General features: G+C 38.8%; 1 protein-coding gene across 1 annotated transcript; it reads left to right on the top strand.

The window, feature by feature from the left end:
* The first annotated feature begins 58,168 nt into the window (after window positions 1-58,168).
* On the top strand, window positions 58,169-64,795 carry klf6a (Kruppel-like factor 6a). The gene is made up of 4 exons (XM_043226044.1): window positions 58,169-58,489; window positions 60,011-60,584; window positions 61,217-61,340; window positions 62,375-64,795. The coding sequence occupies exons 1-4, from the start codon at window positions 58,388-58,390 to the stop codon at window positions 62,424-62,426; spliced, it is 852 nt and encodes a 283-aa protein (XP_043081979.1). The 5' UTR covers window positions 58,169-58,387; the 3' UTR covers window positions 62,427-64,795.
* Window positions 64,796-72,089: the final 7,294 nt, after the last annotated feature.

The raw sequence follows: 72,089 nt of genomic DNA, 5'->3' as shown, positions 1-72,089 counted from the left end.
TAATAATAATAATAATAATAATAAAGAACAACCAAAACTTCAACTAAAAAAATAAAAGTAAATAAATAAAGAAACGAGGGCGTCAAAATAAATTAAACATAAATAATAATAATAATAATAATAATAATAATAAAAACTTTCAAAAACGAGGGACAATTATGTAAAATAAATTAAACCTAAACTTACAAAAGCATAAATGCAAAACAATAAATAAATAATAAACCAATAGGGGAAAATTAATACTGCAGTATAGAGCTATAGTAGTATATATGGAATATATATATATATATATATATATATATATATATATATATATATATATATATATATATATATATATAAACAGTGCTGGTTCTTAAAAAGAAAGAAAGAAAATGAAGTAAAGGTAATTACACAAGATGAGGAAGTCCTGCTTGTTTAAACAACAGACAATTATTTGCTTTGACAGAGTTGCCATGGTGATTTCAGCACGCTGCTACGCCGTCTGTTTTGTCCCTTTCTTTTTTTTGAATCACCAAAGCAGTGTACGAGAGTATGAGCAGCGGCAGACGAGTGTGAGCAAAGCTTTCCACAGCGCTGCCCGCTCACACACACACACACACACACACACACACACACGTGCGTTCCTTCCTCAGACTTTATAAATAGACATCAGTGAATGAGACTGTCATTTCTGGATGGGTGTTTTGTAATAAACACACATCACCATGGAGACCTTTTGTGTTTTCGCCGCTCTGATGGACGATTACAGCAACGGAGGGGAAATCTCGGGATTCCCTTTCACAGTACCGCAGTCACATGCTCTGAGGTTTCCCTGCAACGGGCGTCATGTTTATGAAATCATCCAGTTTGCAGTTAAATGCTAAATAGCAGCGCTAGAAACAGCCCGCTGCCAAAAATCTGCTAAACTCGCAGCCCTTCAGGAGCGGCGGTGAACATGCGATTTGAATTTGAAGCCGGAATACATAATTTGTTATGATACGGGCCTTTGGTTCACAGTCGGCCCAGAATCAGTCCAAGTTTTGCTGTTGAAAGGGATTTCAAGCGGCGCTGTACTTCCCCGGTCACACTTCAGTTATTTGTCTCAAGGCATTGGTCCAACATGGCAGATGGCCACGGAATGGCAGACATGAGTGGAGGAACGGGACTGTGGAAGAAAGGAAGAGAGAGAGAGAGTGGAAGGAACAGACAGACGTCTGAATCTCACACTTCATTTCTGTGAGGCTGCTGAACTGGATCATTATCAACATGGCATTCTGTACTCCATCTTCAGTCGATAGCGTTACACTTAAACAGCCTCAGAAATTTCATTTAGGTTCCAAATAATACAGTAAAAATTCAATGTATTATGTATGTATGTATGTATATATATATATATATATATATATATATATATATATATATATATATATATATATATATATATATATATATATATATATATTCACACATACATTCATACATGCATATATATATATATATATATATATATATATAATATCAGTCATATGATTATAAAAAAAATGTGTGCATTTACATACGCCTAATACATATACATAGTACATATTATGTAATTAAAACACTTATAAATCGCAATTAATCATTTGACAGCACAAATTATATTGCATTGCATGTTATTGCATAGTTTTTATTGTATTATATTATTTTATGTGATATTTTATTCAACGCTGATTATGTAATCTGGATTACTAGTAGCTGGATTATATTACATGCCTAATCAGATTACAGTTACAAAAATGTCCATAATCATATTAGAGTTATTATTGTAAGGATTGCAAGTCCTTCTGAGATTTAAAATTAGTATTTCGATCATTTAACACATTTGTTATTTCAGATGTGGGGCGCGTAAGTATTTTATTTGTCTTAATTAAAATGCTTTAATTTGACCATTTTACTTTTTTCAATTAATGATTAACTAAGTATTTTTTTTATTGATTAATTGATTGATTTACTTACGTATTTATTTCAACAATAACCCCATTTATATAATCTACCACCAGAATTCAGTCATTTATAATACATTTCTAATCTACCCAGCAATTACATTATATTATATATTATATTATATTATATTAAGTAATTTGGCTCATGCACTATTCCATATCTACGCGCAGGATATGTTTATTCTTACAAATTGTGTACAAAATTGTATTTTCTTGTCAAATGTTCCAAAACAATTATCTATATTTTACACACAACATACAGTCTATAAAATATGTTTTTTTGTAATAAGCACACAAACTGGCATCTAAACAGCTACACAGTTCCACACTTACTATAAATAGGTGCTCGTTTGTGTAATTACACCTCAAAGTTAAGTGCTTTATTCATTTTATGGAAAAGAGCGACTTGGACTTGCTGCAAAACGTCATTTTTGTTCCACGGAAGAGTACAAATCAGTTTGTTTCGTAATGACATAGGAGTGAATAAACGATGACAGCGTCAGAATTATGAGGCAAACCGCTCCTTTGAGGGGGTTTCGTGAAGTCAGCATATCAAACGTCACTCAAACCAAGACAGTCTTCTATTTTTAATAGAAACACCGGTCCAAGATGGAAAATCCCTCATGTTTGGCCTGTAAACAGGCCCGGCGTTAGTGACATCATTTCTGCCTGGAAGAAAACGTACAGAGCCAGAGACCCACGGATGAACCCTCAGAAAAAATGAAATAAAACCATTTACCAACCCCTAGCCGTGCACACTGAAATAAACGCGAAGATTTGAAGCGAAATGCGCCGTCTTTGTTTAAAGCTTTCCGAGAATAAAACGTCTGGGGTGCACCTGTGTCGCCTTAAAATGCTGCCTAGATAGGCGGGTCGGTAGGCTTTCGAAACGGAGCCGGGGTCTTGTCTGTTCGTTTATCTAGAAGCGTGTGAATGAAAGCGTCCTCGGTGAAGGAACTCCAAATATTCTGTGCATTTGTTCTGAAGATAAGACGGAGGCTGGGGGTTGGGGGCGGACGCGGGTGGGATCAGCAAGAAATTGAATCACCACAGCAACTTTAATAATATCTATTTTGCAGCTCACATATGAAAGGAAATGAGTTTCAAAGGTGAGGTCATGCTTCAACTGTCACTTATATTTGATAGCTTCCACACATCAGAGACACGAACGCTACTTCATACACTAAAGAGAGGCGCGTTAATGCGTTCTGTACCCTACCTCACGCGCAATGTAAATTCTTTATTGCTTTTGCCCGAGAGCAACGCGGAAATACAATTAAACACGTATTTATATATTTATTTTTTCACCGGCCACAAAGGAAATCTATAGTCTTCCTATTGGTTTGGAATTGGATATATGTAAACGGAATTGCTTCTCGTTGGTGGAACAGTTCTAGATGCTCGGAGCAGTTGCTGATTGCGTATAAGGAACGTCCGTGTCGTATTCAACCCCAAAACTAAAAAGAAAAAACAGAGGGAGAAATATTTCTCTTTTTTCCTCTCTCTCTCTCTCTGCATCGTAACGTTATGTTCATGGAATATTTTCCGAACACATAATAATCATAACACATAAGCTTAAATGTTCCTTTCTCTTGATTTTTGGACGAAACGTGATTCAAATAATTTTCGGGGGGCCTTTCGAGACAATTATTTAACATGCACCCCCCAACCCCCCCAAAAAAAAAATTTAATTATTATTTTTATAATGGCCCTCAATACTACATAACCGTAAAATATGTGCTTGTGGGAGGGGAAATGAAAGACATTTTTTTCATATATATATATATATATATATATATATATTAGTAGTAGTAGTAATAATAGTATTATCCGGGAATAATATAATATAGATATAATATAATATATTAATATAATATAATGTTAAGACTTATATATAATGGTAACATTAATAATATCCTACAAAGCTTAAACTGTCTTTTTTTAAGTTAAATACTGAACTCTTATCACATAAATCCCTCCAAGTTTTACCAAATCCTAAAAAATCTCTGCAAAGATATCTCTGTCTGCTGTACAACACTCAATTTGACTACATTTAAATTCACTGAATTAATAATGGGCCAATGATTTTGATCTATTTGTAGATGTTGAATAATTTAATACAAGACGTAGCTTTAGGGATCAAGTTTCCTCATTTAAAAAAAAAAAAACACACCAGTGGTTACAAAAAAAGGCAACAAAAAAAAAAAAAAAAGGCTGTGCTTTGCAGAACACACAAACACCCTCATTGCATATTTGTGGTAGTTTGCGCTCCCGGCACATTTTTGTAAGTTTAAGAGGGCTGCTGTAGGCTTCAGTCAGCAGTAAATGACAGACTCTAAGCCTCTGCGCTCTGCTGCGTGACACCTCCTGCGTTCCTCCTAATGGCCAGGTAGGCTCTTACAGGCCATTTTTCCAATGTACTACACAGTGTGACCCCGTAAAGGCTAAAGATATCCGGCGGCTTGTGTTTTGAATGCGGTATAACTACCGTTTTTTTTGCGGCCTCCTGCCGATGATCAGAGAGTCAAATGCGCTGCTCAGTTTTAGTGTTTCCTTTTTCTCTCTAAACTATAAAAAACGCAAACAAGCTCCTCTGGAAGTCTCTATTCCAGGATGCCTTTTTAAAAAAAAAGCATGTTGTGAGCCGTATGAATCTAAAAACTGGGACTTATTTGTCAAACATACCCAGAACAAGAGAAAGAGAGCGAGATCTGGCGCTTGAGAGAATAGGAGTCAAACTGAGAGCTACAGGAATAACATTCAGGATTGTTTGCACTCTCTGATGAGAGGCCCAGGTCTCCAGAGCAGTCGAAAGGAGGGGTCGGTCCATGCGGTTTTCTGCCCTTGATCTGGCGTGTGTTGTCTACAAACATGCCGGAAGCTGGCAGAACTTGTCCTCTGGTCACGATGTCCTGGAATGTGCAGGATTTGCGTGGCGTGGCTTTGTTTCTAGGAACTTGAGAGTCATCACAGGAACTCCTGCAAGCTTGCAGTGTTCAGTAAGGTGTATAAGATTGTCAGGATTAACTGTAAACCGTCTGTGACATTTATATTCACTCTCACATATAGAAACAAAGGGAAAATGATTTGCTTCTAAGGATTCTTGCTGCTCGTGCTGCTCGTTCAAACCGATGGGGCACAAATACAAGCATAACTGGAGTCGTCTGAAACGCAATCAGTGGTCTTCGGTCACCAAAACCAGCTCAAATAAAGACAGACAGCGAAAAGAATCTGTCTACATCAGTCCTTAGGTTTAAACCCTAGCATGGTTTCTCCTTTGACCTTTGGGAGCATGACCTTCACCCCAACACTGACAAACCTCTCCACAGGAGGTACGAGACAGTAACATGACAAAACACATGCGCTCAATCTGTCCGAGCGAGGCACCCTCACAAGGGACACATAATGGAATTTTACATTCATCTGCTGCTTCTTATTACAATTCTCCACTTTGGAAAGTGTCAGATATCGTACGTGAAACAACCCACATTTAATGCGATTGTAAATTTGCTCGCATTAGTAGATATTACAATTACAGCATATCCTATTACTCATTTAGCAGATGTCTTGACATGCGATTCAACTATGGGTGGAGTCAACATTTCACTCCCTTGACGCTTCGTATTCTCTAATATAATGCTACAAACCCTTTTATTCCGAAATGTGGCAGTGAGGGAGATGAGTTGATGTCAGGAGGTTATGAAGAACAGACCTCAAAATCTGGTTTAGATAGTCTTCATTAGACAGACCGTCCCCACCCACAGTGCACCGCTGTCCAAACAAACGCCTCGGGCTCCCACTACGCCAAAGGCAAGACGTGTGCTTTCAATCCCATTTGTTTGGCTAACAATGGTTTTATCAACATTGTCATGTCAATAACTTCACACCGCCTTGTTTTTTTTAAATCAATTGTCTTGACTCTAAACTTCAATCCTGATAGTTAACATATTTTTCACCTCGCATCAGTGCGGTTTTGGAAAGACGACTTTATAGCTGTAACTTTTCAAACTGTAAGCTAATAGCAACTAAAATAATGCTATTAAAAGGGAAAATGTCTCACTACTTCAGTGTTATCTTACTGTACATCTCCTTTTTGTCGATAACATCTTATTATGGGATAAAATATAGCAATATGAAAGTGTAAAAAAATATAGCAATGCAAAGTGGCAGAGTGATATAGTTTTATATCGGCACAGCTGTGATTCGCGTATTTTCAAATAGACGTTACCTTAATGAAGCCTAAACAAGTACATTCTCGTCTAAAACACTCTCAAAATTACATTCCAAGGCAAAAAAACCAACATGGTCTCGCCTCAACTTTAGCGTCATTTTTCAACATGCAGGGTCCTCCGTTGCTTTAAATAAGAAACCCTTGACAGTCAGTTGACTCATCAGTATGCCGACGCAAGATACTGGGAATTTTATTGTCATGATTAAATTATATATGGAGTAATGATATTGCCATTATTGCATATGTGTTGGGGTTTGATTTTTTAATGTGAAATGTCATAACAGTTTTATTTATATTACATTATATACATGCAACCCAACTCTAGTGGGTAGATTTAGGTATATATATATATATATATATATATATATATATATATATATATATATATATATATATATATATGTATATATATTAGAAATGCAAGCGATTCATTAAAATAAGACAAGCAATTGAAAACAACAGACGGTCTTCACATCGAAAAAAATTTAATGAGTTGGTGTGAAGCCGTGTTGCAAAAACAGTACTTTTAATAAAACTATAGTAAATTTACCGTGACACTCGTTGTGTTAATAAAGCAGATTGGTGGTGAAACGGTTGGATTTCTGTTAACTCTGGAATATCACACGCTTCTCGGCCAAATCAGATTCGAGGACCAGAAAGAATTGCTAATAATAAATGTATTTAGAGATGTGGCACATCTGGTTTTGTTGCAACATTTTATTGAGTTACATTGCTAGTGATTGGTAAGAAAGTAGATTGTTATATAAGCTAATGCTAGCTACAATAAAGCTATTTCAAATAACAGTGTCATACAATGGAATGAATTGGAGACAAAAATATTTCACTTTGTCACAAATAGAATTCTGTCACGCTACACATCAGTAAAAAGCTACTAGATTTTACAGCAACCCAACTGCCGTCAAGTCAAGCTGAAAGCGTTGAAAATGTCACTTTCTCAAGCTATGTCTTACTGTACTGAATAATATATGTAATTAGAGACACATTTACTAATTAAAAAAATCTTTTGCTGGAAATTATTATTGTTGATAGTTATTCTCAAAACTACAGCAGTTCCACACTTTCCATTATTCACTGCAGTAATAAAAAAAGCCAAACTTCTGCAAAAGCACTCGGGTGCATTTTGATGTTGACAAGGACACGGACTAGTGATGACAAATGTCAAAATGTTCTCGAAAGCAAGAAAGAAGAAAGAGAAGTAACATTCAGTTCATCGCAAAGTAACTGGGAAACTGTGAACGCCATTGTTTGAACCTGTCAGTATGTTACGTAATAGTCTTTGACCTAGATTGCGGCTCTCTGGAGTCTGTACTTTTCCACTGCTCTTCTGCGCCCTGGGCAGCCTGTTGAGCTCTAGAGTAAGGTGAGCTTCTTGCCCGTAGGAATGATAAAACTTCAGTGCAAAATGCTGACACATAAAAGTTGAAGATATGACTTATTACGGGCAAACACAAGCCACAAAGAATGGATCTTGAGTATCTCTCAATCTGCTCTGCATCAACCGATTATGATGGATTGGCCCTCGGGCAGAAATGTAATTAGCACGTCAGAATGGGGAAGAATGGAGCTGCAGAACAGAGTTTCTCAACATTTCTCGCCCCCCTGCAGCCCCCATCAGTGGCCATTAATTGAAAAAAAAAAAAAAAAAAAACAAATATGTTTGAGTTTAAAGCTAAATTAATCAATGCTGTGGGTTACCATAAAAAGAAACAAAATGCTCAACTGCATTTAGATTAACTCTTTGGGCGTCTTTATTTTTGGGCAGTTCTTTGTACCTTTACAGTCAAAAGTGACTGAAGCCTTGAAATGTATGTTGTTTTTTCCCCATGAAAATCAATCTTGTTGTTCAATAATTTGATTATTATTTAGAATTTGGAGAGGATTTTATGTTACTATGCAATATTTATACGGTTTTATTAATTTAATTAAATTTTCTTTTTCAGTCACTTTTGTCCACAAAGGTACCAAGTTATGTACCTTTAATATATATGTCTTTGCCTTTATATATCTGAATCATGTCCGTGTTTTTTTTTTTTTTTTTTTTTTTTTTTTTGTAGGATCACATAGTTAATACAACCAATTAACCAAGTTATTTTTCAACCCTTTAACCCTTTAACATATCCAAATCCCACTATTATTTTGTGCGTGTGTATTTAAGAGTTTTACACATTTTCAGTCAAAAGTGACCAGAGAGGCTGAGAGTGTTCAGCAAAGAAAACCCATCTTTTTTGGGTTGTGAAGCACACACATACTCCTGGTCGTGTAATGGGAACTGCTAAAATAACTGTTTGGTTTGCTTGTATTGATTAGCCCATCAGACTGGTTTCGATCACTCAACAGTGTTATAATACATAAGGGCAGACAGAGTAAGTCTTGAATCCTAGACCGTATTTTCATGATTTCAGTCTTGAACGTTTGAACCTGGTTTTGCCTCTGACTGAGACCAAGTCTGGTCTCCAGAACAGCAACAATGTGGATGCGTCTTGTGATCTGTGCTGACTCTCGCATATGATCCATTCTGTGCAGCTGTCTTTCTGGACCAGAGCACACTGTGTTATATGTGTCTGAATCATTCAGGCCCTCTTTGGGTCTCTGTGTTAACTTTGATTCGACCGTCTTCTGGTCTCAGTCTCGTCTTTGACTTAAATGAGCTAGAACAACTGAAAACCAGTTCGACCATACTGGGAAACCAGTTTGACTAGATTAAACCAGCTAAGGACGTATAACCATCTACGGTTGGTTATGACTGGTCTTTTTTAGCTGGGAAAGAAACACAAATATTACTACCTCCTTATAAATCACAAGTGAACAGCAATACTTTCGGAGTCATTCATCATTCTCTTAAAGGGTGCTTGCTCTTTGTAAGGCACTGAGGTTATGGGGTCATGGGGTGAGTAATGCAGCCAGATCTTTTGCTCCCTTGAGGCAGATTCCAGACATCCCTTGAGGAAACCAGAGAGAGTGAATGGGGTGAGAAACATAGGGGAGCCTCTTTTACTCTTTTGTTCCATCCCTGACCTTCTTGTGTCCAACCTGCTGGTATTGACCGTGTTGGGAATGCTTACGTACATACAGACGCGCTATGCCCATTTGTCTTGCGTTGAGTGACGGCTCACTTCCTCATCATGGCTTTTAATCCAGGCTCACTGTACGGTTGCAGCTGTTTTTCACGGTGAAGAAGCTCCATGTCACGTCCTACCTGGTTCCTCAGCACCATTTCTCACCTGCCAATATTTCTAATCAAGGTTTGTGGATGAATGAGGTCTTTGATGTTGACCTTGTTCCGGGGTTGATGGTGTCTCAGAATTGGTTTAGATTTTAAAGAATATGACGCCTAAGGGTCCTTAACAGGATTTTTCAATCATTTACTCTGCCTCAAGTCGTTCCAAATCCGTATGACTTGCTTTCTTCAGCAGGAAGAAAAAAATATGATATTTTGAAGAAGACAGGGTCCAAAACACTTTCGTTCTTTCTTATTTGGTATAAAAATAGGAATTAAGAAAGGGTGTCTGCAATTGGCATTTTTAGGTGAACCTATTTATCTATTTATGTCTTGAAAATCTTGTATGTAATGTGTATATTTGAGTCAATGGAATGTGAACACATTTTCCTGGAAACGTACCTTTTGTGTTGATTTTACAGGTTTTGACAGTCTTTTATATACTTTTCAAGAAAAGTTTTAAATGTAAATACTCTAAAAATGTCAGGTGGTGTATTAAACAAAAATAACCTTCTTTAAATACATGTCAGTGTACACATCTTAATCATTATTTGTTAAGTTGTTAAAGATGTTGACCTTTATCTGGAGTTGATGGTGTCCCAAAACTAGTTTAGATGTTGAGAAATATGTGGCGCCTAAACAGGACAGTTCAGTCATTTACTCTTCCTGAGGTTTGTATTAGACTGGGTCCAAAACCTTTATATCCCAGAATGAAAGTCTAGAATTTTCATTTTAGGTGAATTATGCCTTTAACTTTTGTAAATTGCATTTGTATATTTGTGTCAATGGCCTTTTTCCCAAAAATGTACTCACAGGTATTTCACAGGTTTTGCAAAAATTGTATACCGTTTTCCATTCAGTGACTCTAAATATGTCAAATGGAGTAACCATCTAATTAAATGTAATAACCTATTAATTAATCACTGAATACGCATGCGTGTACACATCTTTTTTAATTTTTTTCGTTAAAGGTAAAAATCCATAAACGACAGGTTTATGGAAGCTGCACCACTTGACATTTTACAACCTGAAGTAACCTTGCCTTTTCTTGATATGATTTTCTTATTTTCAAATGTTTATATATTTGTCTAATGTTAGGCCAGCGCAGTTTGTGGGAATATAAATACATTTTTCAAAGCGACTTTGCAATGTCAAGCTATTTGGCAAATGTGTCGGCTCACTCCTTATTGCAAATTCTGGATCCTGAGGCAAAACCTGTTGAGAACATCCGGACTAAATCTCGCTTTGCACAAATCAAGTCAAGCACCTAAAAAGTTACCGTGCAGACTTAAACCAAATGCGTATAAATATCGGAAGCTCTTTAATTCTTGAGGGGTGTTTCGCAGGTTCTCTCTGATCTATAATGATTAGCTGAGTGGGGCTTTTCCCCTGCTGGTAGGGTCATCGCTCTGATCAAAACCTTCTTGTAGAGCACACACTCAGTCAGCGGGACTGCGGACATTCTGCATAATCAGCATTTCAAAGCAGCGCTGTCAGTATCTCTCTAAAGCTGAAGCGCATGGCTTTCATTTGTCTGGGCCACACAGGGTCAACGTGAAGACTGCCTGCAGATGACATCACCTTTGCCAAGGGGGTTCCTGCTAGAGGAGGTTCTCTATGAGTTGACAGGGTAAGAAATATGACCTCAAAGCTTCCCAATAGGCATCTGGATATCGGTAAGTGTCGCAATAAAAGCAGTTCCTGAGAAGGCACGGTGACTCCACCAGACTTATTTAGAATGGAGATATTCCACTGAGAAATTTCATCAGCATTAGGGCTCAGCTGCCAAGCTATTTCAGACCATCCGTGGAGCTATTTCACTAGAAATTGCACTGGATGTATAATTTAGTCGGTCCCAGTAATGTGGACCTGCTATTAACTTGGGCTGCTAAGAGAACACCATGAAAGGAATTGCCTCTCGTTTCTAACTCATCGTGATCCATTGTTCCCCCCTGCATTCGGTGCCATATGTAAAACAATCCAGTCCTTTTACTAATTTATTTTTATATGCTTTCAATATCAATAAATGTTTAATGGAAATCTGTACAGTCACAGTAGAGTGATTTTAATGGGCGGAATCTCTTTAGGATGTTATTAAAATAGTAGATCACTTCAGCATGGGAGAACTCAGCCTTCCTATATTATTGTACATAATACTTTGTAAAGTCATAATTTGCTTATGGCCAGAAGGATAAGACTTGGTTCGATGCTGTTATGGCGTGGATGATTAATCTCAAACTCAGCTTTTCCACTTTATTTTGTTGTTTTACGTAACATCTACTCAGTCTCATTCTGGCACTTTTCATGAATACACAGTCTCTGTGGCGCCTGATGATTTGTTGAAGCACACTGTCGTATTTTATGTTGTGAGAACTATTAAATAAGTTGGATACCCAATAGAAAAGTGAAATAATCGGTTTAATTAATAATTGTAGGACAAAGTGTTTTTAATTGTTAACTGTAACATATTTATTAGTAGCTACAAACCAACAGGTCTCTGTGAAAAACAGCTCAATTTAGGCCAAACAAACAAATATTTATGTATGTAATTTATTTAATTAATTGTTGAAAACTGCATATATTTCTTGAATTCAGTAACAGGGATGCAAACACGGCAAACCTCATAGAAAATGAATAGGAAATAGAGCGTCTCATATAATATTTATTTCGACCTCCCAAGGTTGACGTTTAAAACTTGCTAAAGGTTAACTGCCTACTTTTGCACCTTTTGTTTTGAGCACTATTCTGTACCCTATTCCTAGAAGCGCCGTAATTAGCATTATGCAATAAACAAACAGCACAAAAAATGGTACAGTGATTCCGACAAAATTCATTTCCCTCGTTTCATCACTGTGCATTTATTTATTTGTTTATTTTCCAGTATTTCGGAGAAAATGCCAAAACTGGCATCGCACGCTCTCATCATCCAGACTTCGCTTCCTTATTAGGTGGCAGGAGTGTAATTAAGATGTTTGGATCTTTCAGAGGAAACCCTTACTCCACCGGCATTGTCAAATAGATGGCTTGTAAATAATAGATAGCGCTGGCTGTATAGACTCTGGCTTATATGGTCCCATCAAGGCATATAAGAGAGAGAAAGATGAAAGCGATTTTCACCACACATGCACAGTCCTGGATTCATTGACTTTGAGTTGTCATTTGATCTGAAAGTAAGGAGATGATTTTGACATCTGCTGCTGATCAAAGCATTGGTTGGTGAATTGTTTGCCTTGTAGTTCTCCATGTGGCATCCCCATCTAAACAGGTATTCCACACTGTACCTGCTATTATCATTAGTGAAGGTTAAAACTGTTCCCAATACACTCCACGCATTCAAAACCTATAATCATATGCAAGTACTGCAGTGCTTCACGACCAAACATACATAATCATTGTTTCTCAGCTTTGCTTCCAAGTCGACATTAAATCAAAACTTATTCAGACCTTGTTCTTTCTAACCTTTGCCAGAATTTGATATTTGCTAGGCCAGATCTTATTTTGACTAGCAGCTAAATACCTATTTGTACAATATGTTAAGTACTTTTATGGTAATACAGATTTAAATATATATATATATATATATATATATATATATATATATATATATATATATATATATATATTGCCAAAAATATATATATGTAATGACACTGTAGTGAAAATGTGTAATGTAATAAAAAAATTCAATAAAAATAAATGCATATTAAATCCTACTATATTATATATAGACATTTTATATTAATAATTATACTTTTTGTTATAACAATACTGATATTATGTTATGTTATTGCTTTAAATTAGAAAAACATTTAATAGACACTATAAACAGCAGCTGTATAATATATATATATATATATATATATATATATATATATATATATATATATATATATATATATATATATATATATATATATATATATTTTTTTTTTTTTTTTTTTTTTTTAATAGAATTTATAAGATATGAACCCATCTGCATCTGACATGCATTTGGGTATATATACAAAAATGTTCAGATTTGGGATGAATGCATTTACACTGCAATTATACTTTCGTAAATAACTGTATGAGATTAATGGGTCTTAAATGAGCATTAATGATTCGAAAATAATGTAAAAAAAATAACATTGAAACACAAAGTGATTTTACATATTTTCCTGTGAATATTTATTCATTCATTAGCTTGAATTGTGTGTTAGCTCTTCCAAAGAACAATAAACGTTTTCACCAATTCGTTGATATTCGCGCGAGCTAATCTAAATTCTCCTTGCTTCACCAAGACGAAGCTGCATTGACAACAAATAAGCGCATTTATTCGTCATAAGTCTCTTTTCCGTCCAAAATGCGCAGGCCAAGTTTGGCACGCCACACTATCAACATTTGATATACGAGCAAACTTGGTATTTACCATCTAAATTGCTTCTCCACAATGCTCAGATGATGACAGTGATTAATCCGCTAAAGAAGCGAATCTTCCTCCTTCAGTATGCTTCCACGTTTTCAGCCACCCATCTAAGACTTAAAGGCAACATTTGTATTCCCCGTGAGCGGTTCCTCCGCCTATTTGACGATATTACCTCCGAGAGCGAAGCCGTCCGGACAGCCGCTCGTGCTGTGTGGGCTCCGCTTTTAATGTCATATATTTCTCTCCCTATCTTCTCATCATTAGGCAATTTAATAAATGTGGTGTGAGCACACTAATGTTCGATCATACATCAGAGGCAGCTGACCCAGGGTCAGTACGCCGGACAGCGTCCAGGACCCCCCCCTCCCCACACACCACATCTCTCTATTCCTCTGTTTCTTTTTCCCTTAGGTGAGCACATTTTCATAGCCTCTCTCCTGGACATTTTATGTAGTTTGTACAAAGGCTGCTCCAAGTATAAAGGTCGTCTGGCAGAATATCCATCAGACCTTTGCCAAAACTCAGCAGGAGTTTGTCCTACCGGAGAGCCGTGTGTGTTTTACTTTTTATTCGTTTGATTTATTTGTCCGGGATAGAGATGTAGCGGCTCGAGGATGTGTATTAGACATTTTTGTGTGTCGAAAAACCTGAAATCTTCGGCATTCCGCTAATATCCCAAAGGTCCCCGTGATGGGCCAGCTGTTTTTTAAAAGAATGGTCTATAGAGAAAAATGAACATTTGATGAAATGAAGTTATCCCAAATGTTTTTTTCTTGCTTTCTTTTTTTTTGAAGAATGATAATGCTGCTCTTTTCCATACAGGAACACATGATTTGAAATGTTTTATTTCTGCCATTGAGTCAATTGTGACTTTTTATCTCACAATTTTGGCATAACCGGCTTTCCGTAACGACACCATTTGACTTGCTACAGGCCGTGACAACATCATGACTAATTTTACGAAGCTTTAAATCAGGGTTATATATTCTATGCAATATCGCTTGTGATTTAACCATTACGACTTTTGGCATTTCTTCATAGTTCTTTTTCAGTAATTCTTCAAAACCTCTCTTGCACAGACAAAAAATGGTAGAGAAGTCGCTTTTGAGTAAAACGATTCCCTCGAAGGCTCCGGAGAAAGCTCAGACGTTTGATTGTTGGTTAATGTATTGTATTTTTTTTAATTTTTACTGTACATGCATCTCTGAAACTCACCGGTTGCCTATACTGATGATATTTTGCAGCCAAAAAATAAAAATGACTTGTCTTTAACAAAGGTAACTTCAATAACGTTCCACTTTCCATTATACATTAACAGACATTTTAATTTAAAATACGGATAAAAAAAAAAAAAGCCGCTATGTGTCAGCTAGCCAAAAATAGGCACGTGTTTGTCAGTGTGTGTGAGTGATCGTTCCACCTCTCTGCACTTGATTTATGGGAAAAGTAAAACACTCGTACATATCCATTCACACACACACACACACACACACACGCACGCGCGCGCACGGAGGTATTCTAGCACTCGGTTGGATGTGTCTCAGCTGTCTAGCGCTGAACATGTCCTACTGCCTTTTCATGATCAGTCACCAAGTCAGAGGAGACGCTGCGTGCATGTGTGTTCGTCTGCGTCTTCACCCTCGTGCGTCTGTCGTGATTGTCTAAGGACTGGAACAAGGCAAGCAAATCAAAGAGACACGGTCTGCTACATCGCAGAGTACAAGTGCCCACATTATGGGGCGAGCTTAAATGTGTCCGAGAAAGAGCTTCAGATGAAAGACAGCACTATTTCAGTGAGAGAGAGAGAGAGAGAGAGAAGGGAAAAAACAGAGGCAATGAAGAAAGGATATGACAAGCTGCTCAAAAAAGCTGTTCGGAAAGCACAAAGCCACCTCAGTGTCTGGTGCATCTCCAACTCGACAGCAGATAGAGACAGACAGAAGCAGAAATTATTTGCATATACGGATAAGGGTGTTTATTTACTGATATAAAGTGCAGTGGGAATAGAGGAAAAAATATATTTATGGTATATATTTTATTCCTATATTCTACATACGTATAAAGCGCTAAGGCAGAGTTTATTATTTGGCGTTTTAGTGAGAAAATAAAATCAAGCAGAACTGTATTCCCGGGGGTCCTATAGCCTTGTGATACACTGCGTACAGTTTATATTTTCTCGCTTTCGCTCTGTTTCTCTTTTTAATGTATTTGGCACCACACAAGAGACAGGAACAAATCTAGCAGTCCGTGCGCGTTTGTAACAAGTAACTTTTAGTTCAAAAAAACACATATTTTCAGCGACCGTGCCAGTAGTACACAGAGTAATGTGTAAAGTTGTTTAGACGAAAAACACAAACACGGGCGGTTTTTAGCCAAATAGGCCTTGAGAGCTGACATCATGTTCATTATTCTTCCGAGCTTTGAGAAATGTCTGGAAATTCTGCTCCTCTTTTTCCAGTCCTGGAATCACATGCTCATGAGCAAAACATCTGCTTTCCTTTACAAGTGGAGTAAAAACCATGCACGTTTTCATATTTTCGCGGTTATCGAGGAAAGTGAATTTAGGAATGATTTGCATTATAATCGTGATACGTGTTAGCGTAACAAAATTAAAGTAAAAAAATAGTCATAAGGACAAAACTGCATTTTTAATAATAAAAATCTAATATTAAATATATATATATGTATATATATTTATTTATTTATTTTTTAGTTTAATGGCCTGTACATTTTATTTTGTGTTATGCTTCCTGATGGCCATAAAAGGAAGTCACTGCATGGAGCGTCACGGTAAAGAGAGGTGTGTGAATGTTGTCACGAGCTAACGAGTCCTCGTATACCCTGCTTGAAACGCTGCCAAACTAGCATGTAGTAAATTCCTGGGTGTCGCGTGTTGATTTACAGGTAATATTGTGTTCGCAGCCAATTTCCCTCAGTCTGCTAAAGTTTGAGTCCCTCTCAATACTCTATGAATCCATTCTTGGCTTCAATCCCTTGCCGGCTAATCTTAGATTACTCCTTTGCAAATTTACTCTGAATCCACCTCAGGCTGGGTGATTTATGGTTGTTATTACCCATTTTATCCTATGTGTGCTAAAGCTCAGTGCTTGCAAAAGCTGTTAATTGCTTAATTCTGGAGATAAGACAGTGAGCATGACTGGAGTCGCCAATCATTCACTAGTGAAGACATTTTTTAGCGCTGCTGCAAAGGCAGGTCTTGCACCAAATTTGGTGCGTAATGTATGCTACAGACCATGTATGCTACAGACATGATTGATTGTGCTTTTACTTAAGATAACAGACTTATTTCCACCTAGCGGAAAATGTCACCCAGAACAGGCCAAAAACTAAATAGCAACTCTCTGTAAACTAACAGGAGCACCCTTAAAAACCACATAGCAGCTTCCTGGAAAGCAACCAGAATACACCCTAGCAACTGCAGAGCAACTTCCTGGCAACCAACAACAATAATCTAGCAACCCTATAGCAACTCCCTCTAAACCAATCAGAACACCCTGGCAACTGAAGTAGCACCACTCTGTAAACCACCCAGAGCACTATAGCAACTCCCTGAACAACCAACCAGAACACCCTAGCAACTCCCTGGAAACCACCCAGAATGCTGCAGCTACTCCCTGCAATAGCAATCACATAGAAACTCTCTATAAACCAGCCAGAACACCCTTGTCACTGCATAGAAACTCCCCGGAAACCACCCAGAGCATAATGGCAACTGCATAGCAACTCTCTAGAAACCACAGAAAACAACCTAGCAACCACATACAAACTAAATGGAAAACTATACAGTCAAAATTATGCAAAAAAAATGCTGCTGAGGTGAAAAAAATCCACAAATTGAGCCTCGTAGTAACTCCCTGGTAACAAACAACCGCAATCAAACTATGCAACCACATAGCAACTCAGCGGAAAACACCCTACAGTAGCAACCACACAACTCCCTGGCAACCAACTACAACACTCTAGCAATAGGAAGGCAAGTTTTGCACAAGTTTTGACTCATGTTTTCTTCATAAAATGTAAAACTGTAGTGTGGAGACGCGGCCTCTTATCAAGGCTGTTGTGATCTATTGTTTCTTCAGCGCTGAAAGCTATCAATGCTGTTATTGTCTCTTTTTTAATCCTTTGTCTTTTCCCATTAACAGTCAGTTGAAAGGCTGAGACAAACACGAATGAAGATTTATAACATCTCTCTTCTCCCTTCCTTCCCCCACATCATGAATTAAAGAACTGCATAGTGTTCCATGATGTGACTGGAGGATGGGTGATAGTAAATTAAACACAATGTTCCAGGCAATGTTCCTGAGAGAGAGAGAGAGAGAGAGTCTTCTTTGAGCCCCAGCTATGAAACCAAATAAATAAACTGATAAATAATAAAGAGCCGTTGAGGGCCTCTCTCCTTGGCCATGACATGACCTTCCTCAGATTTCCGGGCCTGTATTCACCAACCACCAAAAACACTTTAGATGTTTTTCAGTTTGTATTCGCTAAATATTATATGTACAGTATGTATGTATACTATTTAGCTGTTTTACTTTTAGATGACTTTTAATGTAACTTTAAATGAAAATACTTCATCAGAAAACATGCTACGATGTTAAATTATTGAAACATTAGCTTGAAATCTTGAAACCCACAAAATGTAATATAATAGTAGTAAATTTTAATCTGATTATGTAATCCAATTGATCATTGGTTACTACCAGCATATATATATATATATATATATATATATATATATATATATATATATATATATATATATATATATATATATATATATATATATATATATGCTGGGTATTCTAATGATCAATATTATATATATATATATATATATATATATCTCATTCTAACTTACCTTATCTCACCATGCAAAAAGAAATGAATTTGTCTATAACGGCCATGATGACAAACCTATTTCTTGCTGTTATTTTTATACTGCCCAGTTTTGTCACTGAATTAACAACTAGCTGCTCATTTCACTCAAGGCCACCTCAATTTGTAAATTTGGCCGTAAAATTGCGTGTAAGGAGAACATAATTTTGCAATTTGAAGAAAAAAGTCACCCGTGTGTGCGTGTGGCCAGTCTGTTCATTTAGTGACCTTTATCACGCTACTTTCATACAAAAATGTCCTTCCAAAACCAAGTTCGTTTTATTGAATTTTACCAAGGTTATGTTTCATTCATGCCATGCTCCCACATGCTTAATGGACATTACTATATATCTTAAGCCTAAAGGAGACATAAGTGAGGGAGTTGAACAATCCTTACCCTGTGATTTATATGGATATGGCAGTAAAATGGCAGTCTGGGATAACGTACCAGATTATAAATGACAGAACGACAGGGACTACCATCTGCCATCCTTTCACCCATTAGCCTGAAAAATGAAAGGATTTTAAGTCCAGCATACTTTTTTTTTTTTTAATTCTAAAAGAATACGTTAGCGGACGGGGTGACAAAATGCATGAGATCTGTGCTTTAATTGCATCTTGCACGGTTGGTTGGTCAAGACACATTCTCTGTCCACTTGGGTTTCTTTTAAATCATCTGAGTGTAAGCGAACAAGCCTGTGAAGCCAGAAATGGAGGTGGCTTAAGGACTCGGTGCTGCCAGGACTGTAACAGCAGAGGCTAGTAGCACTGTAAGCATTACAGCGATGAAATGTTTCATGCTGTTTTAGCTTGGACTCCAGCCCTGCACTAAAAGAGCATTGATCAAAGTGTGCTAGCATGGTGGCCAAAACAACTGAGAGGCACTTTAGTTGTTTCCGTGATATTTAAAGTAACAGTTCACTCCAAAATACGTCAATCATTTGCTCATCTTGCTCTGCTCCTTGATTATTTTCTTTTTATTAATGTTATTTTCTGAAGTGAAATGAAGTCAAGAGATGATTTTTACGCTCTTTTCCATAAAACAAATGGATGTTATAAATCAAGGAATGAATGAATGAAAATATTCACCTGTGGTATTAAAGAAAACTGGGATGCATGTTTGGACCCCATTCAAACGACAAGAAAAAAACCCTTCAAAATATCTTCTTCCCTTGAAATTTTGTTTCCTAGAAACAGCTATTATTAGCTTAGAAGGCATCAAATATAGTGCACACATCATATTGGCCACTTTCATAATCTTCTATTGCTATATTTCGAGCTTGTCAATGAATACAAATGTTCTAGCGAAGGTAATGAACACATGTATGTTCCCTTAACGCAGTTTTGCCAAATGACTTATTTAAACAAGGCACGACTGGATTGCTTTTTTGCCTTCTCACGCTCTGTCTGAACAATAATGGAGTGTAACGGATAATGGAATATATCTTGGTGCGATTCCAATGTTGCTAGCGGTACTGTATTGTATCAGTAAGCCAAGCTAAACAGCACTCCCCAGACGGGACTTAACAAATGTAATTTTTCATAATCCTTACATAACTGATGTAAGTGCATGAGCTAGTAGGAATAGAGGCAAAGCAGTGCATGTGAGGTGAAATGATTTTGCTGACTTTTAGTCTTCCTCTGTTACCCGATGAAGGAGTTAATGCACTAGTTACAGCAGGACTGGAATCATCTCTAGTGCAACACGTGAATTAACAAAGGATGTGTGGATTCAGAATATGAAACTAGCAATATATGTACCAATCCTTATGTAAATTGGGAATTTTCAGCTCATGCCGTGTAATTGCAAAAGAAGTTGATTTTGGACTACTCCAGTCTAGTCAAGATGCAGTCGTGTGAACATTGCGGCATATTAAGAGATGCAAATAGCTCATTAAAAGCATTCACTTTTAATAGCTACATTACATGATGAAACCAAAAATCAAAGTTTAATCTTATGCGTAAAACAAACAAGCACACCTGAACTCTAAATGCTAACTATACATGTTAGCATAAGTCATTTTTCTTACACCGAAGGTCTTTTCTTTCTCGTTTTGTCAACCATAGTTCAAGTCAATCATAATAGATTAACAAAAATGTATGGAGAGACTAACCTACAGATGATTGTAAGAAAAGAGGTGGAGTTTAGGCAGGTCACCTGAGAAGACAACTGATGCTTCACCGGGAGAATGACATTCTAAAGAAAAATTACAAGGTCAAAAAAGATAAATCATTCACAATAAGATGCATTTAGAAAATCGATAGGGTGGATTTCCATTTCTTGCTGATTTAAACGGCATTTCAGCAAATATCATCAAATCCACCTACAAAATGATTGGCAGGCAGAGATTGTTTCTGATTGGGTCTAAGGCTGTGTCCACAATCACATGTGCTTATTTTTAATAAAGAGTTACCTTGCGACCAGTCAAAAACGATGTTCTATATACTACATTTGCTACACGTGTGGTCATTTGCTGTATGGTAGGTGACCTACCAGCATCGGTTGTGTCTCTTTACTATAATTCACTAATACTACTCTCCCAGAGAAATATGCAATCAAGCGATGACTTTTAAAAAGGTGGGTGTGATTTTTACACAACTATTTTGGTTACATCTATCATTCACCTGTCATTTCAAAATATTCCACATCTCAGTTGAAAGAAAGCACTATAACCCTACATGCGTTTCATTTTAAAGGTTAAGTTTGTGTTCCGCATTGAATGACAAGGTTATTTGCGTGCTATCCAGGTCACATGTTTCCAAAGAAAAAGTTCTTTGTTGAGATCTAACTTCATAAGTCATGATATATGGATATTTTTTGGTCCGTTTCCACTGATTAAAGGGCCGTTAATGATGGCGAAATGGCCGAGGATAACATTTGAAGAGATGCTCTTTGAAAGCTGACCCTGAGACATGCTCTCTGCTTTCATCTCTCCCTCCCCTCGTACCCCATTTCTTTTACTCTTCTCTCTAGCTGTGCCTCGGTAAAGTAATGACAGCACTCCCAACAATGCAACCAGGGCTTTTTAAGTGGACCCGACTCTCTGTGATCCATATACATTGTCTTTCTGTCAAGTGAGAGAGGAGAATAGCTGGTGATTCGTGACAATTTTAAAGACTCCGCTGCCAGAGGCCGCTTTAAGGGGAAACGGTGCTGCATTTTTGACGGCTCTCAAGCGGCTGAATGTATCTGAGATGAATTGTGTGATTTGCATGAATATTTCTGCTTTATTGCCAGAGAGCTGTATGAGAGGTAATTGCATTATGAGTCCACGGAAAAATGATTGTGAGTGATAGCATTCTGTAACCTCCATACATGCATGTATATTGAGGTAGCAGTGAATAGCGGCAATCAAAATAGAGACTCGCTCCAAGAGACGATTTAAAAGCATATTGAAGCATTACATAAATTTTTATGCGTCATAGACAAGCGAGGCGGGAATGTTTCGAGTCCATCGTTTGGCTGAAATCCAATGGTCATATCAGTGCTCATTAAATCTCTTTAAAAGGGTTTAAATCAAAAGAAATGCGCATTTTTCTGATTTATTTTTTTTTTTTTAACTTGAAGGCCCACCAGAAGTGATAACTTGGTTGTGCAATTACACAGTAACAGTCGAAGAGAAAAGTTAATCTGACGCATCCCGTGCATCACAATGAGATCTCGTATACCTAAAGGGACCTGAAAGAAACACTCCCGCTTAGGCCATTCAGTGGATTCAAGTACCCCCACTTTCCAGTCAATTGATGGAGAACTTAAACCGACTTTCCATCCTACAGACTATAATGACTACGAAAGAAGCTCAAAGCGTTCCACGCTGTGGTTTCAACGTCAGGAATTGAATCTGTCTCGATCTGACAACGCTTCACTGGGAAAATGAGCCACTTTTGGGTTTAACGGAAAGGTGGTGCACTCTCTAGTTATCTGACGGATCGATACAACCAATCCAGCTCGGAGGAAGGCTGACTTGTAATGAGAGAACTCCGTAGGAACGACTGCCTCCGAATATAATATATGCCGTCAATAAGATGCAAGCAGATCGAGTCTGGAGGAGCAGCAGTGAAACTATGTTAAATAATGAGCAGGAACCATGTCTTCCTGACCCATATACTGTTTACCTCATTCTGTCTGCCTAGTTTATTCTCTATCCGTGATTCCCATCTTTGTTGATAAAGGGCCAAGTTGCCTAATCCACTTTTGGAGGCCGAGCCACATTATGCTGTCCCGTTTATCAAATCCAAACTCGATTTTTGCAAAGGTTAATGGCCAGGCTTGCAGGAAAAAATAGTGCAAAGGCAAATGTTTTAAGTGGAGCCCTTTGCAATTCCAAACAAGGGATAACATTTGCAGTCTGTATTTCGGATGCATCGGAATGACCTTTGTAAGAATCTGGCCTGATTAAACAGGTGAAGATAGTCGGGCTGCTTTGAGGGGAGCCAACTTTTCCACAGTCATTACAGTAAAACAAAACAAACAAAAAAAAAAACTTTTCCTGAAACCTTAGAATGAGTGTAGTTACTGCAGCGAGCGGCAACACAAAGGGACACGATAACAGAGAGAGGTTTGTCCCATAACCTTTTCGCTAGAAGGTCACACAGCAGAGGAATAGGAAAATGTAGTAATTTTTTATTGAGGTGAACTCGAGTCCTCTACGGCTTTGATGATGTTGTTAGTTGAGTAAAGTCATCCTGTTTTTGAGTGTCACATGATGGGAATGGTTGAACTATGACAGCGTTTTCCAGGGAATGTTGACATTCCCCATTGTTAAGCGTGAGCGATACCTCAAAGGGCCAATGAGTGTGTTGTTCAAGTTGGGCTACACGTTAATGTGTTTGTAGACACACGTTTCTGGATGATATAAGGGCTTGCTCCATGAGAACATCAAGGTTTCGGGATATCCAGGTGATGTAATGTACTTGGTTTGCTTTGCTAAGCGTTTGCTAAGCAAGGTACACTACACTCATTGTATTAGTCATATTACACTGATGTGTGTAATGTTTTTGGATATTAAAATATGGTCTTACTGTAATATGCAGGGATAACTAAAACCAAGCTATTTGATTGGTTTTAAAAAAATGAAACACTGTGCTTTGCTATCCAAACACTGTCCCGTTTGTTTTACCGTGACGCTTCACCCAGCAACACTGGCGCGAGTTTAGGGCGGGGTCATCTGTTCGTTCACCCAATGGCAGATGGAGGAGTGTTTTGAAAGCCTGTTCGAAAACAGACATTATTCTGATTGGTAACATAAATTACACACTTCTTCTTTTCATGCGTTATCTTTTTTTTATCTGACAGTATGCTCCATGCGTCAAAGCAAGCGTTGCGAACCCCTGCACCACAGCTCCAGTTAGTTTTATGCTTTTGCAAAATAGTAATTAACACGACACCGGTTTCAACTAAAAACCAGAAAACTTTTTATATGTTTTAGTCAGTCATTTACACGACACTGTAATGTCATGAGCATGCCTATTAATTTTTTGTTAACATTTAAGTCTACATAGTGACATCGCCAAATACTAGTGATTTTAGTTGTTTCCGCTGATTCAGGGAATTGATTTGATTATAATGTTGTCTGTACACGAAAAACCTTTTACAAATGCGAAGGGAAAACTTTTCAATTTTTAGTACATTGTTGTTCTGTAACTGTACCCTAAATGTCTTCGTTTATAACCTTAGCATTCTTGGGGCTTTCTCAGCTGTATACATTGTAAACGTAATAAGCGAACCGTAAGATTTTTTTATTTTTTTTTTATTTAAGTCTTTCACCTGATATAACGAGAAATTAACAGCTCTAGTGGACATGGTGCTTCCTGGTGGAAAATGTTAAGCTGTATTTAATACGGGCAGGTTGACCCATTCTCAGGTCCCGCTGTATTAAAAAGAGATTCTGAAGCCGCTGGCAGGCTTTGTTCTTGCACATAATTTATTCAGTGAGAGTGCTGGGAGAGTGCCGCTATTTTTCTGCTTCATGTTACCAGCGATGTCCCCCTGCCTGCTTCATTTGTATTGAATAATGTCATGCTGTCCCAGCCACTGAAATATCGGCCGCAAAAAACTCTTACGAGACTCATTTAATTTGCAAGCCGGTGTTTGCGCACGCTCCATTATCAGTGGGCCGCACCGCACCGCAGTTTTGTGGTCATCTCATGTCCTTTAATCATGGAAAGGTCCATCTCCTACAAAAACCCTGTGCTTTGATTGACTGGAGAGGAAAAGACAACTATCACTTGAATTTGAAGAGTGTTTTTTCTCTGACAGGGATGGTAAACCAAGTACGAAATTGGGGAAAATATGAAATTGTGAGGCGCAGAGACCACACTGAAAGTCTGGGATTTATTTATTAATATTACTAGTCTTTTTTATTTCAATTTCAACGTGTTTACATTTTATTAAAAGTAAAAAAACACAGATATCCAATATATAATAATGAAACAACTTTTAATTTATTTAGTCAGAGATATGATGAACATGGTTTTAATTTTTTGGTGAATTTTTTTTACAGGGTAGGTTACCATATAGAGGACGTCTGCAGACCCAAATTTATAATATTTAGACCTAATATTTAATATATGTCATGTGATATGACTCCATAATTCAAATTATTCATTTGTTAATTAATAAAACATGACATTTGTAAAATATAAAAAAAATTTAAGTGTACATTTACACAATGTATATTCACTCACAATAAATAAAATAATTTTTTTAATAATAATAACAATACCTGTGATGGTTACACCACACGCTGGAAACGCTTTTCCAAATGCACTTGCACCGCTGCGGAGATCAGGTGGCGTGGTTGTTTCATTCTGCTCCGTAGCATCTGTTTAGGCCCTGTCCAGTTGACATGCATGACGTGCAAAGCTAAGCAGTTCATAAATGCCTTTCATCAACTTAACATCTGTTTCACTTTTCTTTCTTTTGTCAGTCATCCAACGCATTACCAGCTCGATCAGTGCCTGTATAAACATATGAGAGTTTGGGGAACTAACCATGGCAGATGTATTTATAGTGATGTTCTTGGCCGTATATGTTCAGGAGCCCATCCGCTTGAATATGTTGTAACACACTACATACAATCACTCTCCTGGCAGCCCTAAAAATGATTGATAATGGAAGGCGGCCTCCTATTTTATAACCCCTTGTGTTGGCGTTCCAGCCTTGGCCGCCCGCCAAGAGGTTCCTGTGGATCTTTGCTTGTCCTTGCTGGTGTACTTTACTACCAGGAGAACAAACAAAGGTGACAAATTACACCAGCTCTTAAACCGCTATTATCCCTCGCTTACGAGTCTAGTAAAGCATCCATCTCTGATGACCACCTCATACATCTACGCCCAATTCATGGGAATTTTTTGACGTTTATAAATCGGATTTTATATAAAAACGTCATTTCGGTAAATGTTAAGTAAATGTAATCACCGGTTTATGGATGCATCAGCATATATAGATTAGAGTCAATTCAAATAAATGCCTTTATTAAACAGCTTTCCTTTAAATCCGAGGCAAGATGTCAAATTTGATCTATATTCCTGCAGGGCACTCGGTAAAGTTTAAACTTTATGGATGTTATATAAGGGGAAGAATTTATGACCTGCCCTGAACTTCACCTGTGTTTAGGAACATTGCTTATCCACGTGTTTTACATACGAAGCTCTTGGCAGCTTTAAAGCTACAAATGTGCACCGATTCATTGGGGGTTATTTAGCAAGAGCCTCGCAAGAAGCAATTCGAAACTATCTTCTGCGACGTTTTTACATACCAAATATGTGTTCGAACATGCCCGTAGATTACTTACAAATTGTAGTCCATTATGGTGATTTGGTTAATTGATTGGATTACACATTTTATACGATGTATTCTGAATATTTTTTCTAACCTAAAAAAAGAAACATTTTCCGTTCCACTTTGTTATCAACATTAATGACTCCATTAAAACCCAATCTGGGGTGGCTGAAAAAACTGAAGGAAGTTTGAAGTGCTGAAAAGCTAATAATTATTAACTAATAACTATTTGTGTGGTCTATAGCTTCTGTGTAATCACAGTCACCTGAACGGGCTGGTGTATTCAGTTCCATAAAACTGGAAGGCTTTCTAAATGTTGACAGGAAATGTAATAAAATATACAGTACTTAAGTTTTAGAAATCTGAATATGCAATCTAGATCACATGTAATCAGTTACTACCCAGCACCCTGCACACTACTCTTCATTCAAATCCAAACGGAAAAATACAGTGTACATAAACACGACTGCTTCTTTATCCAGCTGGACCTTAAAACTGGAGAAAAATGAGTTCGTGATGGCTACCCCTACAAACGTAGCCCTTCTTCGATCGCAAAATGTTGCGTTTAGCTGGTGACTAGCTAACCTTTTCTGCTTCCAATTTATTGGAAGATTCCCCCAGATGAATTGTTACAACATGTAGAGCCTTAAACGTTTCCTGGACGTCTAGAGTTATTAAGAACGATGCAGCGCAGAGCAGGGGTTGCCTTCTTTCTCTGGCTCGATTATGACAATGACTTGCAGAATGACGGATTTCGTGAAGCTTACAGGGCGAGAAGGGGATGCTGGGATAGATTAACCTTGAGAAGTCATTGCATACTGAAAACCTAGTTATCTGACAGGAAAGCGCGGCCCCCGTGGGAGGTTCAGGCTTAGGTAAGGACAGAAATGGACAGGGGCGCGATATCAAGCGTGTGTTCTGAATGATGTCGGAAGGCTTGCCGTAAGTCGGGTCAAGTGTGTTTCTGATTGAAAGCGTTAATAGAAACCGCCTGTTGAAAGATCGGCGGCGCGTACGTCACGCACATGCGAGACAGATCTCCCGAACACAAGCGCGTGCTTTTATCGGCACTAAAAATGCAGTAATGACGACAGTTCTGCAAAAACGAGAGCCTGCTTGCTGATGCAATCGGGTCATGCAAAGTTAAAACGGTTCGTTTTACCAGCATATGACCAGACACACTCACTGGTTCACCCCTGATGCTGTCTTTGCTTTTTATTTTACACGTTCACCAAAGGGCGACCGTACATTGATAATTGGGAATAAACAAACCGCGTGCTACGTCAGGTAGCCCAAGACCTATCCGTGGCGAGCTGATTAGAAAATTGATTTCCATTGAGGAGGACCTGACGCTGTGACAAACCGTACAGCTGATAACATGTGTGAACATGCGGCACATTTTAAGACCCTCCCCCCAGCAAATGGTTCAACAACCCACGCAGTTCCCTTAACAAATATGTCCACCAGCCCAACACCATATGCAGTCTGAATGTTGCACGTACACCCCATGGGAGTCTGTTCAGAAGACAGTGGATATTATTAGTCGTGCTTGTTAAAGCACATTATTATTGCTTAAACTCGCGGTTAGCATTTTTTTAAGATGTAACGAAAGAGAAATAAATCATTGAGAGAAGCGTTTGGGAGTCGATGAGCAAGTAAGATGCATATTATAAGACCACGAAAGCTCTTTGAACTGTTTTTGGGGACCACTAAAACCAAAATGGGGCACTTTAACAATGGCTTTGGCTTTTAAAATGTATTAATATTCACTATTTCGATTATAAGCATACTTTTTCAGAATAACACAGCGAGGACAACGGAGTAGCACATCAGGGTTAACCCGAGCAATGGGTTTTGCAGCTGTATGATTTATCAAAGACGACTGGGCGTTAGCCATATTCACATCCTAATAGACTATGTTAATATTTGTCTTTCATCCAAAGTCCACAAAGTTTATCAGTAAGTGTCTATTGTATTTTTGAAGACACACCTTTTTTTTTAGTAGAAAGAGGTCATGTGTCACTGTTAGCAATTAAAATATATTTGTTTGGCAGCTTTGGCCTTGGTAAGACTTTAAACTTCCAACTTTAAGTATGTTCAAAGGCGTATGAGTAAATGTTTATATTGCTGATTGTATGCAATAACCTAAATATATACACTTAAGTGTTACACTATACACTATTTTTGTGCACTTGTGGCATTTTAATCACAGTGTATTATAATTTATATTACATCTATCGGCTGAACTTTTGGACAACTTAAATAGGACTTAAATACATATTAATATCCAGTTTCATTGTGTGCTACTAAAAAGTGTACTACTTTAAAATAACATTATTAAAATGCGATGAACACAAAGTGCACTTTAAAGCCTTCCGTTTAGTTATTATTACATTTGATCTGCGACCTGCATAAGTGCACGATCGAAGCATTTAAGTTCTTTTCACAAGGAAATCTTTCTCAGAAATGCATTATAAATTAATATTTTACCTAAATATGAACGCTTTGTCATCTGTGTTTTTACCCTGCTTTTTTTCCTCCCAGGTAATAAGAGCGTACATTAACCAGGGCTTGTCAAGCACAAAAACACACCATGAAAGTGCCTAGTCCAAGTCTGCTGTTCCTTCAGAACATGAGTACAACTTTCCAAGTCTGCCATATGGTTCAGAAGATTCCAGAATATGAACCGATGAATCATACTGACCACTTTTATGGTGCTTTTTTGTTCCTTTGGAGCTTTACGGCCGCCACATACTTTCATCTGGTGAAGAGCCGCCAGGATATTCTGCAAAATATCCCACAGAAATCCTCCGCAGAAGAACAAAAAGTCAAGTAACAGCAACGAGTTTCAGTAAATAATGACAGAACTTTCTGTTTTTTATTGTAAAAGCTAGCATTTCTTATGGGAATGATGTCTTTTTGAGCGCTTGGCTTAACTCTGGGAGCTGGGAGGCTCGCATGTGAGCGTTTTCGCACGTTTTAGGTGTAGACTTAAAAAGAAACACAAAAAAAACCTGTTGTTTGTTTGTTTGCTTCGGCAAACATCACATAGACGCGTTCTATTCCTCATCGGCGAAACGATTCTCTGTACTTTTAATCGGCAAACAAACAGCGCAGGGCGCCTTTCACGATTCCATCGCTATTTGTTTACATTTACACTTTTCTCTTTTGCTTTCTCTCTCTGTCTTTCTCCCTGCCTTCATAAAACTGGCACGGCTGAGTCCCACGAGACAGATTCCACCTTCACTCTGAAAGGATACCCATCTGCCCTGCAGCCAAATTCCTGCCATGTTTTCTGGGAACATTACTCTGCTTTTGAAATCCTCCCATGGTGGGGCAGGAGCTTCTCTTTCAGGGCCAAATGCTACAAATTATTTAAAAGGCAGACACCAAAGTGACAGTCTCCAGTGGGCCTTTATCTACACGAGAGAAAAACTCAGAGCGCCAGTGAATGAGAGACCTGGGAGAGGGCAGCAGTCCTGCGAATATTTGTGGAGACTTGAAAATTGCCGTGAGATAAAACCACGCTGAAAAGATTACGTAAGAGAGATTAATAGTTCCTCTATGATTGAACTCTTTGTAGTAACCACAGATGCTTTTGGAGAAGATACTCTGCTTCATATAACCGGGCCGGACTACGCTGAAAAGATTGTTTTTGGTTTTAAAGAGGGTTGTCTTTTACTCTCTCTCGTGTTGTTCGAACTCAACTTTCCTTGATTTGAAGAACGCTCCCATTGATATATAGTTGGATAAAAGTTGCCTATTTGAGGAACTGGTAATCAATCTATCCATTGGTATCCATTGGCAGCATTTTAATCCAAAAATTGTCATTTGATTGACAGAAGTTATTTGATTTTTTTTTTTGCAATTTATGACTGGTTGCTTTCGTTGCCCTGAAAATAAAAAGCTGTGTAAACACTCTTCGAACATACTTTTTTCATCAGTTTCCCTTTTTGTTTTGTCGCTGTTGACTGACCTTCATGCCTTTCCAAACCTTTATTATTGTCTTTCTTCTGTCGAGCACTAAAGAAAGTTCTAAAGGAGCTATAGTTATATTCTGAAGAATATCTCCAAAAACTATTTATCACAAATAGGCCACAATTTAAGTAAAACAAGGGACCGTTTTTTATTAGTACCATAAAAACTGGTACATTTATATATACACAGATTTCAGAGGTAATATAGTTCTGTCTGATCATTTGACTTGGAATATTATATATATATATTCCACACATCTTCCACATATTCAAACTCGGTCTTCATGTACCCGATTGAAATGAACACAGAGTGAGATTTTAAAGCTGCACCAGACCTTTGCATTGAATAATGACATATTTTTCTGTCTGTTCCTCGCACAAAGTTATTATTTGATTTGAAATACAACGCACCAGTCATCTAGACTGCTTTAATCTTTTTTAAGATGTTTTCATTTATTTATTATTATTTTTATTTTTGGGTTTTGACCACCCATGCGTGCCTTCATCGCTGGGAAAAGAGCAGCTTAAACATTCTTCAAATGTTCTTCTTTTTTACTACCAATATTTCCTCTTTGTGTCAATCCGGATCTACATGACTTTCTTTCTTTTGTGAGATATCACGAAGAACAAAAAAAAAAAAAAATCTAAAGAAAAGTAATATTTTAAAACGAAGAAACAACTTTTAATCACACAGTGATTAATCACAAAGAGGGTATAAATTCTTAGTACCACAAAATTAGTCTATATGACATGTGGAACGGGCCAAAAATACATTATTTGCTATTCAAACTTAATTGAGATTTCAGAGATACTCGAGGCTGTTCCTCACGCAAAGTTATCTTGATTTGGAATAAAATGCACAAGTGATGGACTACTTTTGTCTTTATTTTATCATGCTTTTATTGCCATTTTTGGCTACTGTTTGCTTTCATTGTCTGGAAAAGAGCAGTGAAAGAGGTTGAGTAAATGATGACAGAACTTTCAAAACTAAGTGAACTCTCCCTATAATTGCTGTCATTTGGATGGAAAACAAAGCCGTGCAATTAAAGCTATTGAAGTCTGCCTGTGTTCTTGCGACTCTGAAAGTATCTGTGTGTGTGTGTGTGCGAGATAGCCTTCGCATTTTTCCCGAGGTCAGAAAGATCTCAGGGATTTGCCTGAGGTTCTCCTGGTTGGCTTCAGCCAGCAAATCTTATCTTCCATGTTGAGCCCTCCTGACTTTGACCTGGCATACATCAGCATACATTCCCAGAGATGTCACCACGTCTGACCCCTACACTCATGATCGGCACCCTGTCGTCCACACTTATCCGAGTTGTCCTCCCTTATGTACGTATACCCTCTGTGACAACCTCCAGATGTAGAACAGCCATGTCCCTGCTTGGGTAACGTTTTCAGACAAAGAAGCGTACCTCGAACAACCAGTGGTGCAAAATGGTACAATTAAGGCCAAATTTACTAAACGGGGGCAAATTAGAGTGAGACCACAATCCCATATAAAGCACTAAAGGGAGTGAAAATTCTGCTGGTGATTCACTGACAATGAACAAAGTAAAGAACACAGACTTGTTTCCATTAAAAGCAATGCACTCTACCAAGAACAGCTCAAATTAGCCAATAATCGCAGCCAAGTCTAACACAAAATGGGTTAGGACATGCTTATTCCTGTTAAACGTTAAATAGTAAGGCAAATAATGTAGTAAAACGCCTTTCCTGCTAACTTTTTTACTGCACCTTTTTACAAATCACGTTATAGCGGTCAAACCCAAATAAGATTAAACTAAATGTATCCCGTGGAAACCATTCGTCCTTTTGAATTCGGACATTTCAACGCAGTCTCGCGACCAATTCGTGCGTATTTTACAAGGTGGCTAACTCGTACGTATTCGTACGATTCGTTTAAAAGCCCAGAGACGGGTAGGTTTGGTGTAGGTCGTTCGCGCAAATTCATACGGATTGGCAACTCGTAAAATACGTACGATTTAGCAAGAATTATATAAATTCATACGAGTGCGGTTGAAGGTGGTACATATGAACTCACACTTTATTTGAGTGAGGTTCTACGAATTTATACGATTTAGCCACTTCGTAAAATACGTACGAACTGCCGCGAAATCGGGGCTGGACATTTCGAATCGATAAAAATGGTACTTTAAAAGCTTTTAGAAAGCTCCTCCCACCATAAGTGTCATATTACTAAATGAATCAGTCTGAATATTTTTATTTTATTATTATTATTACTTTTTGTATGACTTTATTTATTCCGAGAAGCACAAAATAAGATTTTTGCCTGTGAGAAACGTATTTTTTAAGCAAAGAATTTAGCCGCTCATGCGTCGTTCTTGAAAATAAAATGTCAGTTTTGATATTTTGCATCTAATGCAATGAAATTAATTTTTAAGAGTGACTTCGCTGTCCAAATACATTTAGGGGCAAGTGGAGAAATTAAATCCTAGGGGGAAAAAAAACGTTCCTACATGCATGAAAAGTGAATTAGGGAGGATGTTTCAGCGAGATTTAATTGATGGATTGCCTGCTTGTTGGCAAAACAGCCCGGCCTCCTCCAAGACTCAATTTTTCATCTAGTATGTGGTCTGCTGTCAAAAAGTTTAGCCTTCCCTGCTGTGTGTGAACCCTCTTCTGTGTGATTAGCGCTAACGGTAAAGTGTTAATTCTGCTTGTGCAAATCCACACGTCACACGCTGATTTCCAATAATGCATCGTGCATGTGCTTTTGCCCGAACTGCTTCGGGTTGCACATTAACGGAAACAGATAGTGAAATCATTTCCTGTTATGGAGTTTCGATAGCGTATTGTTTGGTATCCTGGTAACGCTACTATGACAACAGCAAGGGATGCTTGCTTATTCAGTCTTTTTATTTTGTTGTTTTGAACACTGTGAAAGTCTCTTGTGTGTTGAATTTCTGGCCTGCATTCTAGATTATGTTTATTATAAGTTTATCAATTATGTGATATTGTTAACTAAAACCATTAAAAGAATTTTTTTAAATATATATATATATATATATATATATATATATATATATATATATATATATATATATATATATATTAGGTGAAATCAAATAGGTATATATATTTGGTGAATATAATAATAATTAATTAAAATAACTAAGATGAATAAAAATACAGCTATATAGCAATGTTACAAACTAAAAACTAATAAAATCACTCAAATTTAAATTAAAATGGCAACTCAAAAATGTAAATATTAACATACACATATAATCATATATATCCTATATTGATTTTATATATTAAAATCCATTATTGTAACATATAATGTAATAGTATTTAAATAATAAAAATCTTTTACATTTGTTTAGAATTTTTTTTTTTAAATATTAAGTACTAAAATCATTTTTAATTGTTTAAATAGTTGTTTAAATAGACCTAGTTTTTTTCATGATTTACCATTCAGTACTGAACATGCTATCTATTTGACGAAAAACGTTTTTTCAATTTAATTTAATAATAATTTGATCAAAACTTTGTTTACTTAAAAGCTAAAAAATGTTATCATTGTCCCGTCTCTATTGTTTTTGTCTCGTGTCACATGCTCTGTGTGCCCTGCCTTTTAGTTCTAGTTAACTGTATAATTGTCTTCAGCCGTGTCTCGTTAGTTTAGTTACGTTGTATATTTAAGTCCTGTGTGTTTGTCTTCAGTTTGTCCGATTGTCGAGGTTACCTACTTGTGGTTTATGTTCTGCCTTGTTCTCTCGTATCTCTTGAATCAGAGGCTGATGTCAGATGCGTTGCGAGAGAGAGAGAGAGAGAGAGAGAGAGAGAGAGAGAGAGAGAAGAAGAAATACAGATGAGTCAGACTCAACTGATGATCAGCAGTTCACCGGAGCCTGTTCTGCGTGATCGGTTAAGCCACGCAACACGGCGTATGTGTATATGTGAGCATCATGGGAAGAGCGCGGGGTCAGATGTCGAAGTCTTTAAAAGTCATGAGGTGCGGAGGAGCTTATAAAAATTTGAACGGTAACATCATTTACACCGTGCACGCTCAGCAAGAAAACACGGGTTTGGTGGCGGCGCCGGGGTCGAGGGAGGTCGAAGGTCACGATAGATTACATGTGTAGGCAGCGCCGAAAAAGAGAGAAGGAGGACCTGCTTATCAATAAAGGCATGATCTCGTTCAGGACATGGAGAAACAGAAACTTCATTTTACATTTTAAAGCATAAGAATAACACGTTTAATGTACGCAGACAAACATCAGTATTACTACGGTGGGTACAGAATGATATTTATTATTAAAACTATTTCTGAAATTTATTATTTGTTGCAAAACTATATCTAATCAGCAATTTCTAGGTTTTGTAAAAATTATTGTGTGTATGTATGCATCTTTAAAAGATTTTTTTTTACAGTATATATATATATATATGTATATATATATATGTGTGTGTGTGTGTGTGTGTGTGTGTGTGCAGATAATTTTTTGTCTTTTTTTTTTCCCCTTTTTTTTTTTTATTTTATTTAGTATTATTTATTTATTTTTGGTTTATTTGTTTAAATTCAGGTCACTTCATATAACCTTAATATGTTTAAGCGCCCCAAAAAGTAACAAAAAATAAAATAAATCACAAATTAAAACATAGAGTGGATGAATTCAAGTCATTGTATGCATGAATTTATTCATATAATGTATGAATTGAATGCATTTGTATGTTTTTTTGATCATAAAATGTTTATTGTTTTGGTAAAATAGAAAGAAAGGGGGTCATTTAATTGAAAGTGAATGTCAGAAAGCAAAAGAAAGGAAGTGCTTTTTTAAACCATAAAACCATAATGTCTGACAAATGAGTGCAGCTCTCTTCAAAACATGATTTCCAGGGAATGTTTCATCATCCGCGGTGCCTTGACTTCAATGGAACTGAGATTTGAATCAATAACGCGGCTTAGCGGTAGGCAGGAAGTCAAGCGGCTTCAAGCAGGTGCAACTTCCTGGCGGTGTGCAGCGGGGGGGGTGGGGGTGGACTTCTGGAGGGGAGGTTAAGGAAGTTTGTCTCCAGAGTTGAGAGGCAGGATACGCGAGGAGGATGGGAAATATAGTAGGAAAGGAGGAAGGATGTGGGCTGAACCTGTGACAGAGGAGAGGATGGAGTCGTTCATTAGTGCCAGCGCTGGAGGTTCACAGGAGACTCATTGTCTCACGGTGGGCCTGATGATGTGGAAAGAGAAACAGTGAAGTCATCAGACAAAGTCGGGAGGGGGTCCCCAGCAGAATGAAAGGGAAAGATACGGATTGATGGTGGAAGTTTAGTGACACGCTCCCACTTCCAAGATTAGTGACGCTTACATCAGGTCTGCTCAACACTGATAATAATAATAATATAATAAATATATATATATATATATATATATATATATATATATATAGAGAGAGAGAGAGAGAGATTTTTAATTATTTATATGATATAACATAATACAGTTTTGTGAGACAATGTCAAAAATGTTAAATCTGGTTAAAAAAATGAATGTTAATGAATGTTTATTGCATTATTTTAGTGTCATGTGTTACCATTAATCTGGAAAATGTACAATGTTCTGTAATGTTATATATATATATATATATATATATATATATATATATATATATATATATATATATATATATATATATATATATATTTTTTTTTTTTTTTTTTTTTTAATTTTTTAACAAACTTTAACTCCAAATTTAACATTTTTGACATTGTCTCAAAAAACTGTATTATGTTATATCATATATATAATTTAAACATTTTATGTTATATTATATTATAGACACTATTATACGTCACAAAAAAAAAATATCTATCTATCTATCTATCTATCTATCTATCTATCTATATAACTATAAAATAATATATACACTTGTAAATATTTCCTAAATAATCCAGGTGTAAACAAATGCATATGCTATTCTGTTAAAAATAGACATATTTGAGCCTGTTGACCTAATTCAATTCAGAGCCTTTCAATTTTGATTTGCTCATGAAGTTCCTGTAGATATTTGTGCTATTGCATGTTTGCTAAACACGTTAGCATGTGTATCCTGTCTATAGCTGAGATGTGTAAGATGACACAGCAGTATCCTGTTTATTGACTGCAAACAGGAAGCTCACACAAAAGCACAGCGAACAGACACACAGCTACATTATGCTCTCTCTCTCTCTCACACACACACACACACACACACACACGCACACTTTATCAGTCCACGTGCAAAATCTTCATTTATTTTAAGTCTGAATCGCAACAAATTTTTTTAATACGTAGAATGTGCAAATGAAAACAATTCAATTTTAAGGAAATTTTATTGCATTTATGTATTTTTTCCCTTCGGTGTTTTACAATTGCTCAAAACTGTTTGACCATTTCTTTGAAACGTTCAAAATGTCAGTGCATCTGATGGCAAAATATCAAAAGTGGCATGTACTGCAAAGAAAGACTGCACACTCTTCCAGAAAAATAATGTAGAAAACAGACGGATGGTCTGGTGACATTATGTGTACCTTTCTTACTTGAGCAAACAATAAATCATATGATGCGTCTCCGGGCATGGAGGTGAAACACATCTTGGGTTTAGCGATGGCTGTTCACAGCCGCTCTGACAGACCTGACATTAATGTTATTGGAACAATGATCTCTTGTGTTCGCCACAGGATATCAAAACTTCCTTTGAACGTTTCTTTGAATCAAACCACACTGTGGAAATGTAATTTTTGTGTGACGTGTCACATTTTCTCTATATGCTCGGAGGGAATAATAACATTTATATCGACTGTAAACTAAATCGGACAAGGCTTTTGACTTTTGACTGGTGGACCGAAAGACCTGACTAGCTACATGTACATCTCAAAAAGAAATGCTTGTGTGCCAGGGTACAAGTTTTCTTTCAAAAGGCAATGTTTGCTAAGTTCAATAATTACCTTATTACCTGTATCTGTGTTGCCTTTAGTGTTAAATATTTACATTTAACCAGCTACTTCAGTCATTTAGAATACATTTATGCAGATTATACAATTGAAATAGACAGGAACTAGTAGGGTTGAAAAATTATGACAAAAGTCATTATTGATGGCTATTGATTATTGCACTTGAGAGAGTAGAGTAATATATATATATATATATATATATATATATATATATATATATATTTATATATATTATTTTTTTAGTTATTATTTAGTTTTTTAGTTATTATTATTATTATTATTATTATATATTTTTTCATTATAATTTATTTGGGGGGGTGGTACGACATGCCTTGTATTATACGTTTGTGGGACATTTTGTTCCTTTTTGTTCATTTCGACCCGAGTGTACACATATTTTTTTTAGTAACATTATTTACATCGGTTAGTATCATTTTTCCCAACACACAGAATCTCTGTATGGTAAACTAGTTGCATCTCGATTGTTTGCTCTGTGTAAAAGTACAGTACTATTAGTGGCGGGAAAGCTAATACTGTTGTTTGCCAAGCTTAGTACAGTAGGCCTAGATAAACTACAGTCAAGCAAACACATTACAGGTTTCCAACAAAAATTAGCAAATTTTTACTAGCACAATTTTGTGGATTCACCTATAAAACATGGTACAATTGTGGAGCAAACAAATTGGCTGTAAATATTTTAAATGCTGTTCTGTATCATTCCAGCCTAGGTTTTAACGAAATCACAGACCCAAAAAAACAAAAAAAAAACAGAGCCTTGCAGGAGACAAACATCAGATGACAGTATCTTGTGAAAGTTTCTGTGTGTGACAGAGAGAGAGGGAGAGAGTCGAGATGAGAGGGATCTTTGTAGGCAGTTTTAGCTCACTGACTATAAGCGCGAGTCTCTTGAGAAGGGCTGTTAGAATGAGAGACCCCCCACGTGGACTGCAGGAACACTTCTTCATCCAGCCTAAAAAAGAAGAACAATCTCAGCTGTTCCAAGCATAATCACAGTGCTGGTGTAACCCCTCTAAAAAGTGGGCGAGATGCAGCCGACTAAATGAGGATAAGATAAATATCCCATTTTATCTGCTTTCTGTTACAAAACAAATGTGTCTCCGGGAATATAAATGGCTCTTTGTTTAAAACAGAACCACGTATTCAGAAAAACACCACATTGAGAAGCTTTTTTTTTTTTTTTTTACACTTTCCAAAGAAAATTACTGTTGCTTGCTTGTGCCGAAAATCACTTACATAATTTTTAGTGCATTATGGGTGTAGTAATCCTGTTATGAGTGTGTTTTAGCAAGTTGCTAAGCGGTTGGGTGTTATTTCTTATATTTAAAAACACCGGGGAAGCAAAGTTTACGGTAAAATTTTTACATCACAGTGTAATTTTACTGTAAAAGTTGGAAGTGAGAACGTGTTGTAATTGTATCAATAATTTAGTGTTTTCTCATTTTATTAGGGTGTCGTAGGTTACATTTTCAGTTATTTATATTCTGTTTTATTGTCGTGTGTGTTAGACTGATGGTGTTTTGACCCTGCACGCTAATTACAGGCACTGTATCAATACATTTTAAGCTAAAAAGCAGATTTTGCCATCATATCAGTTACAAAACTTTGCAGGCATCCCATAATACTGTAATGCAAGTAAGTAACATTTCTACTTATAAAGCAATTAATGCCTCCTCGCTGAATAAAAATATTATTTTCTTTAAAGACTTCACAGAAAGTCTATGGAGTATTTTCACCAGTATTAACACCCACAAACGTACATCTGATGTCCCGGAAAAAGTAATAGTGGTAGTAATAGAAAAAGTCGCATAGTTTGAAGTGCCATTCATGCTCGTAGCCCAACCGGCGCTGCACAAAACCAATGCCTAGGTTTAGTAAGGTTGGGCTCTTGTAAGTAACTAAAGCAGAGTATGAGCCAAAGCATGCCAGACCAATGAGCTCCACTGTAGGAAGTGTTCTGTTATCTCCAACATATGTTGGGAGAAGTGAAATTGAATTCTAGATAGAGGCCAAAAGGACTGTCAGGTGTCCATATTTCATTTTCACAACCACAGGTTCTCCAATTTCGGCCCACTTGTGTCTCGCGTTTCTACTGAGTAATGGCAAGGGTTAAAGGTGACCGGCTGTTTCCTGTGAAAATCTGATGTTTGGAAAATCAAATCTTAACAAGCCGGATGTTCTGCCACCAAAAAAACATCCAAATGCCGATGAAGCCAATAAAGCACAGCTCTGTGGCGAAACTTCTTTTCAAATGCTTGTGAAAGCGAGGATTACAAATCCAGTATTATTCAGAGGGACGAGGCATTTGTCAGTGAGTTTTTCACCATCATTGCTCAACTTTGTATGAGAATCCGCAATAACGTGCATCTGCAAACCACAGAAATTCCTTGGAAAACAGAAAGAATGGTGTAGCGTTTATTAGCCCCCTCCCCGTGTGCGCGAATCATCCTGGCATATCGCGGGCCACAAAAGAAAAGAGGAAGAGAAAAAAATCAAGACGCATTTCAGTGAGCAGATCGCCTCCCATTGATCTCCAGCCACCGTTGATTCCTGCTTCATGAGAGCGTTTTCAGGGAAAGCTGTCTACCGCACTCAGGCGTGTAAGGAGACGATGGCAAATTGATGCTCCTTGCTGCGAGCGTCGCTCAGCCCTTCAAATGCATTTTATGTGTAGAAGGCCTGTTTTCTCTTGTTTACCAAAAGCTGTTCTCTCAGAGTGGATAACAACCCTGAACAAATATGACTCTCAGCTGATGCACAGGCCGCACGGCGAGCGCATGGAGATGATACTCATTACTGCCTCGGCTCAAACAGAAATAACAGTGACACTGTTCAATCCTTCACCGATGTCTGGAAAATCTTTAATAAAACTTCATGACTATCATACCTCCAACGAAAAAAGCAGTGGCACACGCTACTCTCAAACTCATGCAAGCTCACTTGAACTGCAGTCAGACAGTGATGTAAATAGACACAGCGTATTTTGCAGTATATAATTACATATCAAGGAATTCACTTTAGCAGCAGTGTTCAAGGTTAGTGACCAATCATTTTTTCATGGATTTTTCAGCTTCGGTTTAAATGTTTGCAATTTGATTGGAGTAAAACAAGTCAAGTGTGATATAAATGTGACGACACTTGTTTGGATAACTGTATGATTTAAAATTTCGTAGGATGCAGAAACTTCATGAATGTAGGCCATTTCTAAAATGCCCTGGAAATTGTGTGCCATGTGACTCGCTGCTTAACCGCGATGCATCATTGTAGTAATTAACTACCTAGTCCTGATTGTTTTCCCAAATGGCTGCACCGCTGTCATTTGAACCATGCTGGTTCAACAATATAGGACTGTTGTTAATGACATCTCACGCAGATGGTGGAGTAATCATTTCTGCTAATGAATTGCTTCAAGATTGCAGTTAATGTCCGATTATTATATTAATGTCAGGTTATTAACATTTACACAAAAAATTGAAAGCCATTAATTTTTTTCATCATGTGTACTAACTCCCATATACGTGTTCAGTCTTTTCATTTATTCACATTCTACTAGCCAGCAATCGAGAGCTGTATCTCCAACCAAACAGCTATGCTGTGCTGTTTCCGCTACTGTGAATCATTACAATATCCTGGCAATGACACAACTCGCCATCTTAGCTGGCTAAAGAATGCTTTTGCGAAATGCATAGCATATTAGCTAATATCTCTCACGAGGTGCAAGCTTTTACTATGCAAAAAAAAAACAACACTTTCCAATAAAAATGGGAGATTTAGAGACGGATGCCAAGTTAGGTGGGGTGGAATCTGTGATCTCTGGACAAGTTCATTTGCTGGCATCCATACGCTGTGTTTTTTAAATCAACTGGCTGAGGAGAAATACAGTTGTGTAAATTGAAAGTGGTCAGAGTCAAACAGACCTAAACAAAAACATTTTGACACCAAACACACAGCACAGTATGTGAATTTAGCATGTTTCCCAATATTACAGTATCTTTATGCTTCAGCACAGTCAAAAAATGACCTTTAAAATGTAGTTGGTAGGTAGCAGCATTTCTACATACAGTAAGCGCCTCTAACAAAATGGCATTGTGGCTTAGAATGAAAGAAAACAGTCTATTTATTTCAGTTGCGCAATCAAAGAAAGAGTTTTCATTCCCCTTTAGGTGACCTTAAGGAACGATTTAAGTATGTTCAAGCACACTAAAATCAACGACAGGAGGGTGGGGGAAGTTCCCAGTGTTTTAGATGATACTGAGATTGCTTCTGTTTTTAATATGATGTCCCTTATGCTCCCTTAATATGCAATCTGGTTTTATCTTTACAAATGTCTCGCACACTCATTCATCCGCCGCAGACTCGTTATGGGTGATAGGAAGTGAACAGCAACAGTTGGCCTGGGTCCAGCCCCAGCCAAGGGGATTTAATAAATATGATCTTTTCCACTGTAATATTTCATTTCTCTTATCGCGTGCACCATCGCATGTGTACGTCTCCATGTTCTCTTGCTGCATCACAAGCGAAGGTGCCCTTTAGAGAAGGACAGCAGAACCAAGTAAACACTCACAAACTTGCTGCGGAAAGTAGGGCATGCTGGGAGTTTTGTTTGTGGGGTTTTTATAGTACAGAGGAGTCGTTTCAATGAATGTCACTGGAGAAACATGGATAGCCTACTAATAATTAGAGTCAAAGCAGATGACTTTGTTTGCGCTCAAACATTATTACAGAGAGGAACAGACTTCAGGCATATTAAATAACCCTGACGGCACCATCAGTCAAACTAGACGTCAGAGATTGGAATCAATCCAGTTCATATGAAAACCATATGCACCAGGCTTATCTACATATTCATACGGGCACTTCATGCCTTGTTGTTAATAATCGCGTAACGTGGCTCTGGATGTCTCCATGGCAATGCAATATGATGCAGCGGCGTCCTCGCGGCCAGGAAACGGAGTAGAACGACTGATGAGAGAGAAAGAGGATGGGAAAATTGATAAGACGATGTGGAATCAGCCAGATCTGAGGCCTCATGGGACGAATCGGGAACCAAGATGAATATGGATTTCCATTAGAGACTGAGACTCCTTCTATGCAGGTGATTTGTTCTGAAATATCTGCCAGCGAATCTCCTTTGCTTGCACGTTTCCGGCTCCTTCACCGAAGTCATTTGCGAGACGAAGGTTTTCTTTTCCGTTTTTTGTCCCCCAGGCGACGTTGAAAATTAAAAAGCAGTTGAGTGAAGTGGCAACTAGCAATCACCCCATCTTTTCTGCTCACCTCTCGCTATCTCATGCCACACTACGCTGCTTTTTATCAGGGAAAAACAGATAAAGCAAAAACGTATCCAAGAGAGCGAGGAGACTGTTGAAGCATCAGTCATGACCTGGTGCTAATGATCTCTCATCAAAGCCAGAGTTAGATCGGCGCTTATGAACACGCATGGTGTGTGCCTGCAGCAAGAATCACCAATGAGCCGATAACAAAGCTCTGCGTGCAAAATATCACCAGTCTCTGTGCTCTCCAGAGGACTTGATATAAGCCTGACACATGCACATCATGGAAATTCCTGAAAATAGCTCAGGATAGTGGAGTTTTCTTCGCAGGGTGCCGGCATGTCAGGAAATCGTGGCAGTTGAGGTATTTCTGATCCCAAATGCCATGAATTACAAATTAGCCAGCAGACACGCAACCTGACATGGCAGCGAACGCAGCGACATGCTTGTTGCAATATTTTAGAAACAAGTCTTAGCTGGTCCTCTCCTGGTGATGGTGTACATTAGCCATGCAAGGATACTGACAGATTACACATTCCTCTCTAAACACCAGTGTCTGGTTTCATAGTCCTTCACTAAGTCAGCGATATCTGTGCTGTGCCAAGTTCATCCTGATTACAGAATAGTACAGTAATTTGTTGGCTCAGGTTTGTTTTTTACCATGGAAATAGTTTCTAAAGCCATATTCTATCCTGTTATATGGGGTTAATGTAATAATCACCGGAGCTTCGCTGTGATTTTAATCCAGTCCAAATTGGCCATGTCTGTATTTTTTTTTCCTGTGCCAGTAAAGATTACAGTCTTTTATATTCAACATCATGTTCTGAAGAAATGAGGCATACTAGTGCAAATTGACTAAACTTGTTAAAAGCTTGCGAATGTACTCCCTGTGGCCATGTCAGACCTGCAGGCATGTAACTGTCAATGCACGTCAAGTGGACACTGACTAATAAGAAGACCTGAAAATTAAAAGACTTTTTCTGTAGCATATGGATTTATGAAGCATTGTGCAATCACATTTCATATTTTGCAATGGACCAGATATATATGACCCTAGTGCGCAGTTGTAGTAGACACCCATTTCAACTAATCCCGGATTTAGGTATAACGGTTATTTAAGTTTTTTTCAGAAATCAGATTGCAACACCTGATGTTTTTGCTGCGAAACCTCGAAGCAGTGACGTCTTTCAATCATCTGTTTCCTAGACACTGAGAGGTCAAGCAGCTTTTCAGTAAAAACACGCTGAGGTCAAAGGTTTATCAGAGAGAATCAAAAGTCGCATTCAAGAACCAAGATCTCACTGGACAATGGCTGATGATGTAGATAGAGCATAAACAATATGGTCGGCCTTGATCATTGTTCAAAAGCAGGAATTGAGCGTAAATTTCAATAGATTCTGCACTGGTGTTCAAAACAAAAGCAGTGAGCAGAATACCAAGAGATAGATAAGAAGTCATTGATTTCATTTAAACGTAGCATTCCCTTCACGTCACTTCACAAATGGTTGTACCATTTCATATTATAATTACTGTTTATTATGATTTTTAACTAAAATTGGCAGATATGATTCCCTTACCTAGTAAAGAAACATGGCTTTGAGACGAGCAAAAAATATTTTTTTGTTGAAAACTGAACAGTCTAAACCACATACCAATGTGAGTACAAATAAAGTTTATTTTTTACAGTTGGATTTCAAGTAGTAATCACTGGCATGCTTCAACACAACATCTATCAGCACTTTTCATCCAGTCTTGGGCACGGGATGTACATCAAACAGAGGCCCCATCGTAAAACATTCCTCTTTGTGATGGCTACCTGACTGACACATGGCGTGAGAAAGATAAGACATACATGTTTAACATTATTAATTGCATGGCTGTGTGTTCACAGTGGAGCGTGACGACAATGATGACCGGGAATGTTGGGAACATTGATCATCATTCTCTATCTTCATGTGTTAGTGCCTGTGGATTCAGAGAAAACATGCTAAAGTAAACACTGACAGCATATGGTGATGAAAGAAGGGAAGCCATTGTTACATAAGGCACTTCTCATTTCTGCAGGATGTCAGGGGAGTTTTTCTTACCTGTCTTTTGCAGAGCACTCTGGAGAGGTACAAAAATGAGGGATGGCTGTTTAAAGCTGTCAAACATGCTGCATACTCTGGCTCGGTTCCAACTTAGAATTTAGTGCAGGAAAAAAAGCAATGGAGAAGTTTTCTGTAATATTCACATTGCACATAGTGTCCGTTTGACTGAGAGCCATGATGACAGACAAGATTTTCCATGCATTTGTCTGTCAGTATTTACTCTGAAGGTATCTAGATTGAAGATGGTGTTGAGTTTTTCTCCTTCACCTAGGGACTGAGTAAATTGTCATTTGTCATTGTCATTGCATCGCCCAAACATTGGCAGTGTGCAACACAATCGCTTCTGATTGGGTTCATGAACGTTAATTAGCTGTTAGTTGTGTTATAATCAGCGTCAAAAACACAAAAGTGCATTATATTGTATGCATATGTGCCTGTCAGATGCCCAAATTGCATAATTAACTACATGAATGTAAATGTATAAGATGACAGAAACACAATGTCGTAGTCATCATTAATGAATTATGAAGAAATAAATTCAGGTAACTACCCTTACGAAAGCTGCAGAACTAATGTGTGTAATGTTACATTACAACATCCCATTATATATAAAAACATTCGATTTTAAATATTATCCAATCATGTAAAATGACGAATCCAAGCAGAAGGCCCAGCTAACCAAGAGTGGACTGAACAAGCATGTAATTGGTAAATAGTAATTCTGTTATGGCTAGCGCCCACTTACCTGCCCCTCAGCAAAACGGTTAGGTCTACTTTTGTTACATCAAGTTACATCACCTACAGTAATTGATATTCATGATCTGATAGGATTTAAAATGTGCTTCTGAAAGAATATCTTTACTGTACCAGCAGTAGTGTCCACACGGCCATGGTAACATTAAGGCATTTTGTCTCAATTACATTTCAAGTCTGACCTTACCATTCAAGCTAAAGACTTTTCACAACTAGATGAAAATTGTGTCAAATTCTTTGCATCACTAGTGCAGAGTTAGCAGAGAAGAGTGACTATTTTTACTTTTGCACTTCTTTCTACCCTCTGGCCCACAAGTAAGTCCCTTGTCAACCCAAACAGCATTGACATGCATCCATTTGGCAGCGACTGTGAGTGTATGTGTGTGTGCATACACACTCCCTTGCTCCCACGGCACCGCCTGGCACGCAAACACACTTCACATGTCTTTCCAAAGTGATCCTTCTGTTTTCTGACCGCCCCACGGAGGAGCAAGAGAGTCAGAGGAGGGGGAAGCGGGCGAGAAGGGGGGTCTCACAAGCAAACACTAAAGGTTACTGCACTCATTCCCCATTAAATATCAAGGACAGCGGTAATTGCAGCACCCTGTTGTCAGGTTCCAGTGGCACGGTGGGCCATCTCATCCATCTGACCTTGGGAATGAGAGAAAATGGCTTCTCTGGTGATGGGTAACCATTCGGAACAAATGTTGCGATGCTGTATTGTGGTTAATTACCTTGCGTCGACTGTGTCGCTAATAACTGCCTTGTCAGAAATGGCCCTTGTTGCTGAAACGTATGGGATCAGCAGGTGATGGATCTCTTTCAGGTTGTAACCTGTGGTACACATGATGAGGTTTTCTGAGGGAAGGCTGCAGCATAATTGAAGCAGGGGGCAGTTAATGGGAGCAAACCCCAGCTTACGTGGAAAACTAAAAATGTAAAGATAAACTGTGAATGGTGGAATGGCAGAATGAACAAGAGGCGGCCTGAAAAAGAACAAGTGACGGCATGTAATTAGCACCATTCCTTTGCATGGCCTCGTCGGTAGGATGGGACTTTGGTCGTGCCGATGCAAGTGTTGCTAGGGCATTGTGGGAGTTGCTCGCTGTTCAAATATAGTGCCCTGGTGTGCCAGCAGAGGAATGTGGCTGGTCTCTGGTTTGGTGGGGCAGGGGACAGAGTTAAATACCAGGATTAGAGGGAATTGATGGGAATGCTAACTGAGTCGGCCAGCTGCGGTAACTAGGGCCAAGGTTTGTCCCTGTCTTATCGTGGAGTCTGTCAGTGGTTGATAGTGGGAGAGGAAGCTCAGACCCCTGGCACGGAAACCGCAGTGTTCTCCCAGCCCCACTGACCCAGATTTTCGCACCTCCACTCAGAAAGTCCCAGAGAGCTGCTTCATTGAGCTTGGCCTGTGCCGCTAATTAAGTCACACAAGGATAGCCAATCCAAAGCTGTCAAGTCTTTGTCAGAAAATTCCATTCTGGTTCTTTTGGGCAAAGCTTGATTTACTGATCACCCTGACACTTGATTATTGAATTCTTCATCGTTTAATTTCTGAAGTCTGTCTGGTGTTTAAAAGTATGGCTAGCCCCATACAGCAATGACATCATTTGGAAAGCGAGAGAAGGGACAAAATTGTCAGCATTTCCAATGCTTATCGTCTGACTATTGAAAGTCGCACATGCTCTAACTAGAATCACATCAGAATCACTTACCTACTTTGAGGAAACCATGACGTCTCTTCAGCCGGAACGCTAGCCTAAAATCCTTCAGATGTTGTCTGCACCCCAAAGTCATTTCAGGTGACTGTAGAGGTTAACAACAAGTGGTTGATTCCTATTAGAACTCACCTGGGTATCCGTCTGTCAGTAATGATTTGTGTTGTTGTCGTACTTCTTGTTGTTTTGGAGCAGAAAAAACTAGGCCTGCTGGGAAACGGAGTTTAATGTTCACTATGTGTTTTCCTCTTTTTCCCTCTCTGAGGACAGCTGCGGCGTCTTCATCCATTAGCGCTTGGATGAGTGAGGTGTGCGGTGCTGTGTTGACACACTCGGCTTCCTTCCGGCCTGCTTGATAGGAAGCCGTGTCTGGCAGCTCTCTGGGGCATAGGCGATAGTCTCCAGCAGTCTCCTGTCTGCCACTCATCATGGCTAGAGCTCTGTCACAGTAAGCTGTCAGTACCATGAACGATGAGGACTGGTAAAGTGTCTCCAGAATGAAAATAGGTTTTACGCTCAATGTCGGTCAACGTGCCGTCAAGATTTATTTATCGTAAACTTATGTGTGACCCCTATGATGTGTACCACTGTAGCATTCAAAATAGAGAGATCTTTATTCCCTTAGATGTTAGCTTACTTTTTGCTTCTTTAGTGAATGCATTTAGAACGCTATGCTTTGGTACCTAGGTATCCAGTTCTTTTCTGAGGGAAAAGAAAAAAATTTCTCACCTTGCTTTAGCACACCTGCCTATGAATTTTCAGGTGTTCCTAAAGACCTTGACTAGCTGGTTTAGGCATGTTTAATTAGAATTCTAGCAAAACCTCTGTTTGCAAACTGTTATAATTTGTGGTATTTGCTATGGCAATACTCATACTTAGGGTAAAATCAAGATATATTTTTGTCTTTTTACATTTATTAAGATAGGATAGTGTAGATTTGAGAGGAAACGAAAAGTGGGTGGGAAAGGAAAGGACCTCAAACAAAAATTTGAATTCGGGATGACCTATTGGGGCACAATGGGCCCTATTTTAATGATCTAAATGCAAAGTCTAATGTGCATGGTGCACGTGCATTCAGGGCATGTCCAAATCCACTTTTGCTATTTTAATGGCAGGAAAACAGTCTGTGCACTCGGGCACATAATCAAAATGGGTCATCCCTATTCTTTTAATAAGTAATGGGTGTTTTTTGGGCATAACATTCAATAAACCAATTATCTGACATTCCCTTTAAAAGCAAGTTGTACTCACACCATGCCGGATCGCTATTTACATGACGGTTTTAATATTTGGCATGTGTGGCATCCCTGTGTTTAATAAGCAAAATCAACATTCTTATGGACCCACCCAGAGGTACATAATAATAATATATATTATTATAACAAAATAATATTATAAAAATCCTGCCATTGACTTTAGACTTTAGATCAAGTTTGAGTTGGTCTACGGCGCAGTTTATTTTCAGTTCCTCAAAATAGCAACGTACCACCAATGCGCCAGAACACACTTTTTTAGACCAGCATGCCCATAGATGCACAAATGGATGCAAATGCATTTGCTAGTTAGAAGATATGCACTGGATACGAAAATTAAAACTAAAACTAGCAAGCACATTTGCGCCAAGCCTTGCGCCGCATTGCACCCGGTGTATGATAGGGTCCAATGACAATATATGTTGGTGCACTGCCCGTCAGGCTTTTGGTACATTTCCATATTTTTGGCAGGTTACTGCCAAAGATGTGCTACCGACATATGATCTAACTTGTGATTTTGGTCTGGTGGCTAATAGCTAATAACTGCAATAATTCTCATAGACTATTTCAATAGGGAACAAAATCATTTCCAGGCACAAGCATTTCAGATGCTTGGAGGTAAAAACTTTTGGAACACACACACGCACGCACACCAGCAACCACATATAAGCACACTTTCACATTTATTAAACATTACTGCAAACAATGTTTGCATATTATATAACCAAGGAAATAACAAAGAGATGCATCCTCAACATGAAGTCAATTACACTTAAGATCATATGAAAGCTGACCCTTTACTTGTGACCCAGCTATGCTGTGTGTTAAGCTAACAGTCTGTTTTATATCTGTGCTCCTGGTTCCTGAGGGGTTGTGTCTGGGTGATGGCACGCATCATGCCTCATTTCCTGGAGAATGCAGGACACAGGCCTCGCAGCACTGCAGGCCGGTCATGAGATATGGGTTAGTCATTCTCAGGTGTTTACACAGAGAAATGGAGAAATAAAGAGAGGGGATCTAATGCTACTCACATTTCAGTGGGGAATAGTGAGATTTTAACCTGTCTTACCAAACCGCTAAACTAAGTGATTTTACAATACTTGTACAAATTATTCTTTATTTTGTGAATGCTTTTGAATAATGCTGTTTTACTGGGTTGTAATTGCGAAGACAATTATGGGACCACAATGAAATGCCTCGTTTGACTTGTTCAAGGGATTCTAGAGCAATAAATTATGACATACAGTCTACTTTTACAGTTTTACACACTCTTGCATCAATAGCCTCACGGTTTATACTAAAGCTATATACTATTTTACTAGCGATGTCTTTGCCAACCCTCTATAAAGCGCACCGTTAAACATGTTTCTATTAAATGGACACCGACTCATGCCGTCTCTGGTGAGTCAACAGTCACACCTGAATCCCTGGCCAATAAGATCATGCACAGGTGTTTGCAAAACAACTCTGATCCGTCTCTGAGTGTGCTGACCCGGCCAAGGTAAAACAATCCAGTCAGAGAATGCCTTAGTCATGGGAAAATGACATAACCAGTGTGATGGGAAGATGGGAGCAGTGCAGGAAACTGTCGATGACACACTGCTCAAACATATGATATCATAGTCTAAAGTCCATAAGAGGATGATATCATGTGTGCGGTTTTGAATGTACAAACAAAAAACAAAACACAGAGTCAACACACGCTTAGAGTTGGAGGTAACCTTCAATCATGACGTACGTGACAACCACAAACCTCATGTCAGCGGATTTATGTGCTTGGGTGAAACCAAACGTTCCACATTTTTACCACACTTTACACTTTTTTTGTTGCGTAGATACAAAAATCAGTGGCAACACTTTATTTTGATGGTTCCTTGTGAACATTCTGTTGACAATAAGTAACTTTGCAGACACTAAGCAGACTGTCTGATTATTATCTGCTAACTCTTTATTGTGACGATCTCCCAACAGACATTCTACCGACTGTAGGTAACTTCTCAAGAACGTGTCAACTTATTCTAACCCTAATACTCCGCTAACAGTAGTTAGTTGGCATGTAGGTGCAAAGTTACTTATTGTCAACAGAATGTTCATAAGGGACCATCAAAATAAAGTGAAACCAAATCAGCAAGTGTTGCTTCTGTTTCGAAAACCGATTCGGTTAGTTAATGAATCAGACGTATTTGATTTTTGAGTTCTTGATTTCAGATTTGGTGACTTGAGAAGACGTGCAGTGGTGTAGCATCTTCTTATACGTTCAGTGTGCTTTTGTGCTCCTTTTGAAGTTTTAAAGATTTTGTCTCATTCACTGTAATTGATTTTTTTTATTATTATTATTCCTGTAAAATCCCAGTGGATGCTATCAGACCCAGCCTAAGACAAGAAGCAGCCCGAACATCATTCTTATAGTTTTAAAAGGAAAGCACAGTTCGATATGTCATACTGTCCTAACAAGGCAAGACAAGCTGTGCAAGTCATACTGAAAGTAACAAAAAAGAAACTTTCCTTGATTAGAAAGCCCGTGAGAGTACAGGCGTGGAGTTAGTCACTTAGTATTCACTATTTCAACCGCTCTATGTGTACTCACTGTTGCTATTGTTACCATGACAAAGGGCCTCAAAATCCCTTTTGAATGCCTTATCATGATTGGTTAAATTACTGGCCATGTTAATACAAATCCAACTTGCTCCAAAATCTCATTTTCATTCTGTTTCCTGTCATTATTCCTAATTCTGCCTCACTCCGTGGATTTGGAAGCTACGTTGCCATGGTGACAGAATTATTAATTTGCCTGTTTCACCCATCCAAAACCGAGTGAATGCACATGAGCAGTACATTGAAGAGATAAGATGAATGTGTGTTATTGCGATGCATTTACAAAATGTGATAATGTGCTAATAAAAAGTGGCCTACTAATGAGGCAAAAAGAGTGCGATTGTAGATTATGAGTCTATTTAGTCTTTTCTCTCTGATATGTTTCGTCACGGGTTGTTGGATTTTGCGCACACATCCTGAACTACATTATAATGAGCATGTGTGCAATAATACGGCACATTATTCACAGATCTGTATTTCCAGAAAAGAGAATTATTCAATTCAAAGGTGAAATGTTTCATTTTTACGCCACTTCCAGCACAATAAATTAAAGTAAAATGTTTTAAGCCACATCGACATTTTGCGTGTTCTATTAAAAATTCAGCAAATGTAAATAACACAGTAATAGTGTGAAATATTATTACAATTTAAATAACTGCTCTCTTTGTTAAAATATTTTAATATTTCATGTGGTATTTGATCATTAATAATAAAATAAATTATTTTAATGATATACATAAAATAAATCAAATAAACTTTTTTGTCAGAATAAAATATGTTTTAAATATTCAAATATATTACAGTTACTAATAATGCTTACTTTATTTTTTACAATGTTTCTAAATAACATTAATATATTCATCCATTACTTTATTGAAGTGGGGCCAGTGAAAATTTTGGCAGGATAAAATAAAGTAAAATAAAATAAAATAAGCCCTGCTGCATATCACATATCATTATTGCTTGCTCATTCTTTTCTCTGCTCTTTCTTTCACCAACAAGCATGTGTGGGGTCTGTTACACTGAAACTAAGTGATATACATTAGATGTGGAGCTGAGATAAGAGATAAGACGGGGAGACGCATTGTGTTGCAGAGAGAGGAACGTGGACCTCCTGGGCACTGACCTGGCTGCCAGAGATCAGCGTCCCGATGGGCTGGACAGACTGCGAGGCTTGGCTCAGTATCAGATTTTAGCGGAGGACAAAAGAGATTTTCTTTTATTTGCCCCAGTCAGTAGGACAGTAGGGTGAAGCACTGTTACGGGGGTAAAGTCCTGTAGCGAGTCAAGCCATGGATGCACATGCAACAGGAAAAACGATGTAGAATTTGTCGTTTTCTGAAAAAAAAAATGTGCGGTATTTGAGTGAGTTTTGGGTGGCTCTGAGTTTCAGTGCATTTTTATAGTTAATAGAGCAAGACGTCACAATGCGTTCGCAACAGTAAAATATATCTGTCTCGCACATATAGTGCAAGAAATAGTGCAGTAGAATAAAAAAATGTCCTGTGTATAACAGACCTTCAGACCTTTGATGCCACGGTATCCTCATGCAGCTGATAAGGTGTTTCTAGATGCAGTCAGTTAGGGTTTTCTGTCTAAAAAAGTCTCCGTAATATTCTGCTCTGTAGATACGGCTCCTTCAGCGCACGGTTATGCGATTTTAATGTTCATTTTATAGCACGCCAGGTGAAAATGTAAGCATGATGACTCAGAAAATGGTGCATAATTTAAGGAATCATTTACGTCTGTAGCACAAACGACACCGAACGCTGGCTTAGCGCGATTTTATAAAAATCGGGGTGTGAGAAAAGCACGTTTTCGCCTCCCACTTTCACACCGAGCTTGTGAAAAGTTCCGGACTGAATCGCGGTCCATCCATGTCATTAACGGTCAAGGTAACCCGATAGAGGGTCTGCACGCTCAACTCTCTAAAAGCATCATGTATTCATTCACCCAAGCCTGTAATCAGAGGGCTGGGCTTCTGTTTACACTTTGTACCAGATAAACGCCCAGCCCCCTTCTGAAAAAAGGAGAGAGGCGATTTTCCCACAGAGTTCCAGTGAAAAAAAAAAAAACATAGAATACTTAACATTCCTTGTCGTGGAATAATGGTAGCAGCCTTTAGCATATCAAATCACAGGGGAAAACAAGCCTCGACCACAGAATGCTTCACACTGTGAAACAATGACCATTCAGCTGGCCTTTAAATTTTCCAGCACATTTAAGATCTTCCTTCAGAGTTTCAATTACTCGAATGCCACCCCCATCGATATACTGCTTGGGCGCATTTGATGTGGTTTTTAGATACCCTATTTTTAGACGCTAGTTATTTCCTTATTTTATGGCGCAATACCAAACATTCGCGCGATAAGTGTCTGATATCGGAAATAAAAGAAAATTAATCTGATAACTACAGGATTGTTTGATATTAATGAGGATTAAAGGAAGAAGCAACACTAATAAATAGTTCAGTATGTACTCGCAAATATAAATTCTAGTGTTAATGTATTTATGCACTGTAAGTATTTCCAAGCATTTTTTTTTTTTTTACCAAATTATAATCACATCATTTTTCCCAACCCAAACCAACCTTGCCTTGGTTCAAAAAAAAGAAATAAATAAAATCGAATTGTAAAAATCTAATTAAAATCACATATTGTAAATAACATTAATAAACAACAATAATAAATCAAAATAACATGCGTTATAATGTACCTTTTTAAATACAGTAATAGACAAGGACAAGGGGGAAAATGTCATGATTTATCTAAAAAAAAAAGGAAAATTTCTGTAAATATTTAAGGCATATTCATTGTTAATCCAGCTCATTGTAAAAAAAAGACTGGAATTCTGGAAATTAATCAAACTTCTCAACTCTAGCAGCATATTAATGAGGATTAAATCTGAAATGCTATTAAGTATGTGCAATTGCAATTCAACATAGGTCTTTAGAAAGTGTGTGGCCTTAAATTAAAATAATAGCAATGTGTATATATATATATATATATATATATATATATATATATATATATGGGATGGCTTCAGTGCACTCTTCAAGGTCAAGTGCCAGCTTCACGGTGACCGACTTCTCTACCCGTCAATACACACAGAGCTGAACAGAGACACACACAGATCGTTTAATGCCACCCTTGGCTGAATTTCAATGAAGCATCCACAAGACCGAGCAAACAGAGACAGACCATGTGTAAAGACTAATGAAGCCAATGATCACTTTTGCGTCGCCAGGTACCGCATACAGTAAGACGATTCTGATTTATGACATGGCGCATTAGAAAGAATATCGATTTCTCCTTTTGTCTCTCTCTCCTGCTTTTTTACCGGCCAAAGATTGATGTCACCGCATTGATTCCCAATCAATCAATTTATTCTCATTTTATTAATGGCCTAGCAATCGCTCAAAGTCCTTATGAAAAGCACTGCATCTCAATTACACGCACCTGGTAAAATAAATGGTTTAGGGATGATTCGCTGAATTACAATTGGCTTTTTTTGCCAGTTCGCCAACTTATTGGCCACTCAAATCGGTAATTGCGACGCAAAATGCGTTAAATAAGTCATTGAGGGACGTGAACACCACTTGAATTGCATAGAAGTGTGATTTTGTGCAGCCACATTACACAAGGTGAGAACGCAGAACACAGATACGCGACGTCTTTTGTTTGTAACCACAAACAAAACAGGCATTGATGGTATTGCTGTCACTTTGGGGACTCGGGGGAAAGAATGAGCAGGTTTGGCACACGTCCAGTTTTAATAAAACACAGCTATTGGTGTGCGTTTCCTCGCTTCAGCAAATCCAATTGGAAATGCTTGGCCTGTTCCATGTCTGCGCTGTATTAAGGCTAATTAGTGTCTCAGTCTATTTGCATAGCGACTAGTTTCCGGCTATTCTCTGCCCGCTGACCTGAGCGTGCGTGCTGCTCACAGGATCAACTTTTCCTGAAAAGAACGGCCAATAATTGTTTTCGCACGCATCAAGGGATGGGTACTCGCGGGATAAATGGCCCTCTATATGGCGCATCGTTTAGAAGGGAAAAAGAACAACCTGCAACAACTTACTGATTGTAGTGACATTGATGTATTAAAATGGACCCTGTGCGTAATTGCTCTTTCCTGTGGCTACTGTGCAGGGAGGGTTGCATAATGATGATAGAGTTTAGAACCTCGCTAAAAGAGATAAAGCCTGCCAGGGCCCACCGCAGAGTATTTTTCTGGACACTTCCTTAATGAAACATCCCGCTGGATAATGCGCCCGGGCGATATGAATGAGGATGAAAAGAGAGTTGAGTGGCAACTTTCCATTGTGGACCGCTTTGTTGTCGCGCAACATTGCCGCCGCGTCGCCGCTTGGTCCGTCAGTCGATAGCCACTCGTTCTCGTTCAATCCACATTGGGCGCTCTCGCTCAGTTATGACAACTCAAATGCTCGGATCAGCTTAACACGAGGCGGCGTAAAGCGTGGCATTAAGACACACTGTTAAACTGCGACTCATTGTTGCAGTTCAATTTCAATGGGTTTAAAAGGACAGACGCTGAGGTCCACAGTGACAGACCGTCCTCAATGGCACTCTTTCAGTTCAAAAGCAGGCTGGACAAAGCCATTGTCCGGAATGTCTGACCTTTGCCAATGATTAACAGTTGCACCACTTCCCCTATGACAAGCAGCTCAAAAATTCCTTCGAATGACTATCATGGCCAGGCGCTGCAGCTCCAAAGACACCACCATATGACTGAATCAGATGCTACGAGTTACAAATATGGCCCCAGCTGAGAGCTACAATGGGGACTCAGTTCTCCAGAGGTTAGCACCAGACTATACTGTGGCGCTGGACAATGGCAGTCTGTTCTAGAAATGTTGTTTGTAACATCTCTACTGAATTCAGAGGCCGGGAGGCCGGATCGGCGTGTAAATTAACTTTACCCACATGTCTTATGCAAGCGATAAAAGCACCGTCTCTCAATTTCAGAGCCATTCCGAAAGATTAAGTGATTACTTCATGAATCGCTAGTGTTAAAAAAGAAAAACGACAGACTCTGTGCAAGCTTAATTAGTTGTTTAAAAAATCTAATCGATCATCCGAAACAATTATCCATCCATTAGACATGGACTGTACGCATATAGATGCACATGTGAATATGCACCGTTCATTTTGGGCATGACTCACTAAATAAAGAAGGCTAGAGTGGAATCTGTGAATGGCAGTTACTCCTTTTGATTTGTTTTACATTGAACTACACATCCATATCTGAAACCCAACTATTCACTCTGTAAAAAGTGACTTTATTGAAACTAAGATAAAATGAACGAATCCCTACGAATGTCACGTACTATAACACTCTCACTGCTTCAGGAGTATTCGGTGTGCAGCTGTATGCTTAACATACCCACTGTATTTCACAAAATGTGCATTTTTTAGCATGCTCACACAGAATACTGTCCCCCACAATGCAATATCCTCCACTTCACCATTCATTTCCATTGATGAATGAAACAGAAACATAGCACTCACAATTTATTTCCTGAGTCTTGACTTTATTCGAATGCAATGTCATGTTTTTTCACAAAACTGAGTAATGCGTTTATTTTTTTTTTTTAACGGGCAGTATGAAATACACGATTATTGCATTAGCAACATAGTCCTGAAATTTTGATTCAATGTATCCTGTACTAAATATCAGATACTTGTTTTAATCTCAGTTAAGTATTTTTAAACTTCGAACCCATCGCCGCATTTGGTCTGCTAAATCAGAAATTCAACCTGAGCAACTAAACCAACAGATTAGGTTCATCATTCACCTCTTGCTTAGTCCAGACAGACCCCAAACAAGTGGCTATTTAAAGAGTGGACACAAGTCAACTGGGCAGTGCTGTGCTTACTAGGCTGTGTTGATTTACCAGAGCGACCGCGTCCTTCACGTATGAGTCATGCGCGATGTGCTTTGGCCAAATTTTTGGCCACTCTTTTATCAACGGCATTACAGCGGCATTAGAGATTTAGATGATAAAAAAGTTTGTTTCTTTTGATTATTCAACGCATCCTCCTACTTCAAATGGAGTAAGAGTAAATGTAACCTTAAAGCGAGGTCTAGGCTGTTATATCTGGAAAAAGCTATCTGTTAGGATTCTCATTCATTTCAAAGGCAGCTGCTTGGCTGGCACATGACACTCCGAAGAGGGCCATAATGTGATTCGTCATTTAAAAGACATTAATTAACATATTTTCATGATTAAGAATACATTGCAACTCAATTTTCTATCATTTCTAATTAGATTACATTATATATATTTAATATATGCCTGTCATATCTAATCAATCAGCAAAGATAAATATTAATTACACTTTTAATAAGAAAAAAAAAACTTGTAAGCCAACATTAGGACTTGCATAGACACAGTTTATCTTATTGGCTGCATTTTCCAATTGCTTAATAAAGTTGCATGCTGTTCAGATATTCTTGCACAGTGCTTACAAGGCCTGCAGGGCAATTTCATTGCAGAACCAGACACTGGCTTCACTGATATCTGTCAAGTATTAGAGACATTTTTATTTGTGGTATTTAAAAAATGCTTGGAACTTTTCCAAAACCTTGCTTTCGTTTGCAGGAGTCACTCAAGGGAGCTAAAAAGCAAGCAAAATGGAAAAGGAACGTATTTCAACACTAAAGTTCTCCGGGAGAAGCAACCGATTGCACACAGCGCTCGCACTGGCCAAACCGAGGCGCGTGTGACACTCCGTCGTCAAGAAACAGAAATGAGTGGTTCGAGAGCAGAGCCTTTATATACGCTTCTAAAAATATCGTCCAATCAGCGTGCGGGTCCGTTCGGTTGAATCGACCAATCGCGGCTCCGGGGGGCGGGACTTATTTCCGCACGCCGCCGCGATTGGCTTAAAGTGATATCATATGCGCCCGCGCAAGCTGTTCGCGTCTGATTGGTCGCTCCGCGAGGGAACGTCACGCTATCACGAGGGAGTAGGCAGGCTACAAGGTTTGAATAGGGGAAGTTGACAGAGCGCAGCGCTTTGCGTGAGTTCAGTGTTTGCAAATACAGAGTGATCTCAACAGACGGACTAGCGGACTCTGAGCAAAGCGACGGCTGCACTGCGTTGCTGTTGCACGAAGAGGACGCTTGCTTGTCACACTTTATCTCCGATTCGTCAAGATACATATATATATATATATTTTTCTGTCTTTTATTGCCTGAAACGTGGGATTGCAATGGATGTTCTACCGATGTGCAGCATATTTCAGGAACTTCAGATCGTTCACGACACTGGCTATTTCTCTGCATTGCCATCGCTTGAAGAATACTGGCAACAGGTAATCATTTTTAAAGTCAAACGGAGAAAACTTCCGCTGCGATCGGCGAACGGAGATCTCGTGGTTCGACTTCGCCGCCTTTTAAACTGGAATCGAAGAGTTCTTTGCGATCCGCGCTTGAATGAAACAGTGTAGCGTTCTAAATGACGTGTTTGATTCGTTTACACAGTTGCGCGGTAAATGCCGCCGGTCAGCTTGCGTGCAATATGTCTGCGTTATTAAACTTGTTTCGGCATACGGAGTACGTTACAGTGTTTGAAGAGCCGCTGCTGGCGAGTCAGATACGTATTGCGTTGCAAGCCGTAAAAAGCACGATTACAGCGAGGAAAATAATTCTGCTCGGATCACTTTTTCCTCCTTGCGCTTTTCCGACTCGAACGAAGCCTGCTTGATTTGACAGTCTGCAGCACATGTTCTGTCACATAACGGGGTTTAAAGGAGGTGCTTATTAACTGTCATAGCAGGTTCTGCTGCTTGATGCTGATATTCTCGTGATTGAACTGTTGCAGCCGTATTCTTGGCACGTTAGTGCGAATATTCCTGCTGAAATCGATCCTGGCGGTTTCCCTCAGGCTTTTTGGGGATTCTGGCATGGTGCCGTATGAATGTATCTCTTGGCATTTAAACGTGCGTTTGCGTCTAGTTGCTTATTTTTTCCCAGCGTAGCCTGTTAAAGAGGGGGTTTCTCCAATAAACGAAAACCTGTTATCGTTACTTCACCGTTATGCTGTTTAAAACCCATTTGTTTTGTGGAAAACGAAGAAACGAGACGGTAGACAGGATGTTAGCCTCAGTCACCGTTCACTTACATTGCGTGTTTTCCTACGCAACGCGAGTGAACGGTGACTTGCGCCGTAAGTCACAACACTTCGTGGAAATGGAATAACGTTGAGTAAATGACAAGTCTGAGCTGTCTAAATTTCAGAAACGAACGTTTAGCCTTATGGAGAGTCTGTAGGAGGAGTAAGTCGAGGTTCTTTAGGCCATATTTTGCGCGGTAAACATCATCGTGGTTACCGAGGATGTGCAGGGTTAAACCGCACAGCTAAATGCTCGCATCGAGCGGAAAAACACAGTTTGAAGTGTTTAACTAACCGCTTGTGCACTCAGATGTAGTGCGTTCACACTTAATACGTGTTTAAATCGGTTTTAAACGCGTCCAGATGCAGGCTGAGGGGACGTCAGGCTGTTTGAATGAGGAAACTCGACCGAGGAAGTTCTGTGGCTTCCTTAAAAGGACTCTGAAATGTCTGCATGACTCACTAGGGGATAACTGTTCCAGAAAGACGATACACGGCTCTCAAAGCCATATTTATACCTGAAATACTGATTTTATTGCTCGTGTACTCGGTAATGTTTCAACGTGACATCGTTTTACATGTTTCAGCAGAAAATGTGTGAAACTGCAGTGTGGTTAACCCAAACTAACCCCTGGCAGTCATGTGTGAAAGTTAGAGGAAACTCAATGAATCGGTCATGCGCGTTCTAACATGGTGTTTTCTTTTTTTTTGTGTGAATCAGACCTGTTTGGAGCTGGAGAGGTATTTGCAGAGCGAGCCGTACGTCTCGGCGTCTGACCTCAAGTTCGAGGGCCAGGAGGATCTTTGGAGCAAGCTCATCTTGGCTTGTGGAGATAAGGGAGATGGGAACGGCAACCTTCCCGGCGTCAAGGAGGACGACAATCAGGACTGCCAAATATTAGAAACCAACAGCATGAATTCGGATGCCAGCAGCGAGGCGTCTGACAGTTCGGAGGAGCTCTCGCCCACTCACATCTTTACCTCCAACCCGCTGGGCTCGGTTCTGACGGAGTCAGCGCATCACTTGAGTTCCTCTATCATCAGCACACCTCCGTCCTCGCCAGAGACGCCCCAGGAGCCTGGCGTCCCGCAGGTCTGGGGCTCCACGCAGACTGACTTGCACGTGCCGGTGAAGATCCGGCCAAACGGACTGGGGAAGGCCTCGGATAAGGCCTCTGCGGGAGGGGACGCCTCTCCGGACGGCAGGAGGAGAGTGCACAGGTGTCACTTCAACGGCTGCCGGAAGGTTTACACGAAGAGTTCTCACTTAAAAGCACATCAGCGGACTCACACAGGTAAGAGAACCTTCGGCTCTGACGTAGCTCTCACCGAACAGAAAGCGGAAGCTCGCGCGCGCTACGCCGAGGTTTCGCGTCTCCCGCGAAGTTGTGTAATAGAGTCGAGTTCACACAGGCTGTCCTCAGCTGCGAGGCTAATGTCACTCTGTGAATATTTGCCTCGCATGACTGCACGCCTAAACGGTGACCTAATCTGTTTGGAATGCGGCCGCGGCCAGGAAGGAGGGGGATCGGATCGGGGGGGGAACGAAAGCCAGCCAGGGTGAAAACAACCTGCTCTACCAAAACAGTTTTGGTTTCGTCATGGGAAAGAACCAAGCTTTTGAATGGGGATCCGGGTGGCCCCTTTTTTTTTTTTTTTTTTTTTTTTTTTTTTTTTTTTTTTTTTAAAGGGCCCGTCGCATTCAAAACAGGCTCCGTGTGACGCGCATTGTTCGGCACAGAGACGGACTTTCTGCATACCGTGCATTCCCGCAATCCTTGAGAGCTTATTGAAGTTAAGACTGATGCATAAACATGCGTCCCGTTTACGGATGCGTTTTTTTTATTTTGGAGAGCGTTAGCGACTTGCGAATGTTTCCCAGCCGAAACCCGGCCCGGCTGAAAGGTGTTTGTGTTTGTGTTTACAGGTGAGAAGCCGTACAGGTGTTCATGGGAAGGCTGCGAGTGGCGCTTCGCGAGGAGCGACGAGCTAACCCGACACTTCAGGAAGCACACCGGTGCAAAGCCATTTAAATGCAGTCACTGTGACAGGTACGCTCGGTTCTGTCTCGCTATCTCTCTCTCCGTGACAGTCATCAAAGCCCGCCTGTCTCTCTCTCGCTGCGCGCCTGATCCTTTGATGCGTGCGTCAGTGAAACGCGACGGATCCTGCATTCGACATTGATTCCGTTTTATCGGTTCATCGATGGAAGTCGCCCCATTATGTTTGGATTTTATCACTTAATTACCTAATCGCATTAAACGCTTGAAAGCGCAATAGTCACACTGTCGCAATACTTTATTGATATTCTCTGCGTTTTATGACCAAACGCGCCTCTCCTGTTCGTCATCGCTTCCTCCCGTTAATCATTTCCCTCTCCGAGAGCTTTGAACGCCATTGTTTGATCAACTTCCCTTTTTTGGCATTTTGTTTCCGTGGTTACAGGATGCGAAACATTTCATAGTTCTCCTTTAGAGCAAAACTTTTGATCAAGTCTTTCCTCATATCCAGACCCACACAGAATCTGTGCCAGCAGTTCTATTTTTGCAGAATCAGAACATCCAGCATTCGTAAAGTTCAGCAAACTTTGGATGATTTAATACTTTTAATACTTTCAGATAGCAATAAAAAGTTTACTATTCTCAGCTTGAGACTTAACAACAAGGTTTGGGGCTGGTGCTCGGATTATTATAACCTTGAGAACTTTAAGATGATTATTTTTATTTGTGTAATATTTTTCTAAAAAGAAAAACAGACCCTTATTCATTACCAAATGTATTTTTAAAAAATAATAAAAACAATATTTCTTCTTATTATTATTATTATTGAAATTTTATATTGAAATTTTAATATATTATATATATATATATATATATATATATATATATATATATATATATATATATATATATATATATATATATATATATACCTATTCTCGTTCGACAAATTCACCTCAAGGGCCACTAGGGGCCCCATCGGTGACACAATGCACAGAACTCTACCTTTGATCACGCTTTACGGTTTCGGTGGCCCCTGCCTGACCTCGTTTTTTCACCTTTTCTCTCGCCGTTTCTCCCTCCAGGTGTTTCTCCAGGTCAGACCACCTGGCCCTGCACATGAAGAGGCACCTCTGAGCGGGCCGTAGCTTCACGCTGGGGATATGTTGTGTCCTGACCAGCTTCCTGGTTGACCTGGCCCTGCGAGAAATGGAGGGGGGAGTGTGTTCCAGCCAAAGCATGCCATTTTGCACCATATCCTGTGCCTCCGTGAGCCCCGGGATAAAGGCGGACTGACTGGTTGTTGAAACGAAAAAAGGAAGGGACAAAATCACGTATGAAGAAGAACCGAGGATGATTTATTAAAAAAAAAAAAAAAGAAAAAGTAAAAAAAAAAAACACAAAAAAAAAAAAAGCGAATGAATGGTGTGTTGTATGGTGCATGATGTTTCGGGACAACTCCTGGACTATACACTGGTACTTTTAAAACAAATCCTGTTTGACGTGAGCGGATGATTGTCCCGTGTGCAGAGAAGGGTGGGAGGGGGGTACCAGTGTATCGCTGTGGGCTGAATGGTGTCGGGGAACAAGTTCCGTTTTTGTTTCCGTGCGGTATGCGAGAACCGTGAGTGAAGCCGTGAGACTGAGAACTCCTGTCTGACGCCCCCGGGCTCCGGGATTCTGGGGGGCGTAGCGGCCAGGGTTTCACCCCCCTCCCGCCCCCATCTAAAGGAGGGGGGATGGAAGCTCGGTCCTGAATGAAAGTGGCTTTTTTGGTGTTCGGTGCAGCTACTAAATGTGCAATGTGTTCGGTGGCTTGTCCTTCGACAGGCTACAAAAGCTCATTTGTAGTTCGTTGTATAAGCTGTGTGCTTAGAGATGTAACACAATTATAACTTCACTATCATAAACAGGTGTTGCATGGTATTGGGGTTTGTATTTTTTTTTCTTTTTCTTTCTTTTTTTTTTTGTAATTGGGACTGCAAATAGATTCCAATAAAGCGCAGCTAAATACAATTGGGTTAAATGTTACAATATTGTACATAAACGCATTGATCATTCTTCAAATTCCCTCTTTTATTTTTTTTCTTTCCGGTGGAGGGAAGAATCCTATCCGTCGGCGACCATTTCATACAAAACTCGTTTTTTGTCATCTTAAAGACCGAGTTCTCTCTTTCTATCTCCATTTTACCTGTTGTTAATGCACTGTTGGCCTTAATGGTGCCTTATGCAAGTGACCTTTCCCATTGGGGGGTCACAAAATGTCTTGTATAAGTGATTGAAAAAAAAAAAGCTTTATTAAGGCTCTGTTTCACCTGAACATGCACCTTTCCTATTTCCGAGGCCACTGTAGTCAAGCCCTTGTAGATACGTAATATATTATTATTCTTATTCTTATTCTTGAGCATGCGATTTCATTATTATACTTCCCTCACATTTCTAGATCTGCGATTGTAGAGCACTTAAAGTAAGGATTTGGTATCTACTGAACGTTTCGAATACGCTTCAGAGCTATCCGTGGAGGTGTGCGGCGAGACCAAAAAGCTCTTAAAGTGCGAAAACGGCTCGTTGTGTAACACAAGGCCGAACGTTTGTGGAACGCCAACCCCCTCCCGGTCCCCCGTAACCAAGAATAAAGGAAAAAAACGGCTAAAGATTTATTGTAATTAACAAGCTGCAGTCAGACAGGCCTTGCCTTGTACTGCCTCTCTGTAATGAATTGCTGAAGGCCCTGCCTGCTACAGACTGCTGACTCGGGCAGTTCGATATTGACCTGTCTGGATGCCGTTGTTTTAGTCCAGCGACAGTATTGTGGAAACAGTGCACAGCCATCCAGAAAGATAAAGATATATCACCCCCCTTTTCAACATTTACAATGGAAAGCCTCTCGGCTGGCTGTGCGCGTTTCTTTCGCGATCTGAAATGTAAACCATAATGCTTTCAGGGACCAAACCGTCGATTAAATTTATTGTACATAGTTCTATGCTTGAATTATTCGAGTGTAATTGCTCCGGTTTCTTGAGCGATGGAGGTTTGACACTGTTGCATGTCGAGCAGCTACGTGGATACGGATCGTTTCGGCGGGAGAAAAGTAACTTGAAGCAGCTCGCGCTGCCATTTAAATCAGACCAGCCAGGGTTTTGTGGGCAAAGAACGTCGCGTCTTTCCAACAGTGGCCAATATTAGAGTGGTAATGGAGCCTTAATCAAGTTTTCCATTTTGCTTGCTTCAACCAACACTTTCTATCACTTATCTTTTCTCTCATGAATCCCTCTTGTCTAAAGAATATTTGTACAAAAGAATAAAAACACACAAAAGTTAGGATGAAAAATACAAAAAGGAAAAAAAAAAAAAACGACAACTTTTGTAAGATTTTTATTTGTTTTTGTTTTTTTGTTTTTTGCTTTATATGACTTTTATTTGAAATTGTTTTGCAAAATTGTTATATTTCTGTATGAATGTATTTTTTATTGGAATAATAAGAAATTCTTATCGGACAAGTTTGATTTGTTGTTTTGCTTCACTTTATTTCACTAGTGTTTTAGTGCTTCGGCGTTGCGGTATATTCAGTGATGGGCGACTAAACCTATAGTTATCGACTTTATTAACCAAACTTTGGGTTACAGACAAGATTTGAAAATCGCAACTTGAACTATGAGTCCAAAATAGTCTTCCCGAACCTGTAAGGAACGGCTAAGAACAGTTTAACGACTAAAACTCCCAGAACACCTTGCAACCACATAGCCATGCCCTTTAACAGTAGTCCGTAATGACAAGCCCCACGTCTCCAGAAGATGTCAAAAATCAACTCCTAAATATAATACAACCTCACGGGTGAATCTTTCGTAACAACCACCTGAGATCTCTCCAGAGTGAAGGATATGCTGATGAACGACAGTTAAGTGCATTAGTGGCGAAACGCTCATGTTCGTAAATTCCTCGCTCTCATTATACGTTGGTCTCGACACCCACTGCAGGGGATGTTCCACAGGCTTGTCAAAATAGACGAATGTGTTCCCACAGAAAAACATTGCAAATTGCAACCTTTGTGAATTGCTAAAGGGGAAACATGCCTGAGGTGATTCCTGGCAGGTGGAGCGCTGAAACATTTTGCCAAGGATTTGTTGGCTTTTCTAAACGTTTAAAAATGGCCGCTCGTCTGTTTACTTCTGGGCATCGTGTTGAAGACGTACTCCGTCCGTAATCCTTAATTTAAAAGACCTACTGTTAATTCAAATAATAACAATGCGTTTTAAACGTGCATACGGAAATGTAATTAATTAAAAAATGATGGTTATGCATACTGTAACTTGACGATTGTTATCTGGCATGATCTTACATGCCGGATGTTCCAAAGAGCGTCTTGGTTTCGATGGAAGCAGTAAACGTGACAAAGTCCAGTCACCTAGAAACAATATATTTAAACAATAGAATCATTCTTATCATTTCCAGCTTTAAATGGAGAACGAAAAATCTTTCGGTTTTATTGTGGACTTTGGATAGCTCTATACCTGTCGTTTCGCCCAGTTCCACATCGCGGCGGGTTCACTGAAGGTGAAAATCGTGGGAAACTTGTTGCATTACGTAACTCAATTACGGCTACGCCTCTGATAAAAAAGCAGTAGTTTTCCATGTTTCTCGGTGCTACGCTGATGTTGATGCTGCAACGCTGAGAAGTCGCTCATTATTCTGTGTAGCTGACAGATCCTAAAGTGGAAGCAATTATATGCAGCCTTGGAAAGTCACACAGCGACATCAATCCTTTAAAGGTCAAGTGCCCCCAAATCCATCATTAAATTTAACTGAAGGATCTCAGTCCATGCTTTATGATGTTTGAAAGTCAAGATCAATGTGCCAAAAGATCTATATTTATGTACGGCATTGTTTAATACGCCTTTAATAGGCATAAAATTAGCAGGGCAGTTGAGGAACATGCTTCGAAGAACAAAATGTTAGATGTGACGCATTGGTCGGTATGCGTGCGTGCTTTCCCACGTTTACCCTCAGGGTTCCTCTAATCCTGGATTACCAGATCTAGATAAATTGCTCTAGCATATGACACATGCCCTACCTTAATGTACATTTAGTGCACTTGATACCCACCATAATTCACAGCGTGCAGGTATTTACCTTTTTGTGCGTGTTTGAATAGTAACTTTCTGGCATTATTAACACTGCATTACTCTTATTTTTGTTGAACACAATAGAAGATTTCCTTCCCTGGTACATTAAAAGTTTAGTGATGTTTCGGACCCCGACGACTTTCATTGTATGGACAAAAACTGATCTTCGAAATGTATTATTTTGTCTAATCGGTGATTTGATGGCGAGGGATTTATCCGGGTGTGGGATCCGTTTAAACACTTTCACGGTTTCCATTTTAGATGCTGCCAAAATGCTAATATTGCTCTAAACATAAATAATGCCCGTTACGTACATTACGTACGAACACCTATGAGATCTCATCGCTTGACTACCTTGAACTTTGCGTGCGGAGCAAAGTCAGCAGTCTTACTGAATTTTGGGCATTGTGCTTCCTTGAGAAATTCTGAAGGCAAAGTATTGTCAGGCGAGCTGAAATTAAAAGCAATGTCACGACATCAAAGGCTGCAGTTGCCAGAGGGTGAGGGGTGAGTGTGGAAACCGTGAGCTGTTTGAAGCCAATGGGGTTGAAGAAAAATATTCAAAGAAAGACACTGGAGCTTGGTTTAGAAGATGGAATAATTATTAGTGGTACCTGGAAAGGCAAGCATCGCTATTTCTATTGTTCATATACTGTTAGTCATTTGAATAAAATCTCAGTGTGAGAATTAAGAACGAACTTTAGAACGAACCGTCCCATACTGATGTTCATACACGATGAATCCATCAATGCATTTTTGTGTTTGGTTTTGTTGCAGTTCGTTTCTGTATTTTTCAGTACTTGCGTTTGCAGTGCATATTTGTTTGCGTCATTATTGCAGAATGTTTCTGTATTTTGTAGCACGTTTCTGTATTTTTCCGAATTTGTTCGCTTTGTGAGTATTCGCAATGCACGTTTGTATTTGTTAGTGATTTTTTTTGCAGAATAGTTCTTTATTTGTTTGCTTTGTGAGTATTTAGAGAACATTTGGTTTTGCGGTGAGTGTTTGCAGCATGTTTCTGAAATTTGGTGGCTTCGTAAGCATTTGAAATGTCTTTCTGTATTTCTGACTATTTGCGTTATGTTCCAAATTTGATCATTTGCTTCTGAGGTAAGTATTGCATCGCTTTTCTGCGTTTGGTTGCATCGAGTATTTGCAGCGCGTTTCTGTATTTGTTTGCGTTGCGAGATCTGCGGCACCTTTCTGAATCTGGTTGCTTTGGGAGTATTTGCAGGGCATATCTGCGTAATTATTGCAGCATGTTTCTGTATTTGTTTGCTAGGTGAGTATTTGCAGAAGATTTATGTATTTGGTTGCGTCGTGAGTATTTTCAGCATGTTTCTGTAATTGGCATTAGCAATGTCTTTCTGTATTTGGTTGCGTTGTGAGTATTTGCAGTATGTTGCATTTCTTTGTTTGTGGGGTAAGTATTTGTAGCCCATTTTGTTATTTGCATCACTTTTCCGCGTTTGGTTGCATCGAGTATGTCTTTGTATTTGTATTGTGAGATCTGCAGCACCTTTCTGAATCTGGTTGCTTTGGGAGTATTTGCAGTGCATATTTGCGTAATTATTGCAGCATGTTTTTGTATTTGTTTGCTGTGTGGAGCATTTGCAGCATGTTTCTGTATTTGGATCGCTTTGTGAGTATTTGCAGAACATATATGTTTTTGGCTGCGTTGTGAGTATTAGCAAAACGTCTCTGCATTTGTTTGCTTTGTGAGTATTTGCAGAACATTTATGTATTTGGTTGCGTTGTTAGTATTAGCAGAATGTTTCTGTATTTGCTTGCTATGTGAGTACTTGCAGAATATTTATGTATTTGGTTGCGTTGTGAGTATTTGCAGCTTGTCTCTGAATCTGGTCGCTTTGTTAGTATTTGCAGTGTCTTTCTGTATTTGTTTGCACTGTATTCGCAGCGTATTCTCTATATTTGTTTTGCTTTGTGAGTTTTGGAGTTCACATCTGTATTTATTTGCAATGTGAGTACTTGCAGCGTCTTTCTGTGTTTGGTTGCATTGTGAGTACTTGCTATGCGTTTCTGTCTTCGGTGCATTTAGTATTTTGGTACTTGGTTGCACTGGGAGTACTATATTTAATGACTTGCAATGTGATTATTTGCAGTGTCTTTGTTTTGTTGCATCAGTTGTATTTGGCCGCATTGTGAATGTTGAGGTATGTTTTGCATTTCTTTATTTGATTGCATTGTGAGTATCCGCAGCATGTGTTTTCAAATTAATGAAGATGTTTCTTAATTTGCCTCTTTTTTTATTCACATGGGTTTTCATCAGTTGCAGTGTGTTAAGCTTTCTGCCGCTGTACAGAACACCTTAGCAACTGCATAGCGAATATGCTAAGAACCACTCAGAATGCCTCAGCATGGGAACATGCTAAAAGCACTCTGAACTAGCATAGAAATGTGCTCAAAAACACTGAACACCTTGGCAGCTACACAGCAACATCCAAGCATCATGGATGCGTCTTGCACAGGCAAGCGCAACTCAGAAAGTCCTGTCATATCCAGCAGTTTTTATTTTCTGCATTTGATTGCTGCAGAACAAGAGAAATAAAAGGTTAATAAGTCCACGGATGCCATTTATGATGATCATCCTTCATTGTGGCTCATCATCGTGCTCTGGGTTTGTCTGCATCCTGCCCGTTCATTAAAAATAGAGCTATTTGTTTTCAAAGCAGATACTTACCCAATTAGCATCTAGCAGTTAGTGCTTGTGAACACTAAAATGCATTAAAAGGGAAATGGAGTTAGGGTAGAGGAGAGATCTGAGAGCATGCCACAAACACTTTTTGTTGGTATTTTCATAAAGAAAGCAAGCACTCCATAGTCTTCCTTTCAACACAGATTAATTTCCATCATAACACCCGAGAAAGGCTTAATGGCTCTTTTGAACATTGAGACGCAGCCCTCAAAGAGCTCATTTCACTCCGGTCTTGAGCAAACATGAGATTTACTCAGATTTGTTGTTTGCTATTTGAAGAAGAGCAGTTGTTGATGATAAAGAGCCAATTGCCCTCTCTATTGTGACATCACTCAAGTTGACCATGTCACATGACTGCTTGGAGCAAGCTTTGGTCACCTTTCTAGTGACCTCCGAGGGACATTCATTCACATCTCCTAATTGCATGAAGACATCTTTTGTCTGCTAAACCGACTTCTGACCTTGTGGGCTAAGATAGTACAAACACGCTATAAAAATGACTTGCTTGCATTATTTTTCAGAACTTTCCATATATTTCTCAAAAACAAAACGTAAAAAATGAATTAACTTTTTCATTAGATATTTCAGATGACATAATCATCACATAATGCAAAAAAAACCAAACTTTTAAATTAAAAAAATGCATTTTTTCTATACAAGTAAAATGATGTTTTTCACTTAGAAACCACCACCCTTGCAACACCCTAGCAACCATTTATCCATGCCTTGACAACCACGCAGAACACCCTGTCAGCTACTTGCTGAGGCCTTTAAAGCTGATAAATAAATGTCTAAATTATACTGTGTGTGTGTATAATATATTACTTATAATACACACAGCATATATATTCTTATTTGAAATAGCTAAATATTTTGAAACATTTTTATATCAACTCTTACAGCCAACTTACAGTTCACTGGACGTGATTCAATACTTCTACATTAACATTGCATTTTTATCCTGTGTAAAACGATCCGTCCGCTACAGTAAAGCGAGTCCTTGTCTCATTACTCAGAGGTATGTGGGTATATAGGATTCGCACACAGAGTGAGTCATAATCTAAGAAAGTCATAATCTCAATGTAAACAGTAATTAAAGCAACTCCCATGATTGTTAGCGTGAGTCACGGGCATAAATGGGAGTATACACTAGCGATTACACATCAAGAGCCGGGCTGTTATTTAGCACTTTAAACTCGGAGTTGATGGGTCAGTCTGTGCATGGGGAAACGAATGCACGCTCCTCTTTAATGACTCTTAATATTATGTTTATCTTCATCTTCCACTTCCTTTATTGAACCCCCATAATCTTTAGCAGTAAAGCAAAATGCTTTTCCGCTGGAGATAAAATGCATTACTACTCACTTCATAAAAGCAGTCATCATGCAGCTGTGGTGGAGTGACATAATTTATTTCTGTTTTTAATATATGGTGATATGGTTACTCTATTTTTTTAATATTTGGTTTACTTGGCACTTTTAGCCTGTAAATAACCTATGTTCCTATATAGGTAGTTACTACACTGTGATTTTATTATTTGTAAAAATGATTTATTTATGACTTAAATTCAGTAATTTAACAACAGAAATGCATGGTTTCCGATTAAGTAACAGTGAGGTCAAAGTAATCGAAAAGCAATCCAAGAGTAGTCAGAATGCATTACTTGAAATGAATACTACGGTAGACTACAATTTTTTCGTCGTATAATTTGTAATCAGTAACAAGAATATAATTTGCATCGATATCTGCACAAAAGGGTCTCATCTGAATCAGGAGAGAAATATGCTCGAACACAGCTTTCACGCGCACACACACACACACACACACACACACACACACACACACACACACACAAAACTGGCCAAAAGAGCTCTGAGCCAATTTCTAGACAACAGATGAAGAACTTTTTCACTGAAGAGAGTGTTATTATGCATTATAGGCTCATTATGGACGACTTCTGGAGTAATATTGTTTATTATGATGTTTTAAAGAAACAGCCGTGGATGCCTGAAGTTCTTTCAGATTTGATTTATTTACTTTTTTGAATGAACTATCATTTTGCCATTTTTCTGTGCATTTTTTATCATCCATTAGGCAAAAATGAAGCTTCGTTCATGTTTCATGCAAGTATCAGAAAGTAATAAGGATTTCTGCCTGAGCAGGCACTTTTATTAACGGTGGAATTACAAGCAGCGTAATTACGTATTAATTACAGGTAAGCCGTTACTTCCACTCAGTTATTACCTATGCAATTGCACAGTAACGGGAATAACCGGAAGGTAAAGTTGCACCCGTAATCTTCCTCACTCCGAGTCGTAGCATCAGGTCTGAAAAAGTCATTTCATGTACCTTGTAGGTTGCGTTCCTACACCTGATGCAAATGTGCTCTTATCAAGCGAACTCAATGGATTTCCTCCAGACACCTATTGAGATATTGGCCTCTGAAAGCCGCTATGGCTAGCCGTCTATGAGCGTGTGTTCTCAGCACCCGAGGCGAGAGCGAGCCTCTATTAGTTTACGTCAAAGATTGAAATGCTTTCAGAAATCCCCCCGCACGCTTCTCTTCTGCAGGTTAACTTTCCTGCTGCTACATTAATCACCATGACAACTGCCTCCACTCCGACTGTTATACGTGGCCGTAAGAGCGAGCGAGGATGTCTTGATAATTTTGTATTCCAATTTCACACTTTGTGCTTATAGTCAAATCTGCTCAGACAACCTCGAATGCAAAACAGTGTGAGCTTGCAAAATAACCAGTTCATTATACAAGCGTTTCGCGAATCTATGAAATCTCCCTCTGCTTTCTTAACCGAGTCCTTTGATGTGATTTAAAAACACATTCATTATTTGTCACTGGGATTGATAAACAAATCTAAGCAGCGTAACAGCAGGCGCTTTTGATTTTCCCTTAGATATTTTTCAATTAATATCTGCTAATGATCATATACATATTAACTAGAT

The sequence above is a fragment of the Puntigrus tetrazona genome, chromosome 24 (genome assembly GCF_018831695.1).
Source record: "Puntigrus tetrazona isolate hp1 chromosome 24, ASM1883169v1, whole genome shotgun sequence".
Classification (NCBI taxonomy): Eukaryota; Metazoa; Chordata; class Actinopteri; order Cypriniformes; family Cyprinidae; genus Puntigrus; species Puntigrus tetrazona.
Note: the sequence above shows the minus strand (reverse complement) of the source record. Positions and strands in the feature narration are given on the sequence as shown.

Excerpts from the sequence above, each read along its gene's own strand:
- klf6a (XM_043226044.1), top strand. The coding sequence starts at position 58,388 with ATGGATGTTCTACCGATGTGCAGCATATTTCAGGAACTTCAGATCGTT. Across the intron at positions 58,490-60,010 it reads TTGAAGAATACTGGCAACAG|ACCTGTTTGGAGCTGGAGAG; the intron begins GTAATCATTTTT and ends TGTGTGAATCAG. Across the intron at positions 61,341-62,374 it reads AAATGCAGTCACTGTGACAG|GTGTTTCTCCAGGTCAGACC; the intron begins GTACGCTCGGTT and ends TTCTCCCTCCAG.